Here is a 71,634-nt window from a genome sequence, read left to right as displayed (position 1 = left end):
CCTTGCATCTTAGATCTATGGATTTGGATGGATGAAATGGTTCTCCAAGTTCCCAAAATTAAGAACCTCTAAGTCTCTTCACCAAGGTTAGATTGGAGAAGAAATGAGTGACCTTGGAGTAGTAGGATTGCTAGCTAAACCCTCCAAGGAGGCCGGCCACTTTAGAGAGAAAGGAGAGCTTATGTTCTCATCCTTTCCCCAAAAGAAAACCCTAAATGAATTTTGGCTATAAAGTCATATTTATACCTTTATTCATTGGAGTGGAAAACTTGTAATTAAGTCCAAAACCCACTCCTTTAACAAAATGGCCGGCCATAGGGTTTCATTGGGCTTTTAAGGCCTTTGTGAATTATTTGTCATTAAGTTGTCATACAACTTAAGTCAATGGGCTTGACGTTCGAAGCCCATTGGGCCTTGAGCCCCAAAACTAACCCGTGGTTTTTTAACAAACTTGATTCGTTTGATTAATTAACATATTAATTAATCCTTGCCATAAATAATTAAACCATTTAATTATTCTTACTCATCTCCATTGTTTCTTCAATCTATGCCTTACACGGTGTACGATCCATTAGGTTCCTTTTAGCGAGGCAGTGGGCGATTAAAACTCTTTCAAATCGATTGTGAATTGAAACTTACTTTCAATTCTCCCTTTAGTAATTATACACGTTTAGGGCTTCCACAAACCATGAGTGACACCTAGCAGCATATCATGGTTACCCAAGCTAATCAGAAGAGGTGGAGAACCTATTCAGTTTAGGATTACAAATGCAATACGGTCTTTCTCTAATACAATACTCTTGACCACATTGTTTGGTTTGATAGTTTATTCATGTCTACTATCCAATGTGATCCGTGTGCTTATATGATTACCTTGAATGTGATTTGGAACGACTTCCTAAATCTCATTCATACTCTGGCCAGAGATTCTTAATCATATCATAGAGTATTCTCCCCCAAACGGTTTGAAGGTTAGAGATCCCTTGTTGCGCATTCACTTGCCTCCATGGCTAAGTGGCTTAACCCCGACGATGCCGTGGACACCCGCCTGATGGAGTGACTTTGACATAATCAAAGATCAAGGACTTAACCACAAGACAACTATGATGCCTTAGGTCAAAGGACTACTTTGCATTATCCCAACCATGAGTTCTCATGTGACATGAGTATGAGAACACCTCATTGATCGTGTTCAGTGGACTCATTCATTATTGAGCACCTACATGCTTGTCTTGATGTCACACACACCAATGACTCGAGACTAGTCACTCTCCCTGAGAGAAGACACAACACGTACTGATCTTAACGGACTGTCAATGCCCAATTGGCAATCCTATGATCAGGAACGTTTAGGATGTGTCTACGAAAAAATGGTCTCATGAATCTAACTTCTTTAGATCACATTCTCCCAATCACATATTCCTTGGACTTATCGTTTAAGCGTATAACATTTATATGAGACGGCTCAAACAATAATCTTTGCCCTTGATATTAAACTAGATTAGTTTAACATGTGAAATGTCCATAAAGTATCATCATATGATTGGTTTTAGGGCACATTTCCAACAGAACACAAATCCAGTAGTGCTTTTTCTATCATCGGAATCTCTTGCCCAATCACTGTTACTATATCCAGCAAGTTTGTAGTTATCAGAACTTGAATAGAACAAGTCAAAGTTAACAGTACCTTCAAGATATTGAAGAATTCTTTTGGTGATCTTCAAATATGTAGTTGTGGGATTCTCCATGTAGCGACTGACAAATCCAACGATGTAGAGAATATCTGGTCTTGTGCAAGTTAAGTAGCGCAAGTTTCCAACTAGACTTTTGAAAAATGTTGGATCTACCTTTGTCATGCTTGGTTAGTTTGACTTCACACTCCAGTGGTGTGCTTATAGGCTTGCAGTCGTCCATTTTGAACTTTTTCAGTATCTCTTTTGGTAGCTTTCTTGGGAGATGAAAATGTATTTTTCGTTATGCTTAACTTCAATGCCTAGGTAGTATGCCATCAACCCGATGTCGGTCATCTCGAATTATTTGGTCATCACTCTCTTGAACTCTTCAAACATGTTTAGATTATTTCCTGTGATGATTAGATCATCCACATATAAGCACACAATCAGAATATCTTCATCTTTGACTTTGACTTAGAAAGCATGTTTATGAGGGCACTTGATGAAGTTGTTCTTCTGAAAGTACTTGTCGATGCGACTATTCCATGCTCGTGGCTCTTGTTTTAACCCATAGAGGGCTTTCTTCAACTTTAGAACTTTAACTTCATGCCCTTTGATTTCATAGCCTAATGGTTGCTGAATGTAGACTTCTTCTTCAAGGACTCCATTTAGGAAAGCAAACTTCACATCCATTTGTTGAATATTCCATTTGTTTTGAGCTGCCAAAGAAATTAGTAATCGTATCATTTCTAAACGAGCAACGGGTGCAAATACCTCATCATAGTCGATTCCGGCTCTTTGACTATAACCCTTCGCCACTAGTCTTACCTTGAATCTTTCGACCTTTCAATTGGCATTTTTCTTTGTCTTGTACACCCACTTGACTCCGATGGCTTTGTGTCATTTCGGAAGAATAACGAGTTCCCATGTATCATTTTTATGGATTGCTTCAATTTCTTCATCGATTGCTTTCTTCCACTTAGTATCTTGCACTGCTTCTTGGAAGTCAACTGGTTCACAATCAGCAAAGAAACAGAAAAATGTAGGATTATCAAGTCTTTCAGCTACCTCATAGAGATCTCGTGTACTTCTTGTGCGTGGTACTTCTCTTTCATTTAGACTCCCACTTGATGATGCTGATGCTGGTGAATTGCCATGATTGGTTGATGTTGGTGAAACAGGTGGAGTAGTGGATTATTGTTGAACCTCTCTTACTTGCTCTATCATCCCTTGTTCATTATCTTCTTCAAACTGAGGAAAAAAATGAAGATCACCTACATGAGAGCCAAAATCCCATTCTCCTTCTTCATTGAACGTCACATCTCGACTGATCACTGTCTTCCCATTGTTTGGATTATATAGCTTATAGCCTTTTGAATTTGAGTCATAGCTGATGAAGATGAACTTCTCACTTTTGTCGTCGAGTTTGGTTTTCCTCTCGTCTCGTACATGTACATGGGTTATGTTTCCAAAAACACTTAGATAAGTGATACCTGGCTTTTTTCCACTCTATGCTTCTTGTGGAGTCTTTCCCCACACACTTCTTATTGGAGACCGATTGGATAGGTAGACAGCATATGTTACAGATTCTGCCCACAACTCCTTAGGCAATCTCTTACTTTTAAGCATACTTCAAGCCATGTTGAGGATAGTTCGATTTTTTCTTTTCACCACACCATTTTGTTGAGGGGATCTTGGAACTGTCAAAGGTTAATGAATTCCATTGACTTCACAGAATTCTTGAAATTCATTCGAAGTGAATTATCCTCATTGATCAGATCTCATGGCTTTAATCTTGCAACCACTTTCTTTTTCTATAGCGGCTTTGAACTTCTTGAATGCTCCAAAGGCCTCTGATTTATGCTTTAAGAAATATACCCAGGTTTTCCTTGAAAAATCATCAATGAAGAGAAGGAAATAATTATTTTTACCGAAAGAGCTTGGTTTTATTGGACTGCACACATCAGTATGAATAAGCTCAAGTAGCTTCTGGGCTCTTGTGGTTGACTCATTTGGAAAGCTTTTCCTGAACTGTTTCCCAAGTAAACATCCTTTGCAAACTTGATTAGGGTGACTGATGCACGGTAAGCCTTTCACCATCTCCTTCTTAGATAATAACTCCAATCCCCTAAAGTTAAGATGCCCAAAACGAAGATGCCAAAGCTATGATATGTCTTTGTAACATGTCTTGAGACACTTTGCAACATCGTTTTGAATATTCATAGGAAACATCATATTCTTTGACATTTTCACCTTGGAAATTAATCTTCATTTGTCATCTCTAAGAAAAAGGCTATAGTTTTTCATATGAATATCATAACCTTTTTCTAAGAGTTGACCCAAGCTCAAAATGTTGCTTTTCATATTGGGCACGTAGTAGACATTTGAAATTAATTGGTGACCGTCATATTTCAGGGGAATAAGGATGTTACCTTTTCCTTTTACGGGTATTTTGGATTTGTCTCCAAAAGAAATGTTGGCACTCACAGATTCATTGAGCTCTACAAATATGCTTTTTCTTCTGCACATGTGGTTATTGGCGCCGGTGTCAAGGTACCATGTGTAGTCTTGGTCTCCATCATTATTCTTGCATGCTAGTAGCACAATGCCATTCTCTTCTCTCTATTCTTTCACATAATTGACCTTCTCATCAGGTTTGTTGCTTGGAGCTCTACATTCCCAAAGCATAATGCCCAAACTTTTGACAATTGTAGCATTGAACTTGAGAGTTTTCATACCTTAGGTTTAAACGTCCTCTTCCACAACCTTTTGTTGAGTTTTCTCCTCTTTCGTAGTTGTTATGGTTGTTGAAGGTCCAACCACGTCCACGTCCATATCCACACCCACGTCCGCGACCTCAGCCACGACTTTTTTCGTATTAGCTTCTCTCGTTGTCGAAGCTTCCTTCTTTCTTCTTTGGATGAACATGCATCTTGAAGAGCTGCTCATCATTTCCTTGCCTCTTCTTATGTTTCTCTTCATATGCTTGTAGTGAACCTATTAATTTCTCTATACTAATTTCTTCCAAGTTTGTAGTTTCTTCAATCGTCACGACAATGGGCTTGAACTTGGGGTCCAAGAAGCGTAGTATCTTCTACATAATTCTAACATCTTCTAACTTTTCTCCGTTTCTTTTTAATTGATTTGAAACAGCTAAGACTCTTGAAAAATAATCGAAGATTGATTTAGACCCTTTCATTTGTAAAGATTCAAACTCACCTCTTAATACTTGAAGACGAACCATTTTCATTTGTTCGGCTCCTTTGTAAGAGGTTTGAAGCTTCTCCCATGCTTGCTTGGCAAAGGTTGCACTCGAGACCTTCTCAAAGCCATTGTCATCTAATGATTGGTAGATGAGGTATATAGCCTTCTTGTCTGTCTTTCTTGAATCTTACAAACTCTCATTCTGGGGTTGGGACAGAGTAGCTTCATCTTCTGGCTCAGTGTAACCTTTCTCCACGACTTCTCATACATCGTGTGCTCCCAAAAGGGCCTTTATTTTACTACTCCAATTATTGAAGTTGTTGTTGTCGAGCACTAGAACTTGGAAGGTTGCCATAACATTGCTAGCCATAGCTCTGGTACCACTTTGTTGGGGCTTAAAAAGACTTCACTACTTTGAATATGTTTATCTCACAAAGAAGAATGTAATGCAGCGGAATTGATAGGCAAGAGAAAGAAAGAATACTCAAAGTATTATACAAGATTTTTATTCACTCACAAACTTAGTACAAGAGGAAACACTCAGGCCATCTCCAACCGAGGCTGGCCAGAGGGCTCGTTTTAGCCCTCTGGCCTTCCAAGAATACATATATTGTATTTAATATAAATGTATTCCTGTCGGTTATAACCGACAAGATTAATCAGTTTTCTGGCCAGCCCTGGGCTGGCTGGTTAGCTACCCTTTCAGATTCTGGGGGGCCCTCTCAGATTCCACGAGCCCTCATGCCTAGCCCTCAGTTGGAGATGATTTTCCGGTTATTTTTGGCCCTCTGGCCTTTTGAATCATTCGGTTGGAGATGACCTCAAACACTCTTAGAAGCTTTGTTGCTTCTTCTCACTTCTCACTTGACACTCTCACTTCTCATTACTTGCTCTCTTGGTTGTTACATGGCTTAGCACCTCACCTATTTATAGGCAAGGTTTCCTAACTTTCCTTATTTCTTATTTTTCTAGCTTTTCCTAATGTCCACACAATTTTACAAGATTCTGGGTCTTTATACAAAAAACCATAGATATTTTATGCATGCATTCAACATACATGCTTTTTCTAGAATTCTTCAGCATTTGCATGAATCATTCATTGTGCTTGTGTTGCCTTTTTCAACATGGGCTGGATCCATTGTTTTGGATTAAGACAATATTACAATTCAACAGGGGGGACATAGGACTCATGCATTGACTTGCTACACGGGTTGCCCTAGTTTGTCTCAGTTTTTGAGAATTTGGTCTTTGGTTCTTGAAGGATCTTCTTCTTCAGGTGGTAATTTTGAAAGTAGTAACTGAGATTAGTCACTTGGATTGAGAGCTGCTAGACTCACCCCATTGTCTTATTTATTCACCCACGTTATAATTTCACTCACCATAAAAAGTTAAAATATTAAAATATTATTTTCTCACCTACTATTATTCCTAAACTAACCTCTAATATATCTAAAATTGTAAACTTGTCTCTTAGGAGAAAGAGAATAACTTATTTGCCTGATTCCACAATTGTAACGTCACAATAACAAAACCATTCCCAACTTCTCGAGCCCATTATATTAATTCTTATTTGCTCTTGAATAATTACGTACCAAAATTTCACATTATGAATAGACATACAAGAGTATAATTTTTCACACAAAACATTAAGAACCTTATAAGAAATACGAAGGAAAACAATAGCTGCATGGAAAATCTCAAAAATGATATCACGGGGATGGAGAGGATATTGAGAAATATATTTTCATTTTACTCAATCAAATAAGATTACAATCTGAATGTATATATACACCTGTGTTAGACTAACTAACTCATAACAAATAACAACTTTCCTTAACCTTTAAGTATTATCCCTTGATAGTGTATTGACAGTATTACCCTTAATATCCCCCCTCAAACGAAACTGAGGGACCCGAAGTTGAAGTTTGTCCTTGAGAAACAAAAATCGTGCTGCAGCTAAGGATTTTGTACAGATATCAGCCACTTGGTCTTGGGAGCAGATGTAGTGAATGGAGATGTGCTTGGCAACTACTTTTTCACGGATGTAATGATAATCAAGCTCGACATGCTTGGTCCGAGCATGAAAAACAGGATTCTTGGCAAGGGATATAGCAGAGACGTTATCACACCAAAGTTGAGGAGAACAAGGCAGACAAAAGCCAATGTCAGCAAGTAATTGACAAATCCAAGTGATCTCAGAAGCAGTGTTGGCAAGGAAGCGATACTCTGCCTCGGTAGAGGAACGAGCAACAGTGGGTTGCTTTTTTAGCGCTCCAACTAATGAGAGAAGTACCCAGAAAAATGCAGTAACCACCAGTGGATCTCCTATCTAACTCACAACCAGCCCAGTCAACATCGGAAAAGGCCTTGAGAGATGGAACAGAGGAGCACTTCGAGAACCAGAGACCGTGATCAATGGTGCCCTTAAGATACCGGAGGATACGCTTGACAGCTTGGAAGTGAGAGACTTTGGGAGTGTGCATGAACTGGCAGACAAGGTTGACAGCGAAACTAAGATCCGGCCGTGTCCAAGTTAGATATTGAAGAGCACCCACCAAGGACCTGTACTCAGAAGCATTATCAAGGAGAGGAGAAGCATGATCAATCTTGGAAGTGCTAAGTGGTGTGTTGCAGGGTTTTGCACCAACCATTTTGGCTTTGTGAAGCAAATCCAGAATATATTTAGTTTGGGAGAGAAAAATGCCAGTAGAAGAGCGCTTGACCTCGAGACCGAGAAAATAGTGTAAAAGACCAAGATCCTTAATAGGAAACAAATTGCTGAGCTGTGTGATCACATGTTGACAATCAACAGGAGAGGGCCTAGTAACCAAAATATCGTCCACATACACAAGAACAAAGACCAAGGATTTGTCCTTTTTGACAAACAGAGAGTGGTCACTTTGAGAACCAACAAAGCCAAGAGAAGCAAGAGCAGCATGTAGTTTATCATACCAAGCTCGGGGAGCTTGTTTCAGACCATATAACGATTTATAAAGCTGGCACACATGATGGGGCTTGGTAAAGTCTGCAAAGCCGAGTGGTTGTTGCATAAACACAGATTCAGAAAGAGTGCCATGTAAGAATGCAATACTGACATCAAGTTGGTGCAGAAACCAATCAAATTGAGCAGCAAGGGTGAGTAAGAGGCGAATTGTCACAGGTTTAGCCACAGGGCTAAACGTTTCAGTGTAATCGAGACCTTCTTGTTGGTGAAAGCCATTGGCAACCAACCGAGCCTTGTAGCGATCTATGGAGCCATCGGGTTTTCGTTTGATGCGAAACACCCATTTGCAGCCAACTATGTTCTGTGAAGAGTGATATGGAACCAGGGACCATGTTTGAGTATGAAGAAGAGCATTGAATTCCTCCTGCATTGCTTGGCGCCAATGAGGGTGTTGAGATGCTTGGAGATAGGTTGTAGGAATATAATCCAGAGACAAATGAGAGGGAAGAGGATGATTTATGGCAGTAAAAGCTTTAGGTTTGTAAATGCCGGACTTAGAGCGGGTTTGCATAGGGTGAGTGTTTATGGAGGAAGAGGGTGGAGGGGATGGCAGTGGTGGTGCAGGAGGAGGAGGGGAGGAGGATGGTCCAGAGGGTGGTGAGGATGGCAGTGGTGCAGTGGGAGGAGGGGAGGAGGATGGGCTAGAGAAAGGAGATGAGGGTGAGGAAGGAGTAAGGGATGGAAAAGTTAAGGAAGATGGAATAACAGAGGATGGAGTTGCAGGTTGTAATGGGGAAGAAGGAGAGGAAGAAGAAAGATCAGAAAATGGAAACTTACTTTCATCAAAGAGAACATGTCGGGAGATGTAAAGGCGGCCCGTAACTGGATCAAGGCATTTGTACCCCTTATGATTGAGACTATAGCCCAAGAAAACACAGGGCTTGCTCTTAGCATCCAACTTAGAAGAAGTATACGGCTTTAACCACGGAAAGCAGAGGCAACCAAAAACTCTGAGGGTACCATAACAAGGCAATGTCTTGAAAAGAGACTCCCAAGGTGAGGGCCGAGATAGAGCAGGTAACCTGTTAATAAGATAGATTGTAGCTGCAAAAACATCGACCCAATATAAGTGAGGAACTTTAGATGCTGCAAAAAGAGTCCGGGCAGTTTCCACAAGATGCCTGTGTTTGCGTTCAGCACACCCATTTTGCTCGGGTGTGTGAGGACAAGATAACTGATGCTGGATGCCATGTTGTGCCAAGAAAGTAGAGAAAAGAGTACTTATGTATTCACCACCAGAATCAGATCTCAAAGTAATAATTTTGGTGCACAGAGTATTTTCAACCAAAGATTTATATTTCATGAAGACTGATAGTACATCAGATTTGTATCTCAGAGGGTAGAACCAACAATATCGAGTAAAATCATCGACAAATATGACATAGTACCGGAAACCATCCTAAGAAGCTATAGGTGAGGGTCCCCAAACATCGGTATGAATGAGTTCTAAAGGTTTCGTGGTAGTACATGTAGTGGATACAAATGGCAATCTAGAACACTGTCCTAATGCACAGGCTGAGCAAAAAGAATAGGTCTTATGTTGGAACACAGAGATACAAGATTGAGAAGCGAGCTTATTTAAAATCTTGACTAAAGGATGGCCTAACCATCCATGCCACAGAGTCCGGGAAGCTTTTGGAGTAGCAGTAAGAGCTGTATGCTTGGCACCAGTGTGAGATGAAGGATAAAATGGATAGAAGCCATGATGTACAGGAGTTTTAAAACGCATCCTCCCCGAAGAAAGATCCTTCACAGTAAAGTGAGAGGGATAAAGATGCATAGAGCATTGATTATCAATAAGAAATTGATTTGCAGAGAGGAGCTTATGCTTCAGATCAGGCACAAATAAAACATTTTTGAGTGCAAAATTACTATGTGAAGTGGTAATGGAAGAAGAGCCAGTGTGAGTGATAGGCAAACCTTTGCCATCACCGATATACACTTGTTCAGGCCCTGTGTAGACTTCAGGATTCTGGAGAGTGGCATAGTTGTTGGTCATATGAGAAGTGGCTCCAAAGTCGACAATCCACGGAGAGGAGGAGTTGGAGGTGTTGGCAACCAACGCAGTTTGGGATGACTTGCCATTATAGTGAGGGTCCATGCGATGAGGACAGTCACAAGCCTCATGGTCAAATTGACGACATATTTGACAAGAAAGTTTCCTGTTGGATGAAAAATTGGACCGAGGGACTCGATTGGAACGCTGATTGTTGCCTCGATTGAAAGTGGAGAATCGCGGATTGTTGTTCTGCCTGAAATTGCCACGAGAATTGTGGTTGCCTCGAGTAAAGTTGCGATCCAGTCCACGGTTTTGATTGTGAGGAGAGAACGACTGCTGAGCAACATAGCCGTGAGAAATAGAAGGAACAGGCAGAGGAAGAAGACCAGTGGAGGTGTTGTAGGCCTGAAAGGAAGACACCGGTGGACTTTGCTTGCGATTGGTTAATTGGATCTCTTTGCTAAGAAACAAACCATGGAGTTCATCCATGGTAGTTGAACCAAGACGAAACTGAATGGCATCCACAAACGAGTCAAATTCAGGAGGTAAGCCATGGAGAATGACAGAAATCAGCTCTGAATCTTCAACTGGAGCACCAACACTAGCAAGAGCATCAACAATCTCCTCAGTGCGTTGAAGATATTGAGCGGCTGTGAGATCTCCTTTGGTGAGACTGCGAAGGCGAGATCTAAGTTCATGGATGTGAGAATGCGAGGCAGCAGCAAGGCGAGACTCCAATTTGGCCCATAGTTCTCGAGCCGAGGAAACTCCAACAGTATAAAGAATTAGGGATTCCGAGAGAGTCGAATTGAGCCAGATGAGAATATTCTGATCATTCTCAAACCAAGCAACATACGCCGGATTAAGACTGCGATTTCCGGAGGAGTCGGTGAGAAATTGAGGCGGCGCCGGCGAAGAACCATTAATCAAACCGGTGAGATTGTATCGACGAAAAATTGGAGCAAAAAGAGCACTCCATGTCAGGTAATTGGTAGTGGTAAGCTTAATCGGAACCATAGATCCAATGTTCTGTATGGTAATTGAGGTAGAATTCGAGGAATTAGGGTTTGAAGCTTCCGACGGTGGAAGAATTGGAGAATCCGATGCCGTAGAGGAAGAGACGGCAGGAGCCATGATCAGAGATGCAGAGAAGAGGATTAAGCGGAGAAGATCAACAAGATCGGAGATCAAGATCGGAGTAGCAGAGAAGCGGGAAGATTTGGGATCGAAGAGAGAGGTCGTCAGACGAGGGCGAGTGATACCATATTGAGAAATATATTTTTATTTTACTCAATCAAATAAGATTACAATCTGAATGTATATATACACCTGTGTTAGACTAACTAACTCATAACAAATAACAACTTTCCTTAACCTCTAAGTATTATCCCTTGATAGTGTATTGACAGTATTACCCTTAATAGAGGAAGCTATTGGACTAGAGAAAGACGAGTTTTTCAATGTTATAAATGAGAAATATGATAACATAAAAATTTTCCAAGTAATGGCATCGTCATTAGAGCAAAGACTTGACAAGTGCATTTATATTGTTCTTCTCAGAACTTCTCAGAAGTTGTAGAAAATCTGGTTACAATTGAAAAGTTTACTGAAGATTTGAAGAAGGCCAAACATATGACAGAGCTAGAGATTGAAGAGAAGAACAAGAGAACTGTTGATTTGGATAAGGAAACATCTGGTTTGCGGAAAAGTATGACTAAGTCTGGAGGAAGCCATGTTTACTGAAAAGCGACAAGCAGATGGACTTGAGTCTTCAAGCATTATTGGAAGCCAACAAAACTGGAAAAGTATAAACTTGGAACCATCCGAACAACCAAAATTTCACATCATGAATAAACACCAAAATCTTTCAATTGAGCGGGAAGCAAAAATTTCTTTACATGCTCCTAGTGGTATAGATGTGGTTGTGAAATTATTATTATTATTATATATTACGGTTCTTATCCGTCATTTTATAAATGGGCAAAATTGTATTAAATTTTTAATTATAAAGATGGGTGAGGAGATAAGACACTAGAGTGGGAATAACAGTTCTCCTTGGATCAGCTGTAGTGGCAATAAATCAGGATCAGACTTGCATTAGTAATAAATCAGGATCATATTTTCCCATGAAAGTATCTTTCTTTTATTCTATGTCATTAATATATAGATAATGACTAATTACAGGAATTGGTCAAAATTGTCGTTTTTCAAACCACAATTTCTGACGTAGTCGAATTTTCAATACGTCGTAATTATCTTATTTCTATGTCATTAATATATGAACAAAATATTAACATGTTGTCGATAGTTGATTGATTCAACAATTGTGATTGATACCAAATAATAATAGTCAATTTTACATCAATTAATGATATATTAGAAATGGAATGTAATGATTCTGCTGGCACAGGATATATAGTAATTTTCCTTGTCTCTGTGACAATCAAATTGCTGCTATTAGCAATCCATTTCTACACATTACTTGGTGCAGCTAGCCTTTTTATTGGTAGGTTAAAAACATGTAACTATTAGGAGCCGCTAGTTACCATATTAACAAATTTTTTATGATTGACTGCAAGAAATAATTATTTCTATGCTTTGAAGTTCAAGGAATGATTCTATGAGCTAAGAGTTTGATAAAAATGACTGAACCAGAATTCCTTTCCTTTCGTTGTATATCCGGTTGCTTTCTGACTTGACCGGATTTATTCACAAGACTGGCTTTTCGATCCTCTCGTGGATCAGATACTGTGAGGCCAGGCATGAATGGTAGTGCAAACTGATGCTACTTGGATTTCCTACCAAGTAGGGAACCTACTTAACGGAAAATGACAATAGGGTGCAAATTGAAAAAAATGACAATAAGGTGCAAATTGACTTTTTTGCCCTTCAAAGAATACCTACTTAACAGAAGAACAAATGGAAAATTAAAAACATTAACAGTAGAGTGCAAATTGACTAATTATGAGAGTTGAGGGGGAAATTGGCCAAAATTAAAGTTGAGGGGGGAAATTGACTAATTATGAGAATTGAGAGGGGAAATTAGTCAATGGTCACAAGTTCAGGGGGTAAATTGATGAATACATCTTGTATTAAACTAGAAAAAGAATGAAAACACATTGTAGAATAAAGTCTGAAAATCTCTAAGCTTTAGCCAAATTCTTCTTTCCAATCTTGCGTAAAGAACAAGAAAGCCACAATAGCTTATTTATACTACTCTAATTAAATCCTCCTAGTAAAAGGTCTTAGAATCAAACTAGGAAACCAAACAAATTGTAATAAAATAGGAAATATAATCATAAATTGAGTTGGTAAATTCGTCCAAAATTCTGCACAGCCATGTTTTGGACCCATATTAGCTCCAAAACTGGCCCAAAATAGCTGGATTTAAAGCTTGGACTATTCTGAACACTTCTCCAGAAGGCCATGAACCCATCTAGATCATCTTGGGCTATAAAAATGTCGTTTAAGCCTAGAAATGTCACTTTCCAGTAGCGCGCACTGCTCATTTATTTAATCGTCAGAAAATAATCGCTTGATAGAAAAATCTCAAATTTTACGAACACGCCAAGAGACACACGAACGTCCTACAATTTGAATCAATTCAAAATTCGTCTGTTTAATCACATTTTGCTCCAGAGAATGTCCTACATTGACAATATAAAGCAGAGTATCAAAATTCTACCAAAATAATTACCAAATTATACTAAGAATAGGATAGAATATATAATATATTATTGACTCATTATTTTGGTTTGGTAAACAAATAAGATATGCCTCTAGGAAGGCCAGAGCTGATACTAGAAAACGCGTCAAAGGAAGACTTATTCAAGATGGCGAAGAATATGATTACGATCCCCTTGTGACAAGTCAGTAGAAAAACTCTCTCTTCTTCAGCTGCAAGGCAAGGCCTTATTGGCTAAAATAGTCCACCTGCCTCCGTGCTCGCATCACGTTCCTAGTACTGAGATGACTGTGTTTCCTTAATCATAGAACAATAAGCCCCACTTTTTTTCTTTGAATTTTCTTTCATTGCATATATTTTCTGAACTCAATCATGTTTTCAATAATGATTCTTTTGAGTCACCATTTAGTTCAATTACACAAATCATTCATTTATGTTTCTAAATGAAGCCTTACGTTCACAACAATTAGGAACATCTGATAACTTATTGGATCAAATTAGTATGGTAACTGACTATATGCTATATATTCAGCCAAAGAATTTAGCGAAGAACTTCGCAAATCCTAAACCTTAAGAACAACGTACATTTGCTGCAAACATCCCTCACAACAACTTACATATTTTGCAGCAATGGTAATTTCCAAACTACTGTGAGACAGTGGCATACTATACCAATTGTGCGTATCGAATATCAGGATGGCGAACTAAAAACTTCTCATCTAAGCCGTTATCCACGCTTAGTTTCTTAAATGTAAGACATCTTAAGTACCAAGTCAACTTTGCACTTTAGAAAATAACAGGGCACAGCCTTGCCATAACGGGCTACTCATTGTAGAGCATGATCATATATAATGTTCAAGAATGAGAAAGTTGCGAGGACTGCAACGAAAAATACCGCAAAAATATGAACTTGTAAGTAGTAACATGTTACATGTTTAATTTATATGCAAACTTAAGATCAGTATCCACCAAATCCACGTTACATGTTTATACATGTAAAGCCGCCACCATTGACTATTAAAATTGGTGCGTACGTTAACTAATCCAGTCTCACATTTATTTGAATATGACGGTCACATTGTTAAATGATGTTACCAATTTGCATTTCATATATAATATGAGGTTGAGAAAAGTAAAAATTTATGAGCTTAGAGTATAAATCTCTAATAGTAAATAGATTCACATCCCTCTTTTTGCTACTCCATTGATTAAAGCCTTATTCCTTTTCAATTTTTGATCAAAGTTATTGGGTATTAATAAACGCCATTAATTATTTCAATAATAAAATATTTTTTATTTCTGAATATATTCATTTAGTGATAGAAATGTTACATTTGGTATATTTATATTTATGGATAAATTTTTTTTATATATTTTTATTTTTAGTTTGTACCCATTTTTAATTTGCAACCCCTTTTCAATTTGTACCAATTTTCTTTTCTGTTTTAATTTGTACCCATATATTAATTTATTTTTGTGCCCATATTTTTTAAAGTTTAATTTGTATTTGTACCCATATTTTTAATTTATTTGTACCCATTTTAAATTTTGCTAAATGTACCCATGCTAATTATATGTATTTATTTTATGTTTTAAAATGTATTAGTAGTTATTGTTTAAAATATGTTAGTAATTATGTGGGTACATTATTTCTTACTATAATTTTGTGAAGAACAATATTACTCTAATATTTATTTTTAAGTATTTATTATATTTAAAAAATATTATTTAAATTTGTTTAAATTTCATGATTTATGGGATGTTAAATGCATAAATGCATGAGTTAAATATCTTAAATGATGTTAAGGACCTCAATCAAAATATTTAAACTAACAAGGTTTCAGTCTAACAATTAGGTTGATTAGGGACCACCATCAAAATGAAAATTAGGTTCTCATCCTTTTTTTTTTCAACTCTATTGATTGAAACCTTATTCATTTTCAATTTTTAATCAAGGTCCCTTGGTTTTAATAAACATCATTAATTATTTCAATAATCAAATATTTTACATGTCAAGATAATTAAATTTTATTTCAAATTATTCATTTAGTGTTTAGAAACGTTACATTTGATATATTTATATTTGTGGTTAAATTTTGTATCATATATTTTTATTTTTAGTTTGTACCCATTTTAATTTACAACACTTTTTTTTTTTAAATTGTGCCAATTTTCTATTCAGTTTTAGTTTGTACCCATATATTAATTTCTTTTTGTGTCCATATTTTTCAAACTTTTATTTGTACTCATATTTTTTTGACCTTTTATTTGTACCCATAATTTATTAATAATGTTCCCATTTGTCTTTACCAATGTACCACTTTTGTTATATGTAAAATGTACCGAATGTTTTTTGGAAGTACCACCTCTTTTGTGTAAAATTTACCCATTGTTTTTTTATACGAAATGTACCCATTATATAAAACGTATCACCTTTTTTTTTTGTAAAAAATACCAATTTTTTATATGTAAAATGTCGTTAATATAAGTAATGACAAATCATAGGTTTTATTTAAGTATAATTTCTTTTAATATTTTCTACAAATTATGAATTTTATTTAAAATCTCATTAATATAAATAACTACAAATATCAAAATTTAATTTAAAAATTATAATAACCTACATAGAAATGCATTATTGCATTAATTTCAGGGATTTTAATAAAAAACCAACAAAGTTTCAATCAAAAAACGTTGATAAATAGAGCCCGCATCCAAAGTCACCCTTAAAGAAATTAATGATATAGCATCGCTTCCAAGCACATGTTAGTTGGATGGTGGACTATCTTCGTCACCATGCATTTTCTTATCTTGCAGAGGTCCACATAGTTGAAGTTGGGGCCTTGGGGGAGGCCTATAAATTTCAAACCACAGTTTTGTAATTGCAAATACTTTCAAATCAAGTTTCTTTCCTCCAAATTAATACAAGTTGAAGCTCAGTTGCAACAAAAAATGGGGTCGACTCGATTTTCTGGGATTCTGGTTTCATGTCTTCTGGTGATCATAGGCCTCAGTGAGGCTCAGTTGCAACTGGGTTTCTATGCCAAGAACTGCCCGAATGCAGAGAAGATTGTGAAAGACTACGTCGGGGAGCACATCCACAACGCACCCTCACTTGCAGCTGCTCTCTTAAGGTTGCACTTCCATGATTGCTTTGTCAGGGTATGTATCCATCTTCTTCTCTTTACAGACCAACATTCTCTGCAACTACAAGTGTATCATTAGGGTTAGAATTGTAATTTGGAACTAATGAATTATTTTTGCTTAATAGGGTTGTGATGCATCTGTTCTTCTGAACTCGACTTCAAGTAACCAAGCTGAAAAAGATGCTCCCCCAAATCTAAGCCTCAGAGGGTTTGACTTCATCGACAGAATAAAGAGCCAACTTGAAGCTCAATGCCCTGGAATAGTTTCATGCGCAGATGTTGTTGCTTTGGTAGCAAGAGATTCTATTGTTGCAACAGTAAGATCAACCATCAAAGTTTAAAAACCAAAATAATCAAACGTCCCAATTATTTATTGGATTTCAACTTCCTTTATTTATTTGTTTTATGGGCATGGTGTGTAGGGAGGTCCAACTTGGAAGGTTCCAACAGGTAGAAGAGATGGGATGATCGCAAGGAGTGCAGAAGCCATAGCCAACCTTCCACCCCCAACTTCCAACTTCAGCAATCTCCAAAGCCTTTTTGCCAACGTGGGTCTTGATTGGAAGGACTTGGTCTTGCTATCTGGTAAAGCTAATTCTTAAACATAATAGTAAATATGCAAATAAAGGAAACGAATCTTCTTACCAAATAATTATCTTACCTATTACATATGACTCACAATGTATACGTATGTGGTAATGTTCTCTTATCAGACCTATATTGATTATGAATCAAAATTACAAATTATAAACGATAATTAACTTAATTGAAATGTTAATTTACAATCAAACAACGTATACTACAAAAACAATATACAATAACTTTTAACATGCACAAATAAAATAGATAAAAACCTATGTAATACATTTGGCAACGAAATAATCAAATAGTGCCAGTAATGCTACCATATCTAATCACACCGTATGGGTTAATAATATGCTTGTTTTTCTTCTCAGGTGCTCACACAATTGGGATCTCTCATTGCTCGTCATTTTCAAACCGCCTTTACAATTTCACCGGAGTGGGTGACCAGGACCCCGATTTGAAAACCGAATACGCAGCGAAACTCAAGGCCAAGTGCAAAACTCCAACTGATAACACCACATTTGTTGAGATGGACCCTGGAAGCTTCAGGACTTTTGACCTAAGCTACTACACGCATTTGCTCAAAAGGCGAGGGCTCTTCCAATCCGATGCTGCTTTGAAAACCAGCCCAAAAGCTTATAATTATATCAACCAGCTGCTCAAAGGTCCACTGCAGAACTTCTTCTATGAGTTTGGAAAGTCTATGGAGAAAATGGGTCGGGCTAACGTTAAGACTGGATCGGCTGGCGAGATCAGGAAGCAATGTTCAGTTGTGAATAGCTAGAAAATGATAATCTTTGGTTAATTTTCAGTCTCTTTCTTTTTTTTTTCTTTTTTTTTTTTTTGATGTGATGAAATTGATAATGATTGTAAACTACATGTTGTGCTTTTTGATATTATATTGTTTAGTCCGAATAAAATTAAAGATTAATCTCAGTTTACTATCCTAAAATTTATTGATTTTCAACATTTGATACATGAAATGTTTTTCATTCTAGAGTAATACATAAAGTTATAATTTTAGAACATTTTCATACATCTGTTAAAATTGCTGATAAATTTACCGTTAATTAATGGTGTGACATATACATGAACAATAACTATATGCAACATGAACATTAAAAATTAAATAATAAAATAATAAACTTAAAAAATAAAAAAAACGTTTGGTCTTCCTCGCTCACCCCTTCCGAACACCCCCCCACTCTCTTTTTCCCTCCTCTGCACCCACCCTTCCCCCTCCCTCTTCTTCGACTCCACCGGTCCAACCCCAAAAAAACCCAATCCCAGATTTCCTTCGAAACCCTACAACAGCCTCGCCGTGAAGTCGCCGATCGCCCTCGTGAAATCGCCGTTCCCATCGGACAGCAGCAGCATTTCGTAGCCGATCACGAAGCAACCCAGCAAATTCCTTGAAGTCCTCGCCTAATAAGAAAAAACGGATTAACTATTTTATTCCTTCATAATGCTCACCCAATTAAAAATTAATTAATAAAAACAGAATATTTGAAATGCCAAAAATACAAAGGAAGCAAAACGAGGATCAGGAGAGCTTCTCTCTAATCAGAGTTCTTCTCTCTAATAAGAAAAAACTGTTTGGAAAATATTTTAGAGATTTAATTTAATTAGAGATTTGATATGATTTGATTTAATTAGGGATTTGATATGATTTGGTTTGGTTGGTTTAGGTTTCTTTGTCTTGATCTCTCCGTGAGTGAGAGAGATAAGATTTCGATTAAGGTCAGTGCCAGCCCTTCATTTTTTCTTCAGCCTTTCCACTCCAACTATCATTGATCTTCTTGTCCTAGATCTATTCATCCACCCATCCATCTACATGTCCTTCATCTAGCTTCCACCGATCCCATTTCCGTTTCGATCTGCAATCTCTATTGACTGCGAACTGTTGCGGTCTTTAATTGGGAATGTGCGTAGAGTTTCGGTGTTCACACCTGCTCGGTGGCCACACCGGCCACCTCCTTCTCTTTGTCTACCTTTTCTGGCAGTGTTGCTTGTGGTAATCCCACAGGCTTCTTTAGTTTCTCTCTATTTACGACCATGCCATTACTTTAATGAGTGGGCCATTGCGGAAGGTTTGAGTTCGAGAGGCCATGCCGCCTCCGGCTGTCGATGTCGTCAGAGGCATGGTTCACAGAGGGGTTGATGGGTTGCAAATAGAGAGAGGGTTGACGACCGAATTGCCCGTAACTCAGGCCGTTTCCTCAATAATTCCACTCCAGCTCCCCAAAACTTGGAAATCCAAGAGACTCCCGTTCTAGGAAATGCTTCAACGTCACTATATATGGAATCTGTGTGGGTCCGTAGCGTTTCGAGCTGGGAGACGACGGAATTGCCGTTATTGCTTCTGGAGTCACCTGCAATCTGAGTATGAATTGGCACCATTCTCACATTACTTGGATTGCTCCTGTTGTTGTTTCGGAGGAAGGTGGTGCTTCGGTTCAGGTGTGGATTAATTTTGCTTCGTTACCTTTCTTTTCTGGTTTAATTTTCTACAAACTGATAGGTGAAGTTTGTATGGATTTTATACTTGCAATTGGGTTTTAGCAATAAGGATGATTAAATAGAAATTAAGTTGCTTTATTGTACTTTATGCATGAATGGAGTTGGTTGGACATAACAAGTAGGAACACAATTGCCTGGTATGATTATGCTATTGGGGCAGAAACTGATGGCTATATGTTTGATGTTGGGAAGATTTGGTGGTGAAGCTTTATAAGAAATTACGAATTGTTTATCAAAAGTTAAGGTTGTTTGCATGTAGGAGTTGTATAGAAAAATGAGGAAATTCTAATTAGATTTTGTCTGGGTTCAAGTTTTTGAAGAAAGTGGGTTTTCTTAAGAGAAGAGTAGACTTGATTTTGGTTTGGATATATTATTGTTGAAGCAAATGTCTATTACGGCATAATCGACCTAAGAAATGAAAATGAGAATTGAATGAGAAATTTTGAAAGTCATTGCAAACACAAGATTTCTATTTTGAGTTTAACAAAATGGTGATATATAATTGGTTCGATCTCCTTGGAGGATACGTAGGCAATCTAACTCGAATGTTAGATGCAGCCATAAGGTTAAATAAAATTAAATGGTGTATCATGTCTCCGAGTTTGGGATATGATATTTTTATGATCCGGTCTTAGTATAGGCTTTACCAAATTTATAAATTATGATTTATGATTTATGGCTTATGATTTACTACGATGACGATTTATAAATGTTGGATTCATTACCACTTAACTTTTTCTTCAACATATATGATGAATCCAATCCAGTCCAAGGTGTATACCTTGAATCTTATGAGTAATTCAATCCAATCTAATGTGAAGAACAAAACAAGCCTCATTGTGTCACCTCCCACATACATTCTAAAAACAGTTGAGCTTTTTCATGGTAGCCAACTTCCCGGAACTAAGTGTTAGTTGATTAAGGTCTAAACTGTATTTTCCTTACTTTAGCATGTGTAAATAAATCAGTTTGTGATCAAGGGCTGAGATTAGATGATATTGTGCTAGGCTTGGATGTAAACATGTGTCAAGATCTCATAGGGTCTTGTAATGAATGGTATGATGAGCTCATAGGCTCACGTAGCTTCTCTCTCCCTAGTAGTCATGTAAATGTTGAGGAAAGAAGGAATATATGCAGGAGAGCATTCTTTGGCTCTCACGGAGATATTTTGAGAACACTATCTGTCTTTTCATTTTCTCTCTAAAACCTCTTCTTCTTATACACATTTCTAAATACATCACTGCATAACAGGAATTCCAACATGGTATCCAGAGCCTAGGTTCGATTTCGGACTGGGCGTTGAATTCTGTGAAAGTGTGTGAGAGAATCCAACGTGAAATCTCTCCATTTCATTAAGATTCAAGCTAAATGGCTGGATCTGGAAGCGGTGATTTACGAGCTCCCGTTTTTGATGGAACGGAGTTCGAGTTCTGGAAAGTGAGAATGGTCACCATTTTCAAATCGTATGGGATATGGAAATTGGTTGACAAAGGGATTGTTATTCCAGAATCGAAGAAGAAAGGAGAAAATAAGAAAACAAAGAAGGAGAAAGACGAGGAAGATTCATCCTCATCGGATGATGATGAAGGAGATGATGACGAGTTGGACGCACACATGGAAGATCAGCTCATGAAAGATGCTAAGGCACTGGGCATTATTCAGAGTGCTGTCTCGAAGGAGATCTTCCCTCGAATCGTGAATCAAGAGACCTCAAAGGGTGCCTGGGATCTACTCCAGGAGGAGTTTCGCGGCGATGAACAGGCAAGATCCGTTAAACTTCAAAGTTTACGTCGTGAATTTGAGTATATGAGAATGAAGGAGAATGAATCTCTATCTGTCTATCTTACTAGACTATTTGAATTAATTAATCAAATGAAATCTTATGGTGAGAACCTCACTCATCAAAGAGAAGTTCAAAAGGTTTTGATTAGTTTGTCCAGTAAATATGATCCAATCTGTGTTGTGATTGAAAGAACTTCTGATTTGAATACTGTGACTGTGCAAGAAGTGGTAGGATCTCTTAAGAGTTATGAGCTTAGATTGAGTAGACATGTTGATGAAATTACAAGCACAGAGCATGCTTTCTCCACTATGGGTCTTGTACCTAAAGCACAGAATAGGCCGCTCACACAGGGAAATCACAGTAAGGGAAAGAAGAATTGGAAGTCTATGTCTAGGAAGTGGGAAAACAACACTCGACAGCCTGAGAGACAGGGTGAGATCACTGAGGGTGTTAAACAAAAGTGCAAGATCTGTGATAAGGCTCATCATGGAGAGTGTTGGTTCAAAGGAAAACCTAAGTGTCATAACTGCAACAGATTTGGACATGTAGTGAGAGATTGTCACCAGCCAAAGAAAAATCATACTGCAAATTATTTGAATCATGTTCAAGATAATGCAATGATGTTTTATGCCTGTCATAAGGCCTCTGTGCAAGAAAATAGAGGAGTTTGGTATCTGGACAGTGGTTGCAGTAACCACATGACCAGTACTGAATCATTGCTGATCAATATTGACAGAAGTATAAGGTGTAAGGTGAAAATGGGCACAGGGGAATTGGTTGACTCAGTTGGCAAAGGCACACTGATTGTGGAGACCAAAAGAGGCACTCGGTTCATACCAGAAGTAATGATTGTACCTGGTTTGGATGAAAATCTTCTCAGTGTAGGACAAATGGTTGAACATGGCTATTGGTTGTTGTTTGGTAATTTCATGGCCTGCATATTTGGAGATCGTGAACTGCAAGATCATATAGCCACTGTGAAAATGAAGGGAAATAGATGCTTTCCACTAATGTTTAATCATGTGGATCATATTGTAGCAAATATTGCTACCACTGAAGGTAACACATGGAAATGGCACAGAAGATTTGGGCACCTAAACTATGACAGCCTGAGAATGCTACAAGAAATGAGTATGGTGTATGGTCTGCCATATCTAAAGGAGTACAATCAGGTGTGTGAAGGGTGCGCTACTGGAAAGGCTCACAGAGAGGCTTTTAGCAAAGAACAGAAATGGAGAGCAAAGTTGCCCTTAGAACTTGTACACACAGATGTGTGTGGACCCATGAGTGAGACACTTGGAGGTAGCAGGTATTTTCTCACCTTCATAGATGACAAGTCCAGAATGTGTTGGGTCTATTTTCTGAAGTGCAAATCTGAGGTATTCAGAATTTTTAAAATGTTCAAGGCCATGACTGAATTACAAACTGGTTACAAACTGAAAAAAATCAGAAGTGACAGAGGAGGAGAGTACACATCTCTAGAATTTGAAAAATTTTGTGAAGATGTTGGTATTGAAAAGCAACTCACTGTTGCTTATTCTCCCCAGCAAAATGGTATTGCTGAGAGGAAGAATCGTACCATAGTTGAGATGGCAAGAACCATGCTCTATGAAAAAAAAATTACCACTCAAGTTCTGGGGTGAAGCAGTTCACACTGCTGTCTACTTGCTTAACAGGTGTCCTACCAAAGCACTAGAGAACAAGACTCCTTTTGAAGAATTCTGTGGTAGAAAACCAGGGGTAAAACACTTGAGAATTTTTGGTTCTGTTTGCTACACTCATGTGCCAACCCAGTTAAGACAGAAACTGGATGAAACTGGACAGAAAGGTGTATTTGTTGGATATGGGACAAGAGAAAAGGGTTACAGGGTGTATGATCTGAAACACAACAAGATCATTGTCTCAAGGAGTGTTATTTTTGATGAAGATGCTGCTCTTAATTGGGAGAATATGGAAACTGTGCATTTCTCAGTACCTTTCTCAGAAGCTAATGAGGGTATAAGCATAACTGAGATAGAAAATGGTGTGTGTGAAGAAACTAATATTAGTTCCTCTGGTTTATCTTGCCCAAATACAAGAAGTGAGTATGTTTCCAGTGTATACAATGATGCTCCTAACACTGTGAATATGGAGAGTGAAATTCCACTCACAGAAACTTATGACAACACACCAAAGAAGTGGAGAGATCTGAATGAAGTGTTTGCTCAGTGTAGACTCAGTGTCATTGAACCTGAGAATTACTTTGAAGCTTCTCAAGATGAAGCTTGGAAGAAAGCAATGGATGAGGAGATTACTATGATTGAGAAGAATGACACTTGGAGATTGGTTGATAGACCAAGTGACAAACCAATTGTTGGAGTAAAATGGATCTTCAAAACCAAATTGAATTTGGATGGCACTGTACAAAAACACAAGGCAAGATTAGTTGCCAAAGGGTACACTCAAAAGCCCGGAATTGATTTTAATGAGACATTTGCACCTGTGGCTAGATTGGACACTATAAGAACACTCATTGCTTTGGCAGCACAGAAAGGGTGGAAACTGTACCAGTTAGATGTAAAGTCTGCTTTCCTGAATGGGATCCTTGAAGAGGAAGTGTATACAGATCAGCCAGATGGATATATTGTCAAGGGAGAAGAACACAAAGTATATAAGTTAAGAAAGGCCCTGTACGGTCTAAAGCAAGCTCCCAGAGCTTGGTACAGCAATATTGATACTCATTTGCTGCAAAGTGGATTTAAAAAAAGTCCAAGTGAGGCCACCTTATATGTGAAACATGTGGATGGACAGGGAACTCTGATTGTCTCTATATATGTGGATGACATAGTTTATACTGGAAGCTGTTTAGAAATGATTGAAGAGTTCAAATGTGATATGATGAACAAGTATGAGATGTCCGACTTAGGCTTGTTGCATCATTTTCTTGGAATTGGAGTAATCCAACAAGAAGGGAGTATCTTTATTCACCAAAAAAAGTATGCACTGAGTTTACTGGACAGATTTGGTTTAAAGAGCTGCAAGTCTGTCTCAATACCTTTACCTCCCACGGATAAGCTAAGGAAAGGTGATGGGAGTGAAGCTGCAGATGAAGAATTGTATAGGAAAATTGTTGGCAGCCTTCTATACTTAACTGCAACAAGGCCTGATATCTTGTACTCAGCATGTGTACTTGCCAGGTACATGCACTGTCCTTCCATCAAACATCTTGGCACTGCAAGGAGGATCCTCAGATATGTGCAGGGAACTGTTGACTATGGAATTAAGTATGAAAAGGGAAATGCAGCTCTACTCATAGGATTTTGTGACAGTGATTGGAGTGGAGATGAAGATGACATGAAGTCCACATCAGGGTATGCTTTCAGCTTTGGCAGTGGTGCATTTTCTTGGGCTTCTGTAAAGCAACAGAGTGTTGCACTCTCAACTGCTGAAGCCGAGTATATGAGTGCTTCAGAAGCCACCACTCAAGCTACATGGCTGAGATTTGTGCTGCATGATTTTGGTGAAGAATTGATCGAACCAACTCCTTTGATGTGTGATAACACATCAGCAATTGCAATGTCAAAGAATCCGGTATTCCATCAGAGGTCTAAACATATCAAGAGGAAGTTTCATTTCATCAGAGATGCAATTCAGGAAGGAACAATTGACCTGCAATACTGCAAAAGTGAGGAGCAACTAGCTGACATTTTCACCAAAGCACTTGCTAAAGACAGGTTCTATGCTCTGAGGGATAAGCTTGGGGTAATCTCAGTTAAGACCTTAGAAGGGAGTGTTAGTTGATTAAGGTCTAAACTGTATTTTCCTTACTTTAGCATGTGTAAATAAATCAGTTTGTGATCAAGGGCTGAGATTAGATGATATTGTGCTAGGCTTGGATGTAAACATGTGTCAAGATCTCATAGGGTCTTGTAATGAATGGTATGATGAGCTCATAGGCTCACGTAGCTTCTCTCTCCCTAGTAGTCATGTAAATGTTGAGGAAAGAAGGAATATATGCAGGAGAGCATTCTTTGGCTCTCACGGAGATATTTTGAGAACACTATCTGTCTTTTCATTTTCTCTCTAAAACCTCTTCTTCTTATACACATTTCTAAATACATCACTGCATAACAGGAATTCCAACACTAAGTTTAAAACGCAGCAGTTGCTATGATATGAGCTGAATTGAGCGTGTCCTTGACTTGACTTGACTTGCATCTCAGAAGCTTCTTTGAAATAAATGGAAATTATTTCTACGAATAATACTTCTTTAAAATAAATGCATTAATGACCCAAATGTATAAAATTACTGTTTCACAACTACTCCCCGGTCAAATGCTCATATCCATCCATAATCAGCAAATATTAAAAAATAGAACTGGATCATGATTCGCATTGAAAAATTATTAGTTTAATTTGCAAAGAATATTAAAGTATTTGCATCTCCGATTTGAACATAATGATGGAGGAAAAGCATTGAACAAAGAATGAAAACACGCATTGACCTGAGAAATCTTAAGAGTTGTTTACAAATTAATAATTAACTTTGCAGTGTGGATGGTTGGTGTTTTGTTATACTCTATACAAAGGCTCTTGATTGTTCCTAATGGTTTGCTCTTGCCTAATAATCAGGTGAACAAAAAGGTTTATGTGGATTTACGTGTTGGTGATGTCATCCGTTTTGGGTTGTGAGTATCTTCTTGTCTTAACTCTCACTCTGCAACGCGTTTGACGATTTCTTCGATCTCTGTTTCGTTATCTCTTCAATCTCTGCTTTGTGAACTCTTCAATCCCTGCTTTGCGATCTCTGTTGTTCACCCTGCCTTCTCATCTCCGTTGGTATTTCCACCAACCAATGAAGTGCCCGGAGTTTGAACATGAAATGCCCAGGAGGCCGCCCAGTGCATGGTAACTTATCTTTTTTTACTTTTCTGGGTGAAATGTTAATGTGGGTTTGACCTAATTACTGCAATTGATAAATTATTGGTTTTGGTTGATAGTTTACCTTGCGCTGGGTTTTAGTTGATGGGTTTTTCTTATGGGTTTTGCTTGCATTTGGTATTGGTTGATGGCAGGTATATTTGATCTCCGTTGCACACCTCGCCTTCTCATCGCCGTCGCACACTTCGGGTACGAGCTCTCTTTACACTCTGTTTATTTGTTCTAAAAGATTTTGTAAGTGATGTTTCAGCAATGTCATTGTAGTATTAATCCCTAAATGTATTTTGTTAATGTAAAGTTTATAGAATACAAATGCAAACTGAAACATGTTATGAACCCAACCGGCGCCGGAGAATCAACCAGAACCGGTAGCTATGAAAGTGAGAGAGAGTGATAGGATAGAGAGGGAACCAAAAGAGAAATATAAACTGATTTTTCCAAAAGTTGCCATTACAATAATTTCGGGAGTGTATATCCCACATGCCTGCAATAACCCAATACAAAAGTGCCACCTGGACAATGACTGACAATTACTGAAACCTTCTACTAAGTATTGGCCCATTACAATCGAACCCCATACTTTTAACCCCTTACAATTATGTCTTTTAACTACCTTACAGTTTAGTCCTCACTACTATTAACTAAAATCTCACTGTGACTAAGGCAATCACGATTAGTTCATAACAAAACACTTATTTTTCCATGTGTATTCAGCTGCTTTGATTGGTTCCTCAATTATTTAGAGATCGGTGTGTTCAATTGTGGTTTTGCAGAATTTTTTGTATTAATTAGACGACAGTGATCCTGACATGGCAGATCCTCTTCTTGATGTTGCCTGTTCCTCGGTTTGAATTGATTGAATGGCGAATGACTGAAAAATACCGTCGCATCACCGCGGAAAATGAGCTGTCCAGTGTGAGCATAATCCATGGAGGTAATTTCACTGTCGAACATTTTATGAATGACTCTCCCAATTCTGAATTTGAAAACCTCAAATATAGATGTAGAACTTCCACCAATCAAATACAACAACAACAACAACAACAAAGCCTTTTCCCACTAAGTGGGGTCGGCTATATGAATCCTAGAACGCCATTGCGCTCGGTTTTGTGTCATGTCCTCCGTTAGATCCAAGTACTCTAAGTCTTTTCTTAGAGTCTCTTCCAAAGTTGTCCTAGGTCTTCCTCTACCTCTTCGGCCCTGGACCTCTGTCCCGTAGTCACATCTTCGAACCGGAGCGTCAGTCGGCCTTCTTTGCACATGTTCAAAATCACCGGAGCCGATTTTCTCTCATATTTCCTACAATTTCGGCTACTCCTACTTTACCTCGGATATCCTCATTCCCAATCTTATCCTTTCTCGTGTGCCCACACATCCCACGAAGCATCCTCATCTCCGCTACACCCATTTTGTGTACGTGTTGATGCTTCACCACCCAACATTCTGTGCCATACAACATCACTAGCCTTATTGCCGTCCTATAAAATTTTCCCTTGAGCTTCAGTGGCCTACGACGGTCACACAACACGCCGGATGCACTCTTTCCATCCAGCTCGTATTCTATGGTTGAGATCTCCATCTAATTCTCCGTTCTCTTGCAAGATAGATCCTAGGTAGCGAAAACGATCGCTTTTTGTGATCTTCGCTAGATTGCTCCGGTCATTAGTGTAGATAAGTATATAAATGGATAGAGATAGGAAAGCAAACACAAGATGTACGTGGTTCACCCAGATTGGCTACGTCCACGGAATAGAAGAGTTCTCATTAATTGTGAAGGGTTTACACAAGTACATAGGTTCAAGCTCTCATTTAGTGAGTACAAGTGAATGATTTAGTACAAATGAAATTAGGAAATATTGTGGGAGAATGATCTCGTAATCACGAAACTTCTAAGTATCGGAGTGTGGTGTCGTCTTGACTTGCCTTATCTGTCTCATAGGTAGATGTGGCATCTTCTCTGGAAGTACTCTTCCTCCATCCAGGGGTGGTATCTTTAACTGGTGGAGATGCACAAGGTAATGTATCAATTTCACTTGAAGCTTACTTGTAGTTTCAGGCTTGGTCAAGCGCGATACAAACCATGTAGTAGGAGTCCCCCAAGTCGCCGAGCTAGGGGGTCTGCTGAAAGAGGTGACAGACAAGGTAAGCAATCAGAGCTCCGACTGATTGTTCACCTTCTCCCCATCTTGCAGCAGCATGAAGGATAAAGAGAAGAAAAATGAGAAGAGATGATATGAGATACTTTTGCTTTTGAAGAAGTAACTTTCCACAGGCTTATTCTTGAACTGAGCTGGAGGGTTTTCTGGTTTCCTCCAGAGTATAAGGCCGACTGAAGAATTTGAGGGTCAAAACAAGTCCATCAAATCTAGAGTACGTTCCACCCTGCTGATATGGGATACTTTTGCTTTTGACAGAGTAATGAATGTATCGGCACGTGTGCTGTTACGCTTGTCTCCACATGCTTCCTTGTATCCTTCGCACTTGCCCTATCTGTTCCTCAAGCAGATGCGGAATCTTCCCTGGAAACATAAGATGTTGAAGATGAGTACTCGAGAGCAATGCCAGGTAAGTAATCAGGTAAGGGGTTCCAGGCAGTCAGTTCCTGGCTGGAAGCTTGATTCCAAGTGCTGACTGATTGCTCTCTTTCTCCTTGTCTTGCAGGTAAAAACAAGGCCAAAAGAAAAGACAGGGAAAAAGCATGATATGGGATACTCTTGCTTTTAACCCTGATGATATGAGATATTCTTGCTCTAGTATAGCTTGTTTGCAGAGGTATTATCGGGGGGAAAGAAAGCTGAATATTTCGAAAGGCTTCGTTGGGAGTGCCCTCTCAGATATGATGAAGGGTTGAGCATTTTTGCAGGTCTGCCTGTCCGTTGGGGATAGAGGTCGACATATATAGGAGTCTCCCTAACAACAAGTAGTAATGCTATTCCTTTACCCTGCTTGGTCATAGCACGGTAGTGGGAGCTGCCAGTTTCACATGTTTTAACTCTGTCAGAGCACTTTGAAAAAGTGGTCTGTGGTATCTGGCTCTCGAGATTCGGAGAACGATGCCTCTTCGATTTTTGAGAAAGCAATCATGCTGGGGGTATGACTCTCGAGATTCGGAGAGCAGTGTCTCTTCGATTTTTGAGGAAGTAATCATGTTGGGAGTCTGGCTCTCGAGATTCGGAGGGCGGTGCCTCTTCGATTTTGGAGCAAGCAATCTTGTTGGGAGTGTTGTCTCGAATGTGAGTAAAGGTTGGGCATGTTTGCTAGTCTACCTTGCCACGAAGCACAAAAGTCGACACACAGGGACTTTCCAATTATCCAGCAATGGTACTGTTCCTTTACCCTCTCTTCGATTTTGAGAAAGTAGTCATGTTGGGAGTCTGGCTCTCGAGATTCGGAGGACGGTGCCTCTTCGATTTTGGAGCAAGCAATCTTATTGGGAGTGTTTTCTCGAATGTGAGTAAAGGTTGGGCATGTTTGCTAGTCTACCTTGCCACGAAGCACAGAGGTTGACACACAGGGACTTTCCAATTATCCAGCAGTGGTACTGTTCCTTTACAGTTGTGGGTAATAATATGGTAGCTAGACCTTCAAAATTTATGTGTCTAAACTTTTGTTAGTGCTGTTTCTTTGCTATTCTTTTACCTTTCTTGGTCAGAGCGATGTAGTGGGAGCTGCAAGCTTCACGTGCTCAACTTTGGCAGAGAACTTTGGCAAAGTTATTTGTGGTACCCATGAGCTATTGTTGCGTGTGGGAAGTGGGTGATTGAACAGTAAGATTCATGTGCTTTCTACTTCACCAGAAGTCTTCGACAGAATGCCCATAATTTCTGCAAAGCTGAGTGTGCGTGTGACAGGTGCTGACAAGGCTAGAAAAGTAGGTGCCTCTTCGATTTCTGAGATCGGCCCTCGTGGTCTCTGAGCAGCCCAGCTTTTGAGAAAGCGAGCGCCTCTTCGATTGATTCGGAGAACGATGCCTCATCGATTTTTGAGAAAGCAATCATTCTGGGGGTCTGGCTCTCGAGATTCGGGGAGCAGTGTCTCTTCGATTTTTGAGAAAGTAATCATGTTGGGAGTCTGGCTCTCGAGATTCGGAGGGCGGTGCCTCTTCGATTTTGGAGCAAGCAATCTTGTTGGGAGTGTTTTCTCGAATGTGAGTAAAGGTTGGGCATGTTTGCTAGTCTACCTTGCCACGAAGCACAGAGGTTGACACAAAGAGACTTTCCAATTATCCAGCAATGGTACTGTTCCTTTACCCTCACCTCGATTTTTAAGAAAGTAGTCATGTTGGGAGTCTGGCTCTCGAGATTCGGAGGACGGTGCCTCTTCGATTTTGGAGCAAGCAATCTTATTGGGAGTGTTTTCTCGAATGTGAGTAAAGGTTGGGCATGTTTGCTAGTCTACCTTGCCACGAAGCACAGAGGTTGACACACAGGGACTTTCCAATTATCCAGCAGTGGTACTGTTCCTTTACCCTTGTGGGTAATAATATGGTAGCTAGACCTTCAAAATGTATGGGTCTAAACTTTGTTAGTTCTGTTTCTTTGCTATTCTTTTACCCTTCTTGGTCAGAGCGATGTAGTGGGAGCTGCAAGCTTCACGTGCTCAACTTTGGCAGAGAACTTTGGCAAAGTTATCTGTGGTACCCATGAGCTATTGTTGCGTGTGGGAAGTGGGTGATTGAACAGTAAGATTCATGTGTTTTCTACTTCCCCAGAAGTCTTTGACAGAATGCCCATAATTTCCGCAAAACTGAGTGTGCATGTGACAGGTGCTGACAAGGCTGGAAAAGGCTGGAAAAGTAGGTGCCTCTTCGATTTCTGAGATCGGCCCTCGTGGTCTCTGGGGAGCCCAGCTTTTGAGAAAGCGAGCGCCTCTTCGATTTTTGAGATCGGCCTTCGTGGTCTTTGAGCAGCCCAACTTTTGAGAAAGCAAACGCCTCTTCGATTTCTGAGATCAACCCTCGTGATCTCTAAGCAGCCCAGCTTTTGAGAAAGCAAACGCCTCTTCGATTTCTGAGCAGGCGCCTCTTCGATTTCTGAAGCTTCGTCGAGTGCAGATTTTTATAGGGGCTGGCATTAAGTTCCAAAGCACACTTGAATCTCCACCAGTAGAAGCTTCATTCTTGCACTTCTAAGATCTTGATTTGTCCGACCTCTTCTCTCTTCAACACCTTTGAAAATGTCTAGCCCCTCCGACCGTCGTTTTGACTTGAACCTTGTTGAAGAGGCAGCCCCGCCTTCTCCAGACAACATATGGCGCCCATCCTTTGTCTCCCCTACTGGTCCTCTTACCGTTGGGGATTCCGTGATGAAGAATGATATGACCGCTGCGGTGGTGGCCAGGAACCTTCTCACTCCCAAAGATAACAGACTACTTTCCAAACGGTCTGATGAGTTAGCTGTTAAGGATTCGCTGGCTCTCAGTGTTCAGTGTGCAGGTTCTGTGTCTAATATGGCCCAACGCCTATTTGCTCGAACCCGCCAAGTTGAATCATTGGCGGCTGAAGTGATGAGTCTCAAACAGGAGATTAGAGGGCTCAAGCATGAGAATAAACAGTTGCACCGGCTCGCACATGACTATGCTACAAACATGAAGAGGAAGCTTGACCAGATGAAGGAAACTGATGGTCAGGTTTTACTTGATCATCAGAGATTTGTGGGTTTGTTCCAAAGGCATTTATTGCCTTCGTCTTCTGGGGCTGTACCGCGTAATGAAGCTCCAAATGATCAACCTCTGATGCCTCCTCCTTCTAGGGTTCTGTCCAGTACTGAGGCTCCAAATGATCCCCCTCCGGTGCCTTCTCTTTCTGGGGCTCTACCGACTGCTGAGACTTCTCCTAAGCAACCTTTGTGAAGGCTCCCTCTTGTGTGCTTATTTTGACTCATGTATATGTACATATTTGTAGCTTATCGGGGATATCAATAAATAAGCTTTCCTTCATTTCAACGTATTGTGTTAAATACACCAAAGCCTTCTTCGCTAAGTTCTTTGAATTTTCTTTTGTTAAAGCTTGTATGTTGAAGCTTTCTGAGTGGAGCATGTAGGTTGGGGTAGTGTTCCCTTAATTTCCCGAGTGAGGAAAACTTCTCAGTTGGAGACTTGGAAAATCCAAGTCACTGAGTGGGATCGGCTATATGAATCTTAGAACGCCATTGTGCTCGATCCTGTGTCATGTCCTTCGTTAGATCTAAGTACTCTAAGTCTTTTCTTAGAGTCTCTTCCAAAGTTTTCCTAGGTCTTCCTCTACCCCTTCGGCCCTGAACCTCTGTCCCATAGTCGCATCTTCTAATCGGAACGTCAGTAGGCCTTCTTTGCACATGTCCAAACCACCGTAACCGATTTTCTCTCATCTTTCCTTCAATTTCGGCTACTCCTACTTTACCCCGGATATCCTCATTCCTAATCTTATCCTTTCTCGTGTGCCCACACATCCAACGAAGCATCCTCATCTCCGCTACACCCATTTTGTGTACGTGTTGATGTTTCACCGCCCAACATTCTGTGCCATACAGCATCGCCGGCCTTATTGCCGTCCTATAAAATTTTCCCTTGAGCTTCAGTGGCATACGGCGGTCACACAACACGCCGGATGCACTCTTCCACTTCATCCATCCAGCTTGTATTCTATGGTTGAGATCTCCATCTAATTCTCCGTTCTTTTGCAAGATAGATCCTAGGTAACGAAAACGGTCGCTCTTTGGTATTTCTTGATCTCCGATCCTCACCCCTAACTCGTTTTGGCCTCCATTTGCACTGAACTTGCACTCCATATATTCTGTCTTTGATCGGCTTAGGCGAAGACCTTTAGATTCCAACACTTCTCTCCAAAGGTTAAGCTTTGCATTTACCCCTTCCTGAGTTTCATCTATCAACACTATATCGTCTGCGAAAAGCATACACCAAGGAATATCATCTTGAATATGTCGTGTTAACTCATCCATTACCAACGCAAAAAGGTAAGGACTTAAGGATGAGCCTTGATGTAATCCTACAGTTATGGGAAAGCTTTCGGTTTGTCCTTCATGAGTTCTTACGGCAGTCTTTGCTCCTTCATACATATCCTTTATAGCTTGGATATATGCTACTCGTACTCCTTTCTTCTCTAAAATCCTCCAAAGAATGTCTCTTGGGACCCTATCATACGCTTTTTCCAAATCTATAAAGACCATGTGTAAATCCTTTTTCCCATCTCTATATCTTTCCATCAATCTTCGTAAGAGATAGATTGCCTCCATGGTTGCGCCCTGGCATGAACCCGAATTGGTTGTCCGAAACCCGTGTCTCTTGCCTCAATCTATGCTCAATGACTCTCTCCCAGAGCTTCATTGTATGACTCATTAGCTTAATACCCCTATAGTTCATGCAATTTTGTACGTTGCCCTTATTCTTGTAGATAGGCACCAAAGTGCTCATTCGCCACTCATTTGGCATCTTCTTCGTTTTCAAAATCCTATTGAAAAGGTCAGTGAGCCATGTTATACCTGTCTCTCCCAAAAGTTTCCACACTTCGATTGGTATATCGTCTGGGCCTATTGCTTTTTTATGCTTCATCTTCTTCAAAGCTACAACCACTTCTTCCTTCCGGATTCGACGATAAAAAGAGTAGTTTCTACACTCTTCTGAGTTACTCAACTCCCCTAAAGAAGCACTCATTTCATGTCCTTCATTGAAAAGATTATGAAAATAACCTCTCCATCTGTCTTTAACCGCGTTCTCTGTAGCAAGAACCTTTCCATCCTCATCCTTAATGCACCTCACTTGGTTTAGGTCCCTTGTCTTCTTTTCCCTTGCTCTAGATAGTTTATAGATATCCAACTCTCCTTCTTTGGTATCTAGTCGTTTATACATATCGTCGTAAGCCGCTAACTTAGCTTCTCTGACAGTTTTCTTCGCCTCTTGCTTCGCTTTTCTATACCTTTCACCATTTTCATCAGTCCTCTCCTTGTATAAGGCTTTACAACATTCCTTCTTAGCCTTCACCTTTGTTTGTACCTCCTCATTCCACCACCAAGATTCCTTTTGGTGTGGGGCAAAGCCCTTGGACTCTCCTAATACCTCTTTTGCTACTTTTCGGATACAACTAGCCATGGAATCCCACATTTGGCTAGCTTCCCCCTCTCTATCCCACACACATTGGGTGATTACCTTCTCTTTGAAAATGGCTTGTTTTTCTTCTTTTAGATTCCACCATCTAGTCCTTGGGCACTTCCAAGTCTTGTTCTTTTGTCTTACTCTTTTGATATGTACATCCATCACCAACAAGCGATGTTGATTAGCCACGCTCTCTCCTGGTATAACTTTGCAATCCTTACAAGTTATACGATCCCCTTTCCTCATTAGAAGAAAATCTATTTGTGTTTTTGACGACCCACTCTTGTAGGTGATCACATGTTCTTCTCTCTTCTTAAAGAAGGTGTTGGCTAAGAAGAGATCATATGCCATTGCAAAATCCAAGATAGCTTCCCCATCCTCGTTTCTCTCCCCAAAACCATGGCCACCATGAAAACCTCCATAGTTGCCTGTCTCCCTGCCCACGTGTCCATTTAAATCTCCTCCTATAAATAACTTCTCCGTCTGAGCAATTCCTTGCACCAAGTCTCCAAGATCTTCCCAAAATTTCTCCTTCGAACTCGTATCCAACCCTACTTGAGGTGCGTACGCACTAATCACATTGATAAGTTCTTGTCCTATTACAATCTTGATTGCCATGATTCTATCTCCTACCCTCTTGACATCTACAACATCTTGTACCAAGGTCTTGTCCACGATGATACCAACACCGTTTCTCGTTCTATTTGTGCCCGAATACCAAAGTTTAAACCCTGAGTTTTCTAGATCCTTTGCCTTACTACCAACCCACTTAGTTTCTTGTAGGCACATAATATTTATCATTCTCCTCACCATAACTTCCACTACTTCCATAGATTTTCCCGTTAAGGTTCCTATATTCCACGTTCCTAAACGCATTTTGCTCTCTTGAACTCTACCCTTCTGTCCTAGCTTCTTCACCCTCCCCCGTCTAATAGGATCAAAGTACTTCTTTTGTGTGTCCCGGGTAAAGTTGATAGGAGCATATGCTCCCAAACAACTTTGAGTGGAGTCGTTCGAAAAGAAGTTTCTATGGCCCCCTTGCTCATTTAACACTGCATCCGGGTGCCGATGGAGATACAGCGACCCTTGCTCACTTATCACTGTGCTCAGGCCACACAGCGCGCCACTTACGGGTGACGCCCTAGCTTTAGCGCGATTTTGTTCTGGATTCATTTTCATAAGGATTCGACGTGATCATGGAGTGCCGGCTGTCGACTACCTGACGCCCTCCCCCTCCTCCTTTATCCGGGCTTGGGACCGGCCATGTAAGACATAGGCGGAGTTTTCCACCAATCAAATACAATCAATAAAATTGATATCCTTGCAACCCTATAACATTATTGGAATAAAAAGATAATTAGCTCATGTTTTAGGAAAAAGATATATAAAAATCGAAGTAGCAATAAAAACTTTTTGTGTGGGGATGTCTGATGAGATGTTCCAATATGATTGTAAATTTGTAATGCAATGCATGCGATGAATGACATATTGTTCATCTTATCAAGAGCAGTTAGATCTTTAGTTATAAAGTATGAATCCATATTCATATTAATTTGAGATCGAAGATGTTTTTTAAATTAAAAGAAAGAGTTATAAAGTAAAAATGGTTGCATGACCATTGGACCAGAGGACCACATACTCTAACAATATATGATGAAAAGTACTCATTGTTCTCTTTTTCGTTTTCTAATTGTTCCCTTTAAGGTATAATATGAAAATCTGATTTCAAAATCGTGTTTTTTTTCCTTCAGAGACAATTTGGGCTATAAGAGCACAATGCCAAGCTTCCTGTAAGCATGGGAAAAAACCAAGGCACAATTACAAGCGAGGTAGTTCAATCTTTCATTTTCGTCTGCTATTAGTACTTCCTCTCCGAGTATTAGATTTCTTGCAATTTTACTTTTACAGTGCTCTTATAGTTTGCCATTTAGTTTCGAGATGCTTTTATTTCTTATTACATATGGGAGCAGTAGTTCATGTGTGTGAATTTTTGTTTCTCTGTGTTTGGGGTTCAAAAGTGAATGCATTACTCAGGGATGACTGCCAGCTTATCCCACTTATCTTTTACATTTTCACTTTATTCATGTGCTGAATTATGGTTTCTCTCTAAATTGAAGAACTAAAAATGGCAAGCAAACTAAAAAGCAATTAGATTATGTAATGGGTACTTTGGTTTCTCATCATTTCTTTGTTTTGTAATTTTCATTTATTCATGTTCTTTTGATAGCGAATTCAATTGTATTTTTGGTTTTCCCTGCTTCGTTTATTTTATGCTTGCGTGTTCTTTTGTATGCCAAGCTATGCATGAAGATTTGTTGTTGTTCTCAACTAAGAGATATAATTTCATGGATTATGTTTTTAAAGTCATACAAAATATATCTTGAGGATAAAATGTATTTGGCGGTACCTGTTTTCACTACAAATAGGATGCATCTTTTTTTATAAAAGAAAAGAATGGTGAGTTGCCAAAATTTAATTCATCATCTTGATTTCTTTCATGATGCTTTTTCTTTTATTTTATTTGAAATTGAACATCAAGTACATGCCAAATGGTGTGAGAATGGAAACTGATGAGGCCTGCAATTGGTGTATTGATAGCAGGGATAACTAAGTATTATCATTGGGGATGGCTGCCCAAAAAGGGCGGTCTGCAAACCCCATTGCCCCTGTATCTTAAAGTTTTCCTCTTTCTTCTTTCCTCCTCATTTGGGTGCATATATTTTTGGCTAATTGCCATTTTTTAATTACTTACCGGTACTTTAGTTTTCAATCTAGGCCATTCAGTCAATTGCTTACGTGAGAGGAGAGTTTATGCCCATGCTTGCTGCCCTATTTCTGCGGGTTCTTTGCTTACGTGAGAGGAGAGAGCGAGATCTGCAGAGAAAGAGAGGGAGTTCGAAATTTGAGGATTTCTTTTTGTTTTGGTTTGTGTGCGACTGATTGAGAGAGGAGGTGGCTCCATGGGTTTTCTAGGAAAGCTTTGGGTTTTTGGGTTTTTGTAGATTCACAACGGAGGTGTAAAATTGAGAGATAACCGACATAACTTTTCGTGTCGATTCCCACAGACGGCGCCAAATGTTGATGCACAAAACCGGAGGTCTTGGAACAACGTAAATCTGACTGAGAATCTGCATGAAATGTAAACAACACAAGATGTATTGTGGTTCACCCCAATATTTGGGCTACGTCTACATTGATTATTGTATTTCTCTGAGAGGATTGTGAGGGAGAGAGAGATTCTCTGTGAGGATGAGAGCTCTGAGAGGGTGAGGGTATGGCCTTAGAATTGGCCTCTCCTAATTGTGAGGGTGAGGAGTCCTTTTATAGAAGAATGGCTCCTCACTTATTACATAATTGCCCCTTCCTTTATTACATAATTACATTTAAGTCCTCCGAGTATTTGTACGAGATCTAAATACAGAGGCCCTAAGTATGGTATAAACACTATTAGTTTTATAAAATATGACAAGTTGATATACATGTTTACTCTAGACAAATGAAACTAAATGTGATTTTGCAAGGTTGCTTTGATTGCTGCCAATTTGATTTTGAAAACAATCTCCACCGTTGTCTTGCATATGATCTTAAATGCTAACTCTGTAGCCATGAATGTGCTATACTTACTGTTAACGTGATTCTTAAACCATCTGTAGGACACATATTTTGGCATCTTAACTACAAGAGCAAAATATGTGTGAATTGCATGTTTCTTCTGTTTCTTATGGAAACAAAACTTTTTTGGCAACCATGTCTTTGTGATCAAGAACGTTCAGTTTCTTCCTACTAATTGTGCAATGTCTTTACATGTCAGCTCAGTTGAATGTATATAAAAGCCAAACTACTTATCTTATCAACCTCATTCACTCATGTGTCCCTCTGTTCATTTATGATTGTGTTGAATTTATTCAGGTTAAATGTGTCTTATTCATGCAGTTACGTCTGAAACAATTGGTTCCCGCCGTAACGTGTGGGCTTATTTTCTAGTAACTCTCTATATGTGAGTTATGAGTATGATCATCATCTGAAACTGGTTTTACTTATGACCATTTCTTAGTAAAAATCTGCTCCAACTAATAATTTTAGCATAACCGGATGATTAATTAGGATGATTTTGAAGGATGCTAGCAGGTATGCAGAAGACGGAGCTTGCATAGCCATGATAGTTACAATAATCAATACCTAGGAAGCATTATGTCAGTGACCTTGGTTCTCAAATCATTATATTTGAGATTACAATGACATTAATAAGAAGTTAAAGTTAATGACCTGACTAAAACTTTGGAAGCATTATCTCAGTATCCTTGTTCTCAAGTCATTTAAAGAAAAGGTGACTTCACATTAACTAAACTCCCTCTTCAATACCTCAGAGACTGCATTGGTTCTCTATCGGTTTCTATCTACCCGACTTTTGGCATTTGATTCGCACCGGTTTCTATCCACCCGACTAAGAATGGTTGGAAGCATCACCTTCACTGCAATTCCGACGACATATCTTTGAGTAAGATTCTGGCATGTGTTACACAATAAACACCTGGCATGCCTGAGTGCCAAGAAATTAGCCCCATGAACCCATCGGTCACATTTCCTACACAAAAATGCATCGTCTGCTAGGCAATACAATGAAGCCCTTGAGTTGCACAGTTCACAGCAAACCAACCCTCCTGAAGGAATGAGAATTGGTGACTGCCAGAAGCCACTCTCTTGTACTCCTCTGCACATTTTAGAATCTCAAAAATTATATTGTATGACAATGGCCAAGAAGTTGGAACCAAAGAGAGCCATTTATAAGGACCGTTTGGGTTGGGATGTCAATACGGTCGAATTACAGCGGATGAAGATGAATTATGTCCAGGATTCAAGTCTTCAATGACAACCATGCGTGCTCGACTGCATGACAAATGTCTCATTGTTATTCCTTTTCTTAAGTTCCACCTTTCCAATTTTTTTATTTTTTCTTTCTAATTTAAACTTGTGATTCAGAAAAAAACTTGGTCTATAATTATTTATAAAATAGGTCCTATTAAATTAATAAGTTGACCACTAGTTTTGACAAATAGAAACCACTAATTTGAAAAAAAAAGAAGATAACATGATTAAGCTAGAAGTAAGCTTTATGAGATGACTTGGTGCAAGATTTTGGGCCATAATTTTCTTGGTGAGTAGTTAACCGGTCAATTTTGATCACTAGAGAAGAAAGCTTTCGTTTGTAATTGTATGGCCAAGAATTAAAGCCTTCTTCAAATTGGGATTCATAGAGCTTGTATGCATGTAGAAGATGTCCTAGTCCACATATTGTTTATTGGGTTGACACGTTAAAGCATTAGTTGCAGACCACTAAATACACTATTTAGAGCATTGGTTACAAAATATTAAGATAAGAGGTTATGGACATTATTGTTTATCCACATTCCATACATTTACAATCAGATGACATTTTTATATATATATAAAATTACCATTTAACGGTGAAGTATCGAACGAACTCGTTTGAAAGTGTTTTTAAAATGGTTGAATGAGATTTTGGTGAAAATATTTTTTGACTCAATACTTGGTGAAAATGCAAGTAAATCTTGGAAAAACACTTAAATTGTTTCTTAGAAGAAGCACATAATTGATGCTTCTTGCAAAAAACACTTCAAGTGCTTTTGAAATCCAAAAACATTTTCTCTAAAAACGCTTTTAGTTATTTTAAAACCACTGTCAAATGAGCCCTTATAAGTTTATTAAGGTCAAATTTAAATATATAGAAATATTAGAGAAAACTAAGCATTGAAATAGAATGGTAAGCTAATGTAACCAGTTCTTGTTTGATTGAAATGCTTATCTTCTTTACTTTCCAAATTGCATTTGTCACCTCCATATTCATACTCTTGATGAAAATGTTTCAATAATGGTTGAAACTAAATGGAAACTTATCTAGTGTTCTCACTACCAAGGTATTAAATATCGGTAATATCGGAAATATCGGTAGTCCAGAAACACGGAAATATCGATGGAAATATCGGGATATTATCGATATCGATAAAAATAATATGGAAACCACGGAAATTGTAAGAAAAACTTGGAAATTTTTATTGAAACTTTGTAGGATATTTATTTAGTCAATTATCTATTAGTTTATCACAAAAAATTGGAAGGAAATGCATTGCATGATTGATTTAACTGATTTAAGTTGATTATATAGCGAGCTGGCAAACATTGTGAGTGTAGAAAATATGTAGTAATTAATGAAAGAAGTTTAAACACACCATAATCATTTATATATAATGAATTAGTACAATATTTTACACTTTATACATTGCATGGTAAGATACATGAGTGACTTAGTACCACATAGAGTTCCTAAGAGGTTCAAAATTTTCACTATCTTCATCATCTCCATGTGTAGAGTAAGTGTATTTTAGCATATTTTCCCAAAAACATAAATGATATGGTGGTCAAGGTGTTGAAGGAGTAAAATGGGAGGGGTTCGAATCCCTTGGTGTTTTTTTAAATATAGAAATTTATCCTAGATAATAAATATTAGCTTGCAAGCCTTGCAGACATCTTAACGACCATATAAATATTACAGACTGAATATGTAATCACAAACACATCTGTAGCGAGTTGGATAAGGCCCAGGTGCGTGGTTGACAAAGGGAGGGGTTCGAATCCCTCTATGCTCAAGATTGAGACTTTTCAGCATTTTTCAAGTATTTTTGGGTTTCGTCTCGCGATATTATCGATAATGTTCTAAAAAACGCTAGGCGCTAGTTGGGCGGCGAGCTGGGGCCTAGCACCTAGGCGGATTTACGTAAAATTACTATATATGTTATAAAATATGAGTATATTTGTAATATTTTAGGGTTTTTTATGTTGATTTTGTATCATTTACTCAGTTTACATATTTAATTCATTATTGGACTTTGCTTTTTTTTTTATTCAAATATTGGTCTTTGCCCTTCAATTAATAACAGCTTTCTTATAAAAAAATAAATTTATTCTCTAATGCTACAGACGAGGCAAAGAAAAGCATTGTTTCCTTGTTTCTACAGATCTCTACCCACTTTTTTTTTTTTTTTTGGACAAAGGTAATTTATTACCACCAAAGCACACAATATACAACAAAAAACAGAGGCCCAATACAAATAAAGCACAAAACTAAAATATGGACCTTAAAACAAAAACCCAACCCATTAAGCCTAAAACAAAAACACAAAAACAAAAAAACCCTAGCAACTTTGAAGCCTTCAGATCCGCCGACCTTGAATGAACACCTCTTGCAGCCACCAAAACATCAACCAAACGAAGCCTCCTAGACGGAAAAGAAGAAGGTTCCACCCTCCACCAAACCGCAAAATTCAAACCCACAGCTTAATATCTTATCAGCCGATGACCCTTTACACACAAACCCAGAAAATCTCTCTTTCTCTCTCTCTCTCTCTCTTTAGTTTTTCCAGAAACCTCTAGCAAGGCTAGATTCAGATGCAGATGCAAGTCGCGATGCAGGTGCAGCTGCGAGTTTGATGCAGGTGCAGCTCTCTCTCTCTAGTTTTACCAGAAACCTCTATCAAGGCCAGATTCAGATGCAGACGCAAGTTGCGATGCAGGTCGTCGCCATCGCCGTCGGTGGTCAGGTCAACTCCCGGTCCCTCACCTTTTTACCTCTTCGATTGATTCATGCATATGAATTGTGGTTGTGTTTTCAATCGCTCTGTAGCTTAGATCTTGATCTTAATCGTGTTTTTGCAAGGTTTTTGGGACGAAATCGGCACACCCATTTCCGGCGTTCTTCTCTGATTCGCACGTATCCAAAATATCGCGATAATTTCAGAAATATCGCGATATTATCGATAATATCGCGATATTTTTCCGAAAACCCGTCGGATACCTATTAAAATATCGGACCCGTGAAAAACCGATAATATCGGCGAAATATCGCCGATATTATCAGCATTTTGTTCCTTGGTTGTTCCAATGTTACCTGTACTATTTTCTTTAAAAATTGATGTAAAAATGTTTCAATGACAAAATCATTTTTACGATTTTTCTAGCATTAAAAAAATCGTGAGAGCCAATTAAGTTAATTTAAAAAGAATCCTTTTTTTTTTAAATATTGAAGAAAAAACTAACATTAAATCATGAAAGTAGGATCTTGATCAATGACAAAATTATAAGCTTAGCTAACATTAGCTAGGAGTCACTACCTTTAGTCCATTAGTCAATAAATAATCAAGATTAGAGAATGATGTTAATCACTAACAATTTTTAACCAAGCGTTATAGCCTTGCCTTCCCTTTTATATTTCTATTTATATTTATGAGGGATAGTCATGGCCTAAATAGATGTTGTTCATCAACAACTTCTTAACCTAGTAATGCTTCCTTTCCCATTGTTGAGAGAGTTACCAAATTCAAATCCCCTTAATCCGTTGGAGATCGAAACTTACATATAATAAGGATGATGATTACGGTGGATCTCTTAAGCTAATCATGCACTATTGTGAATTTTAATTTTTCTACATAAAAGTATATAACTAACTTGGATATACCGCTAATAGACGTACGACATTCTTATTTCATGGTAGTATTTTTACCCTTGTTAAAAAGGAGAGTTAATTTAACCATCACAGGATGACCTAGTGGTTCGAAACAAATTTCAAGTCGATATTTCACATGGTACGTTTTGAGTTCGATTCCTAACGTTGGTGAATCACACGATGGTGGCTAGTAGGGCTGGTTCTGTATGGGATCTCAAACCAAAAATGGGATCCCAAATCCCAAACCGATTTTTTTCGGGACAAAGTTTTGAAAACCAAAACCGAACTGAAATAAAGGTATTCCTGAAGTTCGGGATTTCGGTATGGTTCGGGATTCATCGACCTCCCAGTTTCCCTACCAGCCTACACAGCCACACCTCATCTTAGATTCGTCGACCTTCCCACTCCTATCTTCATCCCTCTCATTCCTGGGCTTGTCTTTGCTGCCTTTGGGAGTCGGAGGGCTTTGCGAAGTGCATCGAACAGAATCAGGTATCGACCATTGTCGATGTGTGAGCTTTTCCATGTCTTGCCAAACGAAATCGCCATCAGAGGGCTACTCTACTTTGTAGGCTTAAGCGATGGATTTGATGTCTTGGAAGAACGATTGGGTTTCTCAGACGAATGTTGCAATGGGTATGGCGTTTTGGGAAGAGCAGGTTGCGGGTGTGGCTGCTTTTGAAGATTGAGAAAGCATTTGGAGGCCTTGAGCTTGCTTTTGCGTTTGAGGGAGTCGGTGGAGGGAGAGAAAATGTGTGGTTGTTTGTTGGATGAGAGTGCGAGTTATCAAGAAACAAAATAAAGAAGAAAGGTTCGTGAAGATGGCAGACAATAAGTCATGAGATAAAGAAAGAATAAAAAAAGGAAAAGGAAGTGAAGAAAGGTTATCGAGCAAATGAATGGTTGATTAAAGTTATCGGGCAGAGGAATGGTTGATTAAATAATATATATGTATAATCGGTTTGGATTCCCAAAGGTTATTGGGCAGAGGAATGGTTAATTAAATAATATATGTGTGTGTGTGTGTGTATATATATTTATATCTATTTATATATATATCGGTTTGGAATTCCCGAACAAAGAAAAATATGACACCGATTCCCGTACCGAACGGTTCCGGATCGGTTTGGGATTGGTATCAAAATTTTCAGGAATTTCGGTTCGGTATTTTTTCGGTTTGGGATCAGGATTTTTTCGGTATAGTTCGAAATTTTTTGGATTTTTTTTCAGCTCTAGTGGTTAGAGAGGTTGAAACACCTATATGAATCTTCGGATCCTGAAAAAATAGACTAACATGACGAAAGCAATCAACCTCTTCTTTGAATATCAATACTGCAGAATATTAGTACGGAACGCCGTGTCGTTTAACCAGTGACATACGGCTTGTTCTTCGGGACAAAAGCAAACTGCAGAATCCAACAAACATTTTATGTCACTGCTGACCTTGATCAGGTGGATCTACCACATGAATTCATCACCTTCTTCTTCGAATGCCAATACTGTCCCCGCGACTGCGACTGCGACTTGTTTATCATCTTCTCTGTAACTTTTTAATGTACCAGAAAATAAAACGAAAAACCAACTCCGCCTGCAAAGCAATCCGATTCCAATACCTCTCTCTCTCCCTCCCGTCCGTGATGCCCAGAACCCTAACCCTCCCCCGCTTCTCGGCCCTCCTCTTAATCCTCTCCGTTTTCCTCAACCTCTACTTCCTCTTCTTCTTCCTCCACGCGCCGCCCACCGTTCTCTCCCGCTACACTCCCTCTCCCACCACGCGCCGCCACCTTGTATTTGCCATCGCTTCCTCCTCCCGCTCCTGGTCCCGCCGCGAGCCTTACCTCCGCCTCTGGAGCTCCCCCGCCTCCACCCGCGTCTTCGCTTTCCTCGACCGCGCCCCAACTGATTCCTCCGGCGACCGATCCGTCGCGACTGTCGTCGTCTCCGGCGACACCTCCCGCTTTCCGTACACTCTAAAAGGAGGGCTGCGGTCCGCGATCCGTGTGGCGCGCGCGGTCAAGGAAGTAGTCGATCGTGGCGAGCCGGATGTGAGGTGGTTCGTGTTCGGCGACGACGATACGGTGTTCTTCGTCGAGAATCTGGTGAGGACGCTGTCGAAGTACGATCACGATCGGTGGTTTTACGTCGGGAGCAACTCGGAGAGCTACCAGCAGAATGCCAAGTACTCGTTCGAAATGGCGTTCGGGGGCGGAGGGTTCGCCATAAGCCATTCGCTGGCTACGGCTCTGGCTAGGGTGTTCGACTCGTGCTTGATGAGGTACGGTCACTTGTACGGAAGCGATGCTCGGGTTTTCGCTTGCGTGGCGGAGCTCGGCGTTGGGTTGACCCATGAGCCTGGGTTTCATCAGGTTTGTTGAATTAAATTAATTTTATGTGAAAAATCAGGAAAAGTAATTAGCTTGATAAGACTTCAACGATTTATGCATGGATTATCGGAAAAAGTAATGAACTTTATAAGATTTTGATGATACGATGCAGAAATTTGGTTTTGTTAGGAAGGAAGCTTAGGAAAGTAATTGCTTTATAGAGTTTGATGAACTGAGTGTGTTTGATGAAAGCTTTGTCAACTGTTAGTAGGTTCAAGGCCGAAGGGACGGCTTCGGCTCTGTTCTATAACTCGCCTTTAGGTGGGGAGGCTCGTTCGTAGGTATCACTTAATTTTATAGGGAGCTGCAGAATGGGAGGTTACTTCTGGTACAATCTCTGTTTTCTGTGCTATGCTGAATGTGGTGTGGGGTGGGGGGCGAATAGGAATAAATAACAGTGCTTTGGCTCATAGGCCTTTGCGAAGAAACAGAATGCCTGAACATTTGAACATTAGTTAGTTGAAACGAGTTACGTCTATACCACATTTTCTGCTCCTCTGTTTCGTTACGTTTTTACTTTGGATATGATGCAATCACAATGCTGGCCTGATTTTCTAGTTTATAGTGTATTTTTATGTGCACGGCCGTTTTATAGTGTATTTTCAGTTTAATTTTTTGAAAACTGAAAGTAGATACCAAACAAGATTTCAGTTTTCAGTTTTCGAAAAAATGAAAACAAAAACTGAAAACTGAAAACGAAATGGTTATCAAATGGCCGTAAGTGAACGATTCAGTTGTTGATAGGTTGAATTTCTGATTGAGTTATGTTGGATTTCATTTAATGATAACCAAAGTTTTCATATCATGATGTAGTTTTGATTGGTCTCCTATCATCTGTTGATTCCATTGTGAGCTTGTTAGCAAAGAGTCTTGTTGTGGACTTGTGTCAAGTTATGTGCTGAATCGAAGGGCACTCATTATCGTCATAATTTTTAATCAGGTTGATATGCGGGGGAATTTGTTTGGAATGCTATCTGCACACCCGTTGTCACCTCTGGTGTCCCTTCACCATTTGGAGGCTGCAGATCCAATCTTCCCAAACATGAACAAGACTCAAGCTTTGGACCATCTTTTTGAAGCTGTGAATGTTGATCCTGCCAGGATATTGCAGCAAACTGTTTGCTATGACAGTTTGCATTCGTTGACTGTTTCTGTTGCATGGGGCTATGCTATTCAGGTGTATGCTGGCAATGAACTTCTCTCAGATCTCCTTTCACTGCAGAAAACGTTTATGCCATGGAGGAGGAGCGGTAGTATCGAGGCAAGTCAGTTCATGTTCAATATGAGAGATTATCCTAGAGATAAATGTAAAAGACCAACTGTCTTTTTCCTGGAAAGTGTTGTATCCAATAGTCATGGTAGCTCGAGTAACTACACCAGGCTCAATGTAGAAAATTGCTCCAAAGAAAATGCAATAAAGAATCTGGAACAGATCAGAGTGTTCTCACAGAAGCTAGAGCTTGATGCGGAAGAGGTATTTGCTTCACTAATATAGATGTAGCTGATTTATAACTTATACCTTCTCTCTTATATTTTCTTTTGTCTTTCGTTTTAGTCAATGCCATTAATCAACTACTGTCCACTTGTTATAATTCAGATGAAGGCTCAACGCCGTCAGTGCTGCGAAATTTTGTCGTCGTTTGATGACTCCATGACTATAACCATTAGACGGTGCAGAGACAATGAGTTGATATCCATGAATATCTAGAGTTTTCTGTTGGAATAGTTGCTCTGAGGATACTTAGATGCAGAATTCAGAGAATCACACACAGTTTGGTGCACTCATCATCTTATCAAGGTAAATTGTGATGTCATTTCTTGTTCTTATATTATGTTTGAAAAGTGCTTAGGGAAAACTGTCCACCCCGCATTGCAATCCATTCATTAAGTTGATTTATATCTTTAAGTAGTTGAAATAATGGAAAATCTGAGTTTTCCTCATTTTGTCTCTTCATTTTTCTGCTATTAAGTTCACTTGTTAGTAAGAATGCTTCAGGTTCCTAAATTTTATTATTGGGAAATGGATCTACAAGTGGTCTGTTCTACGTGATATTATCGGATGTGATCTGCACTTCATAAAGCTCAAGTTCCTTTTCTTCTTGACAGGAGGAGCAGGAAGAAGAGAATATACTTGGAGATGGGCTATTTATCTTCTGATCTAAACATGGAGCAAAAATAATGCTTTTGGAACGATTTACTTGAAAACAATAAATCACAAGAAAAAGATTGCAGAAAGCGGAAGTTACTGCAAAAATCTGCCACCAGTTAAGGTTTCGATGTCTGATACTCTTGGTTAAACTCACCAGTGGCTTATTATTTGAAAATATGATGAACAGACAAAAAGGGAGGACAACGCCATTCACACGTCCGCTAGTGGAGATGACCTGAGTAAATTGGATATCCGGAGGAACGAACGGTAACTAGTGAACTGATAGGTATGTAATGTATTCATGCTGTAGAGTAACTTGCGTTTTGAGACATCAAATGATGTGGAAGAGCTTCGATTGGTTGGTAAGCATGCGAAGGAAATATTGTTGAAATGCTAGCTGCGTTTACATTCCTGCATTTAGCATGTTTTGCTGGTGCCATAGATGATAAATTGTATAGGGTCTGGTTTTGTAATTTTCAAGCGTGGTGAATGCCGTACTTGGTTTCTTGCCAACCATCCATTGTCTTCCTCCTCCTTGGCCTAAACCATTGAAGTCTATTGCATTTGCATCCTCTGAATCTTCCAGTAACCCAGATGTTTAGATTTAAAATTTAATCATGTAGGTCCAGCATCGATGGTGTCATACATCTGATTTTCAGGATCAAATCAAATTGGTACAACGCACTACTTAGTTGCTTACTTTGTCATACTTTTCGTAATTAAATTAGCATAATGTATCGGGTTTATGCATTTTGATTAGATGTATCTTAATCTTGAAATAAGCAATTATTCAAGAGATTTTTCTTAAATGATTGTAACTCAAGTGATTAAGAGCGGATGCCATGCACATGAAGTCCTTTTTATTCGTTTTTACACCCTCAGTATTGTTTGTTTAAAGACATTTACCTAGTTGTTTTTTCACGAGCAAATGGATTGTAACGCAAGTGATTTAAGATCAAATCCGATGCACCTGAACATAAGTTACATGGATGCCTCACGAAACCTCAAATTGTAAGTAATCGTTTCCTTGGATTTTTCAATAAAATGCATACAACGTTGTTGGTTTATTCTTCCAAGAAAAACAAAAACATAATTAGGAACCTCGAACTTTGCTTTACGTAACACTTCCACACTTTTATTTTTGCTAAGCCCGTTAAAAGTATTTTTTTTTAAGAAAAACTAATGAAAAATAATTGAAAATTTTGAGTTTTAACGATAAGGATAAAATAAAAGGTAAAGTGAATAATATCAGAATTGACTTTTTAGTGTAAAAATGTGATTTTTCGTTAAAGTAAACAGTACCAGAAACTTTTCGTTAAAGCTCTTTTTTTTTAATCTTTTTTTAACTTGCAGCTGAAGTTTGCTTGCTCTTTCACGTTCTGCATTTTCCTTTACCAAAACCACGCATAATTAATTTAATTAATTAATCTCTTATAATCTCCAAAGGCCACGTCCTAATACATTTCCAACACCATTTTTAACGCCTAACCTCTCTTCCTTATCTCTCACACTTTCAGTCAATGCCATTGCTGTCAAGGACCTGACCTTTGACTCTAACCTAACGTACGCACCCAGCCGCTTGGTTGGCTGCCCGATTTACATTAGGTTGGCAGGAAAATGGAGGACTTTCTGTGTGAACCATGACTTCTTTTGGAATTTTAACCAACTAAATACACTTTAGTGCAGAATTGCAGGTCAAATTTTACATCTTTCTTTTCCCGCAGATTGCGCTTCTTGATCAGCATCTTGGTTTTATGTCCCACACTTGTATTTTCTAGATACATTTTCTGCATTTCTGTTTTGTTTGCTTGTTCTTCTTCCTTTCCACTTAAAATGCTGCCGTTTCCTCAGTCGCCTTCGAAACCCCAAAGTCCGTCTCGGTTGATAAACTTCTTCATAGTCTCATCTTCTTTATGCACGCTCTTCCTTCTTGGGTCGCTCTTCCTTGTGTTTACGAGCTCAAAGCTTGGACGTATAAGTTCTCTGTCTCAAGATGCGTATTCCCCGCCCTCGACCTCCCTCGAGCACATTGTGTTCGGGATTGCTTCGAATCAGAAAGCGTGGTCTGCTAAGAGGAAGGAGTATGTACGGCTCTGGTGGAAGAACCAGTCTATGAGGGGATGTGTCTTTCTCGATAGCCTTCCGCCTGATCATCAGCGTCACGTCCATGACACTTCTCTTCCTCCTGTGTGCATCTCGGGTGACACTGCAAGATTTCGTTACACTTACAGAGGCGGTCTCAAGTCTGCCATTCGTGTTGCACGCGTTGTTTCTGAGACCGTGGCGCTCAACCATACGAATGTGAGGTGGTATGTTTTCGGAGATGATGACACAGTTTTTTTCCCAGAGAATTTGGTGAAGACACTTTCTAAGTATGATCATGGACTGTGGTACTACATTGGGACAAACTCCGAAGTTTATGAGCAAAATAGGGTGTTCGGATTTGGAATGGCTTATGGTGGTGCAGGTTTCGCTATAAGTGCCCCATTGGCGAAAGTACTGGCGAAGGTGTTTGATTCGTGTTTAGAACGATATCCACATCTCTATGGAAGCGACTCTAGGATTTCCTCTTGCTTGGCAGAACTCGGCGTTGGATTAACAAGCGAAGCCGGTTTCCATCAGGTACCCTATCTTAGCTCATCAAATTGTATGTGACATTCACATTTTAGTAGTTTAAATTGAAATTTCAGCGTGCTTTTTTCTTAGTTTATATATCAAAGAAATAAATTTGTGGTTCTGGGCTGTTAAAATTGAACCAGAATGACATTCACGGCGATATGTTTGGCCTACTGGCTTCGCATCCAGTGACGCCTTTGGTATCCCTGCATCACTTCGATCATGCAAACCCTGTCTTCCCCAACATGACAACTATCAATGCTCTAAAACATTTGTTTAAAGCTGCGAATGTTGATTCTCAAAGAATGTTACAGAAGACAGTGTGCTACGACAGATGGTTTTTGTGGACTATCACGGTGTCATGGGGTTACGCTGTTCAAGTATACGGAAATCATATTCTTTTGCCGGACGTCCTCCCCGTGCAGCAGACATTCAGCCAGTGGAAAAAGGGAAGTGTTTTGTCAGGAGTTTATACTTTTAACACAAGAGAACATCACAAGGATCCGTGTCGAAGGCCGGTTGTTTTCTTTCTGGATAATGTGTCTTCTGGTGCGGATGGAATCAAGAGCATATACAAAAAGTCCTACGAAAATTGCTCCTACGACATGGCTTCACCGAGGAAGCTGGAGGAGGTCAGAGTGTACTCACATAAGCTAGACCTTGATATGAAACAGGTATTGCTTTCGATCACTTGAGCATTGTTATACTTCTTCATGAAACTTATACAATACTAAATCCACTTTTTTGTGAATTAATCAGTTGCAGGCGCCGCGAAGGCAATGTTGCGATGTATTACCTTCTACGGGCAGCAAATTGATGGAAATCGAAATCAGAGAATGCAAAGAAGAAGAACTAATACGCATGCATCCGTAGCGGTGTTTCATATTGCATATAGCCAGATTATATAACATTATATCATACAGATCATGTAATTGGTATATCATGCTATCTAGCTAGCTAGAAGGCATTACACAGAATTATTAGTTTACTGTTACTCATTTTTTGTTATACAAAAATGTAGATCCTAGAAGAAACTTGGGAAATTATGTATACTTACTTTGATTTGATTTTTATTGATTAGTATATGCTGTGAACTTGCTTAAATTGTGAAACCAGAAATACTAAAATCATTTTCGATAAACTCCTTATAACCTCTTGTAACGTTTTTTCTTTCACCAATGTGAAATTTTTTTATCTTCACATCATCACAAAAACAACCACTAAATATGGCAAGGAGAACAAATCAACAATATTCATTGCTTGACATGCATGTTGCAGGCCAATGGAAGCCACGGTTTGTTTTTTTTTTTTTGTTTTTTTGAAAGCTAGCCACAGTTTGTTTACACCAAACTATTAGCATTCATCACTGAATCTTTTCTTTTGTGGTTTACTGAGATTTTTACATAGTATCTACAAATACAGTTCTTGGTCCGACTGTCCCCATTGTTTGAAATCTTGTTTACCAAACCAAAATGTGGGGAACCTTTTGTTTTTGGTAAACCAAACCAGAATTTGGTGACGCCGAAACTTTCATGTTCTTCCATTGGCTGTTGAAATTTTGTATTAGAATATGTGGGCATCTTTCGTTTTCAGGAGTAGTAAATTCATACATTCTGTTTTCAGGAGTAATTTTTTAATATATTTAAGATATGATCATGTGACGTTATTATTGTACAGAAATATAATACACAAATTTATTTTGTTAATATACTTTAAAATAAGACATATAAATTATGTTGTTTATTCTTATTATAACATGTAAAAATTTGTTACAATCTCTTCGTATTTTGCATGATGGGTCTCATTGAAGCTCTATCCTCGTAATTCTCATGGATGTGTTTTTTTCTTGAAAGAGAATATCAGGGTGTTTGGTTTGATTAGTTGTTCAAACATTTGGAAATGAAACGCGTCACTTTCTCATTTAACCTCTTCATGGAAAGCTTCATATCTTATTTAACATTCTGCTGGGAAAGTGGGTCAGCCAAACAAACCAAAAAAAGTCCAACCAAAAGTTTTTGGTTGGTAAAATTTATGACCAAACGCATTGAAGCTGAGACGCCTCGCGTCTGAAGGAAGTACACGGTACATATTTCAGCTTATTCGAAAAATATGGTTTTTGGGTAACTAATTGGAATACTTTCATTTCAGAAGTTCAGTTATAGACTCAAAAGCCTTTATTGTTGAGCTGATAAAACGGATTAGTGATGCCATCATTATTGTGCTCGGAAATCAGTGGGCAAAATATGTTGACTTGGCTAAAATAGACCATTCTTTTTCCGTAAGATTCGAAAACCTAATCCAACAAGAAATAAGGAGGTTTCCTCATGAATTCTCCTGGTTTAATACGGACTTTACTTTCCTAAAAGGTCATCTTCTCGACTGGTCTAAATAAATCATTCTAGGATTTATCTCTGATAACGCAATCTATGCATACTTATTCTCTTGCCTACTGTTTGGATCTTAATATTGTTTACTAACTTGACCGTCAGAAAGCCTTTGAGTGGCACACAATCACCCTCCGGCCCGCGTCCTTGGCTTGCTTAGGGCTATTTGTTCTTTTACAAGTTAATGAGTTTGGTCATCTACACCACAAGAGACGGTGGACCAATTTGATTCCAACACTCTTCTCTCCTCTTTCTCCCTCTCATGCTACCCAATTCAGTTTAAGTTTTAAGATTTAAATTTTTTTAAATCTCATACCAGACAAGTTTTTAAGTCTTAAAGAAAATTATTTTCAAAACATGTTCTTAAGAAATATTTTGAGAAGTAATGAAATTTTTTTAATAGAATACCAAACCTGCTCTAAGAGACTCAAAAGTGATTAGTACTTTCGACCAAAAAACATGTTCAGTACGATTGAACTTAGATTCAATTAATCCTCAAGATGATTGGTATTTTCTTCGATTCACCACAAGCCATATTGTATTTTTTTTTGTTGTATGTTTTTCCTTGTACCTTTTTTTCTAATAAATTTTGGTAAGTAAGGGTGTTTTTGGCCCTTGACTATGCTAGATTAAAACAAAAAAAATCCTCAAAACAAGAGCGCAATGCATGTGTGCGCGTTGTTTGGGTTAATATTTAAGATTGGACTTTATGAAATGAGGCTCAAGGGTGTCACAGCAAAATGGGGACTTGCTCGAAGCCCAGTAAAGAGGCCTAAAGCAAACTGAAGCCTTTTTAGCCAAGGCATAGGCCATATGTCTAGGGATGAAGTGACAGATGACAGAGACCAACTCACCACCAGCCAAAAAGCATTTTCTAGTGGCATTACAAGTAAATAGATGATGGCTCACTACCCTCTGAGAGCCCTCGGCTAAGAGTAAAGCTAAATCAGAGAATAAAGCTAAATCAGTCGAGCCAAATCGTCTATAAAAGGAGAAAGAGACACTAGAGGTAAGGACACTCAAACAACCAATCAATCAACATACAAACTCTGCTTTCAAGCCAGTTCATACCCAGAAAGCTGAAAGTTGTCCAGATTCAGTCCTTTTTAGCTATATTCCCCTTAGAAAAGCCATCTTTTGTCTAGTATAAAAGCTCTGCTACATTCCCTCAGTGTTGTAGTATCGATTCCCTTGTGTAAAACCCATTTACCATCCATCCTTTTTAGCATATAACCTTTGTAAACCCAAAGAGAAGTGGTTGCAAGAAGTTCAACTTTACCCAACAAGGTTAAATCTTGCTCAAGTCTCTTTGTTTGTACTTTAATTTAGTAGATCTGTCGCTTAATGTATTTTTCAGTATGTATTTAATTTGTTTCCAACTATTTTCTAATTAGGAGCCCCATTTGCATTCGAATATGGTTAAGTTAATGGATCTACCTTCATTAAAGTGAACTGTAATCGAGGAAATAGTATTAAAGGGGCTTGAACTCCCTTTGTTTTGGACGTACTAGATTATGAACTAAAAGTCCTTATATACAAGGCAAGAAAAAGAACTTAATGCAGACTTAACCCATTTGTGACAATCCTTTGATAACAAGAAGTTTGAGTAACTTGGGGCGCAAGTAATCAACTTAAATCACATTTGTTATATTGAAATAACAGTGGCATGCCTAGCACTTTGTTAGTTTTGATTACGAGCCTCAATGCCTACAACTAAGGCCCCACAAAGGCACCTTTCAAACTAACTAAAAACTTATATTGCAACACACCAAACAACAAGTGCAAGTGTCACATCCCGACCCGGACTTCACCACATCTCGGGCCTCGCCTCCATCGTAGCACGATATTGTCCACTTTAGGACCCGACCACGCCCTCACGGTTTTGTTTCTGGAAACTCATGCGAGCAACACTTCCTAATAAGTCACCTATCCTGGGATTACTCTGGCCCATTCTCGCTTAACTTCGGAGTTCCTATAGAACCCGAAGCCAGTGAGCTCCCAAAATGTCTCGTGCTATATGGAGGTGAGCATGTATATATAAGGCATAGAGAATCCACTCCCCTGGACGATGTGAGATCTAACAACAAGCCCGACAACACATCAAGTGCCAAACCCCTGGGGAGCTGTGTGAGGGAAATCTTACCCTAAACATGCGCTTTAATCAGGGGTGGAACAAGGGTGATTCTGGAACTCACAGAAGATCGGAAACAACGTCTGGTGCCAACACTCACCAACTCGTGTTGACAGAAATGAGTACGTACTTCTTTCAGTTTTGTATCTATTTTTCAACTTGGTTGCTTAGTTAAAGGATGGTCATGTACGGCTTGTTTACTTTTGACTCTTTCATGGTGTGCGTGGATTTTTTGTTTGGATTTACTTTGATCTTCAAAGGAACAATGATATTAAAATTATGCAGAAGCGAAGAACTACACATAATCAGATTCTAAAAGCTACATATGTATGTATAATCTTTCTTTCACCATTTTTAAATTAAGTACTTTCTTTAAATTAAAACTATTTAATGGTTTTTTTTTTAGATATAAATTATTTCGCCGACGAAAACGTGCCGGTACTGGTCAATGAATGTACTGTATGTATTCTACTTAGAATGTTGCAGGGGACACATTTATTTAGCATTATTTCATTTCCTGAAAAATTTTCTGCTTCTAATCCTTTTTATCATCTTATAAAATGCAATTCCTCGCATTATATTTATACGCTTCTTATTTTCTCTTTATTTCATGCTTTCTTCAAATTTACTATCCCGCAAAAGCGCAAAAGATCGACCAGTTTTCGAGCGGTAATACCACTGGCAATTACACTTCCGGGAGTGTCTATGAGCAAAACCTAAATATTACCCTCACTTTCCTTGTTGCCAATGCATTTCAAACAGGATTTTACGTCACAAGCATGGGTCAGATCAACGATGTGGTTTATGGCCTTGTTCAATGCCGCGGTGATCTCTCTAAAATTGATTGCCAAGCTTGAGCAAATAAAACAGCAACTGAGATCAGGCAGTTGTGCCAGAAGGAGGCTTCGGTTGGCTACATAAATTGCTCGTTCGACCGGCGTTTCTTCTCTACTTAGACAGTTTCCCAAGGGTGAACTTACATGACGTCCATACAGCAACTGACCCCGTTCTTTGCAAACGTCAGGTAGGCAACTTAGTTAAGAACCTATCATACAAGCTGCTTCCGATCCTTCAAAATCGCAATAGGGGTCACCAGTTACACGGATTTCAACGATATATATGGCATGACTCAGTGCACCCAAGACCTAGCAGAAAATAGCTGCTTAATTTGCCTGCAGGAGATTGCCAGTTATGTGTCGGAGTGCTGTGATGGATTTGTTGGGATTACACTAATTTCTAAGAGCTGTTATCTCCGGTATGAGATGTATTCGTTTTTCCAGTCACCATTACAACATCCACCACCTGCAGCGGCATCTTCTCTATTTCCTTCATTGCTTGAGTCTAACTCAAGTACTACTAGCGGCACTAATAAGACTAGTCCTGGTAAATTTTTAGGTTCATTTGATGCATTCAAAAGCTTCCTGCATGCTCATGTAAAATCTACAAGATGGTACTCCAACGGGAAATGATTTCTTTACATTCTTTTTCTCATTATGCACGTACACCTTGTTTATTCGATTCAAGTGCCAGAAATAAGAAAGTGTGTACATTGGAAAAAAGTGGAAATCATTTCCCTTTATCCAATTCCGCGAAAGTAACTACTATGATACTCTTGAGAATAATCAATTGCATCAAATCAATCATCATGCTAATTAACTTAGTTAGCATACAAAACTTTTAGTTTTATGAATTGAGTACTCCTTTAGAGAATTAGATATGAATTAGAGAAGTAATAATTTCATGTTTATGCAGTAAAGAAGAAGATTTCAAAAACCATTATTATCATAGTTATCCCACTTCTTGTGGGGTTTGTGATACCCACAAGCTGCGCTTGTTGTTTGCTGTGGGAAAGGACCAGGAGAAATGGAGTTGGTAAGTGGATCATACATACCTCTTATCAATTGAAGCATTAAGTTCTACTTTATTTTTGTTTTTATACATGCTATATTGGAGAAGGGGGAATCGAACCTAGGACCTCTCGGATGGCCACATAAATGAATCACTTGAGCTACAAGCTTTATGAAGACATTAACTTATATATGCCCCCAAAGACATTAGCTTTGCATATTGTCATGAGATGATGTTTCGGATGTTCGTGAAGATGGTAACAATAGAATGGATGCACTTTTGATTGGACTACATACACCTAAAGTTGCAACCGGCAATTTCTCAGTAGCATATAAACTCGGAGAAGGTGGATTTGGTCCAGTTTACAAGGTACGTACTTCCAGTTCAATTGCAATTAATGCATTCTCTACAGTTTGATGACATTTACGTAAATGACACTGTCCATATATGCACCTCTAGGGAAAACTGCCTGATGGACAGGACATAACGGTGAAATGGCCGTCACATAGTTCAGGCCAAGGTCTAGCAGAACTGAAAACCGAAGTAATGCTCGTTGCTAAGTTACTCCACTGGAATCTGGTGAGACTGCTGGGCCTCTGCTTAGAAGATGAAGAGAAGTTACTCGTCTACGAATACCTACCCAACGGGAGCTTGGACAAGATTTTATTTGGTATTAATTAGTTGTCCCTAGGTTATTTGCTTTTGGTGTAGATTATGTATTTTTTTCTCTTCATCACATTAAAATTATGTTAATATTGAACTCATTAAAGTTTTGGACATAGATCATGGGAGAACATTTAGTTTGGAATGGGAAAGAAGATTCAAAATCATCGTTGGAATTGCATGAGGGCTACTTTATCTGCACGAAGATTTTCAGCTTAGAATTATTTATCGAGATTTGAAACCCAGCAACATCCTCTTAGACAAAGACATGAACCCCAAAATATCGGATTTTGGTTTGGCAAAACTGTTCCACGGAAGCCAAACTCATGGCAATACATATCGCATATCTGGTACTTTTAATTAGTTAGATCCGCAATGCTCATCGCTTGATATATATTCTTCTCTAACTCATACATTACTTGCAGGGGATACATCACACTAGAATATGCTAAAAATGAAAATTTTGAAACCAAATTTGATGCCTTTTGTTTTGTTTTTTTTTGTTTTGGTCGAAAAGTAGAACTTTGTTGAATTTAGATACGAACAGTTACATTTGCATCTTCTGCTACAATATTAAAAAGGAACTGTGGACCTAACTCATCTCAACTAAATCTCCCGTCACATCAACCGTGATATCCTTGTTTATCATCTGAATCAATCCCTTAGAATCCGATTCCACCACTAATCTAGTACCGGACATCACTTCCAATAACCATCTCCATCCCTTGCCTAATTGCCTCTGCCTCCGCCATGACTGCAACCACGAACCGCTCCCCTCCCACCCCTCCCGTAAGCCTAGGGATCCCAGCAAAGTCCCGGAGCACCCATCCAACCCCACCCACCTTCGTGTATTTCCTCCATGCAGCGTTGCAATTCAGCTTTAGCTCCCCAAAAATGAGTTTCTTCCATTGACAGACATCCCCCTCCCCGGGACCCCGCCCCGCGAGCCCTTCCCCTGGACTACCCCCCATCCATGACCCATTGACCCCCTACTTCTTCGTTGTTTCCCTCCCTCCACTATCGTATCCACCATAGCCTCCCTAAACTCATTGACTTGCTGCTTCCATAACTCAATAGCCACGTGCGGTAGAATCCGAGTTCCCTCCAAATACGCCAGAAGCCAGCTTGGGGATTGTAGTTCTGGAAAGGGTTTTTATTGCAAACGGTTTCTGAAATTGACTCACCCCATCAAGATAATATCTGAAATTGAAAATCAATTTACGTAATCTCTGAAAATAGATGTCATATGTGGTCCTTCAGTCACAATTCCGTAAAAAATTCTGTTATGTGCCTTATCAGCACATAACTGGATTCCACAAATAAAAATAAAACCATGTGAATTAAAAATATGTAAATAATAAAAAACAATTTTTATTTGTATAATTAAAAACTAAAAAAAAAAATAAAAAATTAATGGTGGGGAATAGGAAGATGAACAGTAATGTTCATCTTTCCTCCTCGACTCCTGCTAATTTTCTCCTTCCTTGTTCTGCATGTGCGTCTGTACATGCTTCAATTTCGCAATGAGCTCAATCATGGGACCTTGAATCTCCAAGAACGCAGCTCTGTTGGCTTCGTCGACCATTTTTCCCAAGATTGAATCTTTCTGAGTTCTTGGTTTTAGTTTGTTTATTGGCCTCGAATCTGGAAGAAGAGGTGGCCGTGAAACAAAATCCAGGTCCCTTGTGCTCCCATTGGCCATGAAAAGCATAGGACAAAGACCCATGAGACCTACCCTTAATTATCCCCACAAAAATTTAGAAATTCCCGACAAAAATCAGAAAAAAAAAGTTGAAAAAACAAATTAAGGGTGATTGGTGGGGAAGAAGAAGATTAACAGTACTGTTCATATATATATATATATATTAGTTTGTAACTGTACAAATAAAATTTGTTTTTTATTATTTGAATATTTTTAATAATATTTAATTGAATTGTGGGACCTAGTTATGTGCCACATTAGCACATAATAGAAATTTTGACGAAATTGTGACAAAATGACCACATTAATTTGTGACACCTATTTTTGGGGACTACATTAATCGATTTTCAATTTCAGATATCGTCTTGATGATATGGATCAATTTCAGGAAACATTTGTGATAAAAACCTTTTGAAAATTATAACATGTCGAAAGAATTCCAGCACTTTCTCAAATCTTCAAAGTTATGTAAGTATGTATATGTTATATTTTTAAAAATCTGACAGCCGCACAAGAACTGATCACTTGATTAACAATTCACATTTACTGTATGTCAACATAACATGTTAAATTGGTTGAATAAGCTTTGTAAATTTAGATTGACTTGAAGTGAACTCTTAAAATTGTTACATAGGCATGGCAATATTGGGCCAAGGGAACATCATTGGAGTTATTGGATCCAAGTCTGGGAGACCAGTGGCCTAGATATGAGGTCTTGAAGTGCATCCACATTGGGTTGCTATGCGTTCAAGAAGCTTCGGCTGAAAGACCTACCATGTCGGAGGTTGTTATGATGCTCAATAGTTACTCTACAACCTCCGCTGTGCCGTCGCAGCCAGCGTTTTATATCCGGCAGGAAAGCTCGACAAATTCACAGAAGTCTGGTGGATTTGAACTCGATAAGTTAGAAGATGCAGCTCAATCGGTAAATGACCTTACAGTCACTCAACACCATCCTCGCTAGGTTAGCTAGTAATTGCAATGTCACAATAATTGGAAAGATATTAGATCTCTCTTCTATATAGCTAGGCAGAAAGTATTAGTTTACTGTTAGTCATTTTTTATTATACAAAAATGTAGGTCCTAGAAAAAACTTGGAAAATTATGTATACGAACTTTGATTTGATTTTTATTTCTTTTTAATCAAGAAAATATATTAAAGGGAAAACCCTGGAGTACAACCGTTCTCTACAGAATCAAACTGAAGAGCATGAAAAGCAAATGAAGGAATACAATGATTCCAAATATGACAATCAGTAATAAGAAGGCCTTAGCGAGCGAAGGCATCCGCTACAAAGTTAGCCTCTCTATAAATATGTTTCCAGTCAATGCAATCAAAATTGGTCACCTTCCACTTGATATCTTCAATAATAAGAACCAGATTCCATGGCATCATACCCCGGTCCAACATTGACTGAATGACCAACTTAGAGTCACCTTCAACTATAATCTTTGGATAGCCCTTCCTTTGAGCAAAAAGAAGGCCCTTCCTGAGAGCCCTAACCTCCACTTCTAAAATAGTGGCACCATCTAGATTTAAAGCTCTGCCTCCAATAAGCTGCCCATTATGATTTCTTTAGACAAATCCCGCTGCCGCCTTGTCCCCAGCCACCGAACCGTCAAAATTTAACTTAACAAAACTATTAGTCGGCAGATGCCATTTAACAATTGTGGAAGTATCATCACTATTTCTTCTCAAAACTTTACCATTGACTTTAAGATATCGCTCACCCATAGATATAGTCAATAACTTAGATCTTGTTATGGCTTTTTAGCCAAAATGGTCCCCGAGATGAGCAAAACATTTATGAACACCATATTGTTATGGTTTTTTTAGCCAAAATTGTTTCTGGGATTTGCATAACTACTCACGTTGGTCCCTGAGATTTGAAATCAATAGAAGTAATCCCTGAGATTGTCTATCATCAATCATTTTGATCATTAGGTAAAAAATTATGTTAAATAAGGATCAAAATGACAAAATTACCCTCAACTTAATAAACAATAGGCCAAAATGGTTTGACCAAAATTGAGGGTGTTTTTGTCATTTTATTCTTATTTTATGGAGATTTTTCACGGAATGACCATAATGATTGATTGTGGACAAACTCAAGGACTAATTCTATCTATTTCAAATCTTAGGGACCAAAATGAGAAGTTATGCAAATCTCAGAGACCATTTTAGCTAAAAAGCATTTTGTTACAGTCATTCCAAATTTGATCAGTATATGTTGTGAACTTACTTAAATTGTCAAACCAGTAATACCAAAATCATTTCGATAAACTCCTTATAATCTCTTGCAATCTTTTTTTTTTTTTTCGCACGAAATGTGGCTCTTTTACCTTCACATCCTTACAAAAGCAATCACTAAATAGCAAGGAGATCACAAATCAACAATTTTCTTTGCTTGACATGCATGTTGCAGGTCAATGGAAGGCACAGTTTGTTTACCCCAAGCTATTAGCATTCATAACTGAATCTTTTGTGCTGAGATTTTACATAGTATCTACAAATTCAGTTCTCCTGTCCCCCTTGTTTGAAATCTTGTTCACCATACCAAAATTTGGTGAACCTTCTATTTTGGTAAACCAAACCAGAATTTGGTGAAGCTATAACTTTCATGTTCTTCTATACATGCAAATCTCAGTAGCTGCTGAAAGTTTGTATTAGAATATGTGGACATTTTTCATTTTCAAGAGTAGTACATCCATACATTTGATCTGTTTTCAAAAGTAACTTTTTAATATACTTGAAATATGACAACTGGACGTTATTATTTTACATAAATGATAACATGCAAATTTATCTTGTTAATATATCTTAAAATAAAGCGTATCGATTATATCGTTCATTCTTATTGTAACACGTGAAAAATTAGTACAATCTCTTCGTAATTTTGCACGGGGCCGCATCGAGGCTGCATCCTCGTAATTCTTATGAATCTTTTTCTTGAAGGAGAGCATCTGGATGCTTGGTTTGGTTAGTTGTGTTCAGACATTTGGAAATGAAACGTGTCACTATCTCAATGGACCTCGTCATGGAAAGCTTCATACATTTTCTTATTTAACATTCTGCTGGGTTGGATTAGTAGATTAGGTGAATCGATGTATACCTACTAAAACATGCATGAAGATGAAGTTAGCCACCCTGTCCATTGACCCTTCAACGTGGAAGCCATAAACCACTCCATTGCATAAGTTTGGCTTCGCTCTTTTGTTTTTCAGGTCTACTTTTTGTTTTTGTTAACAAAATTTAACCATCAGATTCTGTTTCGGTGTAGTTGTAAGTTGTAACACCACCACGTGAAAGTGTTATTCAACACAAATGATAACACATGTGTTTGTTTTTTATTAATGTAATCTAAAAGTAATTGTGGAGTTAAAATTTTATGTGTAGAAAAGCTTCTGATCACATACATAAGTAATTTGAACTCATAACATAAGTGATTGGAGTAATTTACATAAAAATTGAAAGACCCTAAATAGAGAGAACTAAAAACATTGCACAAACAAAAAAACTTGAATATAGGTAAAGAGTAAGTAAGATTTTTTTCAAAATATAAGTTAAAGCCAAAGAAAAGTTGATATAATAAGGAGGAGAAATGAAGATTGCACCACAATAAGAGAGATTGAAAGAAAAATAAGGCATGATCTAGAATGGAAAAAGTGTGAATTGAGAACACACTGGAATTTTAAGGGTATAGCTAGAAGAAAAAAAAAACTGGCAAGAGGGACCATTCTGGTCCCATAGTCTCTGCCATTGTCTAAAAGTGTGATAAATCAACATTTTCATCCACTTAATTATTATAACACATGAAATGATACACCACAATACACAATAAAATTTATCTCCACCTTTAATTGTCCATAGATTTCAATTATGTATTCGTTAAAAAAGAAGAGAAAATTTTGAACTATTTACTTCAATATGTTATCTACAACCTGTCCTTGCCTAATCATCATGGTACTTGACCAACTAAAACAACTAAACCCTAAATTAATATTATCTTCACTTTCAAATGTCTCTCCTTTTTCATTCAGCGTCTATATACATGAAGTGCCTAAATTTATATCTACGTGGTCGACTCTCTCTACTTCTTCATTCTATCCTTCAACTTCTTCGCCCCTTCATAACTAATTAAGCAAATATGGCAGCTCCAAGAACAACATTGATGAGCTTGGTTGTTGTGACCATGCTCATAGAATTGGCCATGGCAGCCACTTACATGGTCGGAGGTCCAAACGGCGCATGGGATTCGAGTACTGACCTTCAGACGTGGGCATCATTGCAGTCATTCTTAGTCGGAGATAATCTCAGTAAGTTATTTCCATACTCGAAGATGCTGAATGCAAATATCTTATAACATAGGAGCTGATATTCGCACATTTCAATAGTCATTCTGCAGTCCTTAGTAAACAATATACAGTTAAGAAAGAGAAGATTGCGCGATGACGATTTTGAAATACTAATAACATTTCCCAATTTTTACTCTCACATCTACTTTCCTCTACTAATGAACACATACCTTTGTATGAATCCAGATTTTCAGTACTCACCAAACCATGATGTGATTGAAGTACCAAAGGCAGACTATGATTCTTGCCAAGCAAGTAACTCAATTCAGTCTTACACTGGGGGAAGCACTACAATTCCTCTATCTTCTCCAGGCAAGAGGTACTTCATCTGTGGAACAATTGGACATTGTAGTCAAGGAATGAAGCTTGAAGTCAACACTCTTGCAACTTCTGCCACACCAACAGCTTCTCCTATAAGCCCTTCCCCACTAGAATCTCTTTCAGTTCCATCATCTTCACCGGAGACTCTTAGTTTGGCTCCAGAAACTTCCATTGCCTCGCCAGCAGAATCGGTAGCACAATATGCTCCCACATTGCCCCATACTTTGCCATCTGGATTGCCCATCAGTCCTGCATCAAACCCTACTGACATTCCTTCAATTGAAGCTCCTACTTCCATTTCTCGAACCGAGTCTTCAGGGCAACCTTCTGCATCATCATCGAACTACAAAGGCGGTCTCCCAATCAGTCTCACTATGGGGTTCAGCGTTGTGATCATGTTGTTGCTAGCCTACTAAGGTTTTAAGCAAGGAAGATTTACGTTATTGTTCATGAAAAATGTATTCAATTGTGTTTTCTGTGTGACAAAATTTCCTCAGCATTTTATTCCAATTTTATGATTGCTTCCTTCAGCATAGGCTTGGCAATTCCTTGACACGACCTGATAACCCGACACAACACGACACGAAATTAACAGGTGTTCGGGTCGACACGCTAATGAATCGGGTGTTATCGGGTAACCCGATAAGCACCTGTTAAGATAACGGGTTGGTTCGGGTATACACGTGGGTAACACGATACACGATAAGCAGAATATTAATTTAATAATTTTATAACTGTAAAAAATACTATATTAATTATATATATATTAAATTAACTATAATAATTATATGTATATATATATATATATATATTAAGTTTTAAATTAAATTTTATACCCCTAAAAACTATAATAATTATACGTACAAAATAAATAGATTTAAATCTACATAATATATATATATATATACACACACCATTGAACTTGATGGGATACACGAAACTAATTTCAACGATCCAACCGTCAAACTTGTTTGTATATGCTTCGAGATCGCATACGCCAAAAATCACAAAAAACAAACATTCAGGGATCAAGTAATAAGACAAAACTTTTCGACGGTTATAAAACAAAAAATCACGATTTAACGGTTATTTTAACTCCGATTTTGATGATTTTTTACAACTACACTCCTTGACCCTATACGAATACAATGAATGAATTTGATCGTCAATTTAAAATATTTACACAAGTGGATACCACAAAATCTTATGTTATACTTAATGAAAGTTTAAATAAATTCCAAGTGTTAGTGAATCTATAGTTTTTATGGGATACAAATTTTATGAAACTAATTTTAACGATCCAACCGTCAAAATTGTTTGTATATACTTCGAGATCGCATACGCCAAAAATCACAAAAAACAAACATTCAGAGATCAAGTAATAAGACAAAACTTTTCGACGGTTATAAAACAAAAAATCACAATTTAACGGTTATTTTAACTCCAATTTTGATGATTTTTTAAAAATATACTCATTGACCCTATACGAATACAATGAATGAATTTGATCGTCAATTTAAAATATTTACACAAGTGGATACCACAAAATCTTATGTTATACTTAATGAAAGTATAAATAAACTCTAAGTGTTAGTGAATCTATCGTTTTGATGGGATACGAATTCTATGAAACTAATTTTAACGATCCAACCGTCAAACTTGTTTGTATATGCTTCGAGATCGCATATGCCAAAAATCACAAAAAACAAACATTCAGAGATCAAGTATTGAGACAAAACTTTTCGACGGTTATAAAACAAAAAATCACGATTTAACGGTTATTTTAACTCCGATTTTGATGATTTTTTACAACTACACTCCTTGACCCTATACGAATACAATGAATGAATTTGATCGTCAATTTAAATTATTTACACAAGTGGATACCACAAAATCTTATGTTATACTTGATGAAAGTATAAATAAACTCTAAGTGTTAGTTAATCTATAGTTTTGATGAGATACGAATTCTATGAAACTAATTTTAACGATCCAACCGTCAAACTTGTTTGTATATGCTTCTAGATCGCATATGCCAAAAATCACAAAAAACAAACATTCAGAGATCAAGACAACAACAACAACAACAACAAAGCCTTTTCCCACTAAGTGGGGTCGGCTATATGAATCCTAGAACGCCATTGCGCTTGGTTTTGTGTCATGTCATCCGTTAGATCCAAGCACTCTAAGTCTTTTCTTAAGGTCTATTCCAAAGTTTTCCTAGGTCTTCCTCTACCCCTTCGGCCCTGAACCTCTATCCCGTAGTCACATCTTCGAACCGGAGCGTCAGTAGGCCTTCTTTGCACATGTCCAAACCCATTTTGTGTACGTGTTGATGCTTCACCGCCCAACATTATGTGCCATACAGCATCGCCGGCCTTATTGCCGTCCTATAAAATTTTCCCTTGAGCTTTAGTGGCCTACGACGGTCACACAACACGCCGGATGCACTCTTTTACTTCATCCATCCAGCTTGTATTCTATGGTTGAGATCTCCATCTAATTCTCCGTTCTTTTGCAAGATAGATCCTAGGTAGCGAAAACAGTCGCTCTTTGGTATTTTCTGATCTCCGATCCTCACCCCTAACTCATTTTGGCCTCCATTTGCACTGAACTTGCACTCCATATATTCTGTCTTTGATCGGCTTAGGCGAAGACCTTTAGATTCCAACACTTCTCTCCAAAGGTTAAGCTTCGCATTTACCCCTCCTGAGTTTCATCTATCAACATTATATCGTTTGCGAAAAGCATACACCAAGGAATACCATCTTGAATATGTCCTGTTAACTCATCAATTACCAACGCAAAAAGGTAAGGACTTAAGGATTGTTGATGCACACAATCAGTGATGACTTTGGTACAACAGAAAGTATTAGGTTTGTGATCTTCACTAGATTGCTCTAGTCATTAGTGTGGATAAGTATGTAAATGAATAGAGACAGGAAAGCAAACACAAGATGTACGTGGTTCACCCAGATTGGCTACGTCCACGGAGTAGAGGAGTTCTCATTAATTGTGAAGGGTTTACACAAGTACATAGGTTCAAGCTCTCCTTTAGTGAGTACAAGTGAATGATTTAGTACAAATGACATAGGTTCAAGCTCTCGTCTTCACTTGCCTTATCTGTCTCATAGGTAGATGTGGCATCTTCTCTGGAAGTACTTTTCCTCCATCCAGGGGTGGTATCTTTAACTGGTGGAGATGCACAAGGTAATGTATCAATTTCACTTGAAGCTTACTTGTAGTTTCAGGCTTGGTCAAGCGCGATACAAACCATGTAGTAGGAGTCCCCCAAGTCGCCGAGCTAAGGGATATGCTGAAATAGGTGAAAGACAAGGTAAGCAATCAGAGCTCCAAGCAATCAGTCCCAGATTAGAAGTTTGATTTCGAGTTCCGGCTGATTGTTCTCATTCTCCCTATCTTGCAGGCAGCATGAAGGATAAAGAGAAGAAAAGGAGAATAAATGATATGAGATACTTTTGCTTTTGAAGAAGTAACTTTCCACAAGCTTATTCTTGAACTAGGCTGGAGGATTTTCTGGTTTCCTCCAGAGTATAAGGCCGACTGAAGAATTTGAGGGTCAAAACAAGTCCATCAAATCTAGAGTACGTTCGACCCTGCTGATATGGGATACTTTTGCTGTTGACAAAGTAGTGGATGTATCGGCACGTGTTCTATTACGCTTGTCTCCATATGCTTCCTTGTATCCGTCTCACTTTCCCTATCTGTTCCTCAGCAGATGTGGTATCTTCTCTGGAAGCATAAGATGTTGAAGATGAGTACTCGAGAGCAATGCCAGGTAAGTAATCAAGTAAGGGGTTCCAGGCAGTCAGTTCCTGACTGGAAGCTTGATTCCAAGTGCTGACTGATTGTTCTCTTTCTCCTTGTCTTGCAGGTAAGAACAAGGCCAAAGGAAAATACAAGGAAAAAGCATGATATGGGATACTCTTGCTTTTAACCCTGATGATATGAGATATTCTTGCTCTGGTGTAGCTTGTTTGCAGAGGTATTATCGGAGGGAAAGAAAACTGAGTATTTCGAGAGGCTTCGTTGGGAGTGCCCTCTCAGACATGAGGAAGGGTTGAGCATTTTTGCAGGTCTGCCTGTCCGTTGAAGATGGAGGTCGCCATATATAGGAGTTTCCCTAACAACAAGTAGTAATGCTATTCCTTTATCCTGCTTGGTCATAGCACGGTAGTGGGAGCTGCCAGCTTCACGTGTGTCAGAGCACTTTGAAAAAGTGGTATGTGGTATCTGGAAAGCTGATGTTGCGTGTGAAGATTACAAACGAGCTTTATCCAAGGAGATCTGACTCTCGAAGTTGAGAAAGCGGTGCCTCTTCAGTTTTCGAACAAGCAATCATGTCGAGGATCTGGCTCTCGAGATTTGGAGAACGGTGCCTCTTCGATTTTTGAGAGAGCAATCCTGCTGGGAGTCTGGCTCTCAAGATTCGGAGAGCGGTGTCTCTTCGATTTTTTAGAAAGTAATCATGTTGGGAGTCTGGCTCTCGAGATTCGGAGGACGGTGCCTCTTCGATTTTGGAGCAAGCAATCTTGTTGGGAGTGTTTTCTCGAATGTGAGTAAAGGTTGGGCATGTTTGCTAGTCTACCTTGCCACGGAGCACATGACACACAGGGACTTTCCAATTATCCAGCAGTGGTGCTGTTCCTTTACCCTTGTGGGTAATAATATGGTAGCTAGACCTTCAAAATTTATGTGTCTAAACTTTGTTAATGCTGTTTCTTTGCTATTATTTTACCCTTCTTGGTCATAGCGATGTAGTGGGAGCTGCAAGCTTCACGTGTCTAAACTTTGTCAGAGATCTTTGGCAAAGTTATCTGTGGTACCCATGAGCTGATAGTGCGTGTGGAAAGTTGATGATTGAACAGTAAGATTCACGTGCTTTCTACTTCACCAGAATCTTCAACAGAATGCCTGTAATTTCAGCAAAGCTGAGTGTACATGTGACAGGTGCTGACAAGGCTGAAAAAAGTAGGTGCCTCTTCGATTTTTTAGATCGGCCCTCGTGGTCTCTGAGCAGCTCATCTTTTGCGAAAGTAAGCGTCTCTTCAATTTCTGAGATCGGCCTTCGTGGTCTTTGAGCAGCCCAGCTTTTGAGAAAGCAAATGCCTCTTCGATTTCTGAGATCGGCTCTCGTGGTCTCTGAGCAGCCTAGCTTTTGAGAAAGCAAACGCCTCTTCGATTTCTGAAACTCCGTCGAGTGCAGATTTTTATAGAGGCTGGCATTAAGTTCCAAAGCACACTTGAATCTTCACCAGTAAAAGCTCCATTTTTGCACTTCTAAGATCTTGATTTGTCCGACCTCTTCTCTCTTTAACAGCTTTGAAAATGTCTGGCCCCTCCAACCGTCGTTTTGACTTGAACCTTGTTGAAGAGGCAGCCACGCCTTCTCCAGACAACATATGACGCCCATCCTTTTTATCCCCTACTGGTCCTCTTACCGTTGGGGATTCCATGATGAAGAATGATATGACTGCTGCGGTGGTGGCCAGGAACCTTCTCACTCCCAAAGATAACAGACTACTTTCCAAACGATCTGATGAGTTGGCTGTTAAGGATTCTCTGGCTCTAAGTGTTCAGTGTGCAGGTTCTGTGTCTAATATGGCCCAATGCCTATTTGCTCGAACCCGCCAAGTTGAATCATTGGCGGCTAAAGTGATGAGTCTCAAACAGGAGATTAGAGGGCTCAAGCATGAGAATAAACAGTTGCACCGGCTCGCACATGACTATGCTACAAACATGAAGAGGAAGCTTGACCAGATGAAGGAATCTGATGGTCAGGTTTTACTTGATCATCAGCGGTTTGTGGGTTTGTTCCAAAGGCATTTATTGCCATCGTCTTCTGAGGCTGTACCGCCACTGGCGGAGGCACATGAGGACTAGAGTAGTCCTATGCCTACCCTAATTTAAAAAAACAAGATTATTATTAGACCTATCTATTGCTTTGCAACCCTTCTCATCAAACACAAAAATCCAATTATTTATCTATCTTTTCATCCAAATCTCATCCCCAAATTAAGTATAATATATCAAATGGTCATTATCACAAACCAATGACATTAAATTAAAACCCATTATTCACTTTCAATTAAAAAAATCGTCTTTCACTCATGCACTGACAGAGCTATTCCTCCTATTCTTCTTGAAATTCATATAGTTAGCCATTCCAAATCCCAAATTTATTGAATAAAGAACACTAAGGTTTGTGAAACTCCATTATTCTCTATAAAATATTTGTTTCTATTCTATCCTACCTCTTCCTTGAGTTTTAGGGTTTGCAAATTTTTTAGTAATGTTCTCTATTGAGTTTAATAATACTTCAAGTAGTATAGATGACATCATGCAATGGTTTCAAAATATGAAATTCGTCGAGAATAATTATAATTACCATAAATAGATAAAATTATATATGCATATGTTAAATTTGACTACTTAATTATTTGGATATATGTTCTGATGTTTTGCATTAGTAAGTTTATAATCATTATTGGTTTAGTTTTCTTCTATACTTGTGTGAGGTCCCTTCTCACAATAAATCCTGGCTCCGCCACTGTGTACCGCGTAATGAAGTTCCAAATGATCAACCTCCGATGCCTCCTCCTTCTAGGGTTCTGTCCAGTACTGAGGCTCCGAATGATCCCCCTCCGGTGCCTTCTCTTTCAGGGGCTCTACCGACTGCTGAGACTTCTCCTAAGCAACCTTTGTGGAGGCTTCCTCTTGTTTGTTTATTTTGACTCATGTATATGTACATATTTGTAACTTATCGGAGATATTAATAAATAAGCTTTGCTTCATTTCAACGTATTGTGTTAAATACACCAAAGCCTTCTTCACTGAGTGGGGTCGGTTATAGGAATCTTAGAATGCCATTGTGCTCGGTCCTGTGTCATGTCTTCCGTTAGATCCAAATACTCTAAGTCCTTTCTTAGAGTCTCTTCCAAAGTTTTCCTAGGTTTTCCTCTACCCCTTCGGCCATGAACCTCTGTCCCGTAGTCGCATCTTCTAACCAGAGCGTCAGTAGGCCTTCTTTGCACATGTCCAAACCGCCGTAACCGATTTTCTCTCAATTTTCCGACAATTTCGGCTACTCCTACTTTACCTCGGATATCCTCATTCAGAGATCAAGAAATGAGACAAAATTTTTCGACAGTTATAAAACAAAAAATCACGATTTAACGGTTATTTTAACTCCGATTTTGATGATTTTTTACAACTACACTCTTTGACCCTATACGAATACAACGAATGAATTTAATCGTCAATTTAAAATATTTACACAAGTGGATACCACAAAATCTTATGTTATACTTAATGGATTTAACGGTTATTTTAACTCCGATTTTGATAATTTTTTACAACTATACTCCTTGACCCTATATGAATACAATGAATGAATTTGATCGTCAATTTAAAATATTTACACAAGTGGATACCATAAAATCTTATGTTATACTTAATGAAAGTATAAATAAAGTGTTAGTGAATCTATCGTTTTGATGGGATACGAATTCTATGAAACTAATTTTAACGATCCAACCGTCAAACTTGTTTTTTATTAGGCTCTTATTTTCGAGTGTAGATGTAGTACTTAAATGACAAATCTGTTTTAATGTTTTGAAGTAATATTTATGTGGTAATGTGTGGTATGTGCAAATTTAAGAAAAAATTATATTTTTCTTAACGTGTCATAACGGGTCGGGTCACTTTACCCATTGGGTAAAGTGACCCGACCTGTTAAGGACCCGTTAAGATAACAGGTATGACACGACACGACCCGTTAAGATAACAGGTGTTACACGAAAACGACACGAACACGACAGACACGACCTGTTTGCCAGGCCTACTTCAGCATTTGGAAAACAAATTCATTGTGCAGTTAATGTGTTTACTGTATACAATGCTCAAGCTATAACTAAAAATCCAATTTTACTTAA

The 71,634-nt window shown here is 38.7% G+C and overlaps 5 protein-coding genes and 1 pseudogene across 6 annotated transcripts; all 6 read left to right on the top strand.

The window, feature by feature from the left end:
• Positions 1–16,348: 16,348 nt before the first annotated feature.
• Positions 16,349–18,232, top strand: LOC103404791 (peroxidase 3-like). The gene is made up of 4 exons (XM_070817488.1): positions 16,349–16,727; positions 16,837–17,028; positions 17,134–17,296; positions 17,668–18,232. Exons 1-4 carry the CDS (start codon positions 16,518–16,520, stop codon positions 18,078–18,080), a joined length of 978 nt encoding a protein of 325 aa, XP_070673589.1. The 5' UTR covers positions 16,349–16,517; the 3' UTR covers positions 18,081–18,232.
• Positions 18,233–44,432: 26,200 nt separating this feature from the next.
• LOC103404790 (uncharacterized) lies at positions 44,433–48,171 on the top strand. Of its 2 annotated transcripts, XM_008343749.4 has the most exons (5): positions 44,433–45,491; positions 46,450–46,983; positions 47,107–47,307; positions 47,616–47,773; positions 47,846–48,171. In XM_008343749.4, exons 1-3 carry the CDS (start codon positions 44,616–44,618, stop codon positions 47,215–47,217), a joined length of 1,521 nt encoding a protein of 506 aa, XP_008341971.3. In that variant the 5' UTR covers positions 44,433–44,615; the 3' UTR covers positions 47,218–47,307; positions 47,616–47,773; positions 47,846–48,171. The 2 variants fall into 2 exon arrangements, with proteins under 2 accessions (XP_008341971.3, XP_008341970.3); XM_008343748.4 differs by having other exon boundaries at positions 47,616–48,171.
• A 226-nt stretch (positions 48,172–48,397) lies between these two features.
• LOC103404789 (uncharacterized) lies at positions 48,398–51,368 on the top strand. The gene is made up of 3 exons (XM_008343747.4): positions 48,398–50,280; positions 50,418–50,948; positions 51,034–51,368. Exons 1-3 carry the CDS (start codon positions 49,492–49,494, stop codon positions 51,145–51,147), a joined length of 1,434 nt encoding a protein of 477 aa, XP_008341969.3. The 5' UTR covers positions 48,398–49,491; the 3' UTR covers positions 51,148–51,368.
• Positions 51,369–55,349: 3,981 nt separating this feature from the next.
• Positions 55,350–57,318, top strand: LOC103404921 (cysteine-rich receptor-like protein kinase 10; annotated as a pseudogene).
• A 2,109-nt stretch (positions 57,319–59,427) lies between these two features.
• Positions 59,428–59,966, top strand: LOC139187535 (cysteine-rich receptor-like protein kinase 10). Its single transcript, XM_070816305.1, has 2 exons — positions 59,428–59,478; positions 59,637–59,966. Exons 1-2 carry the CDS (start codon positions 59,428–59,430, stop codon positions 59,964–59,966), a joined length of 381 nt encoding a protein of 126 aa, XP_070672406.1.
• A 3,119-nt stretch (positions 59,967–63,085) lies between these two features.
• LOC103404788 (uclacyanin 1-like) lies at positions 63,086–64,207 on the top strand. Its single transcript, XM_008343746.4, has 2 exons — positions 63,086–63,319; positions 63,545–64,207. The coding sequence occupies exons 1-2, from the start codon at positions 63,151–63,153 to the stop codon at positions 64,093–64,095; spliced, it is 720 nt and encodes a 239-aa protein (XP_008341968.1). The 5' UTR covers positions 63,086–63,150; the 3' UTR covers positions 64,096–64,207.
• Positions 64,208–71,634: the final 7,427 nt, after the last annotated feature.

This window comes from Malus domestica, chromosome 17, assembly GCF_042453785.1.
Source record: "Malus domestica chromosome 17, GDT2T_hap1".
Lineage (NCBI taxonomy): Eukaryota > Viridiplantae > Streptophyta > Magnoliopsida > Rosales > Rosaceae > Malus > Malus domestica.
This window is presented reverse-complemented; position numbering and strand designations above follow the sequence as displayed.

Excerpts from the sequence above, each read along its gene's own strand:
- LOC103404791 (XM_070817488.1), top strand. The coding sequence starts at position 16,518 with ATGGGGTCGACTCGATTTTCTGGGATTCTGGTTTCATGTCTTCTGGTG. Across the intron at positions 16,728-16,836 it reads TCCATGATTGCTTTGTCAGG|GGTTGTGATGCATCTGTTCT; the intron begins GTATGTATCCAT and ends TTTGCTTAATAG. Across the intron at positions 17,029-17,133 it reads GAGATTCTATTGTTGCAACA|GGAGGTCCAACTTGGAAGGT; the intron begins GTAAGATCAACC and ends CATGGTGTGTAG.
- LOC103404790 (XM_008343749.4), top strand. The coding sequence starts at position 44,616 with ATGCCAATACTGTCCCCGCGACTGCGACTGCGACTTGTTTATCATCTT. Across the intron at positions 45,492-46,449 it reads ATGAGCCTGGGTTTCATCAG|GTTGATATGCGGGGGAATTT; the intron begins GTTTGTTGAATT and ends ATTTTTAATCAG. Across the intron at positions 46,984-47,106 it reads TAGAGCTTGATGCGGAAGAG|ATGAAGGCTCAACGCCGTCA; the intron begins GTATTTGCTTCA and ends GTTATAATTCAG.
- LOC103404789 (XM_008343747.4), top strand. The coding sequence starts at position 49,492 with ATGCTGCCGTTTCCTCAGTCGCCTTCGAAACCCCAAAGTCCGTCTCGG. Across the intron at positions 50,281-50,417 it reads GCGAAGCCGGTTTCCATCAG|AATGACATTCACGGCGATAT; the intron begins GTACCCTATCTT and ends AAATTGAACCAG. Across the intron at positions 50,949-51,033 it reads TAGACCTTGATATGAAACAG|TTGCAGGCGCCGCGAAGGCA; the intron begins GTATTGCTTTCG and ends TGAATTAATCAG.
- LOC139187535 (XM_070816305.1), top strand. The coding sequence starts at position 59,428 with ATGTCGAAAGAATTCCAGCACTTTCTCAAATCTTCAAAGTTATGTAAG. Across the intron at positions 59,479-59,636 it reads CTTCAAAGTTATGTAAGTAT|GCATGGCAATATTGGGCCAA; the intron begins GTATATGTTATA and ends ATTGTTACATAG.
- LOC103404788 (XM_008343746.4), top strand. The coding sequence starts at position 63,151 with ATGGCAGCTCCAAGAACAACATTGATGAGCTTGGTTGTTGTGACCATG. Across the intron at positions 63,320-63,544 it reads CTTAGTCGGAGATAATCTCA|ATTTTCAGTACTCACCAAAC; the intron begins GTAAGTTATTTC and ends GTATGAATCCAG.